General features: G+C 37.9%; 1 long non-coding RNA gene and 1 other non-coding gene across 3 annotated transcripts; both read right to left on the reverse strand.

The window, feature by feature from the left end:
- Positions 1 to 2,178: 2,178 nt before the first annotated feature.
- On the reverse strand, positions 2,179 to 40,773 carry LOC129050099 (uncharacterized). Of its 2 annotated transcripts, none has more exons than XR_008513567.1 (3): positions 40,707 to 40,749; positions 21,219 to 21,365; positions 2,179 to 3,442 (listed from the first exon to the last, which is right to left on the reverse strand). It is a non-coding gene; the product is annotated as an uncharacterized LOC129050099 (long non-coding RNA). The 2 variants fall into 2 exon arrangements; XR_008513568.1 differs by lacking the exon at positions 2,179 to 3,442 and adding an exon at positions 17,547 to 17,881 and having other exon boundaries at positions 40,707 to 40,773.
- Positions 40,774 to 53,840: 13,067 nt separating this feature from the next.
- Positions 53,841 to 53,928, reverse strand: LOC112129281 (small nucleolar RNA SNORD11). Its single transcript, XR_002911688.1, has one exon. It is a non-coding gene; the product is annotated as a small nucleolar RNA SNORD11 (small nucleolar RNA).
- Positions 53,929 to 72,089: the final 18,161 nt, after the last annotated feature.

Consider the following 72,089-nt stretch of genomic DNA (forward strand, 5'->3'; position numbering starts at 1 on the left):
CATCCCCATCCTGGGCCTATAAAAACATGAGACCCTAGCAAGCACACACACAGGAGGCCAGATGTCCAGTGGAACACATCCGTGGAAGAAGAAACAAGTGGCTGGTCGTCGAGAGGAGCTAGTGAGCAGAACACACTGACAGAGGCTGGCCCACTGACAGGCCATCAGCTGGCAGGATGAGGAAGAGTTTGGCCAGGGCAGTCCGAGGAGAGCCGGGGCTGCCAGGTGGCCCAAATCCAGGGGGAAACCATCTCCCTTCTGGCTTCCCCATTGGCTAAGAGCTACTTCCACTCGATAAAACTTTGCACTAATTCTCCAAGCCCACATGTGATCCGATTCTTCCAGTACACCAAGGCAAGAACCCGGGATACAGAAAACCCTCTGTCCTTGTGACAAGGTAGTGGGTCTAACTGAGCTGGTTAATACAAGCCGCCTATAGACGACAAACCAAAAGAGCACCCTGTAATACACGCCCACTGGGGCTTCACCTATAAACATTCACCCCAAGACACTGCCGTGGGATTGGAGCCCCACGGCCTGCCCATCTGTATGCTCCCCTAGAGGTTTGAGCAGTGGGGCACTGAAGAAGTGAGCCACATCCCCATCGCATGCCCTGCAAGGGGGACAAGGGAACCTTTCCTGTTTCAAAAATGCTGGCTCTCTTAAAACAGTACTTTCTATGTCCTGTGGGCACTACGCAATTTCTAACAAATGGAGCTGGAAGAAAACATCACCTAGGAGATAAGGAGTGAGCAACTCTAGATTTTGCCAATTCTGCATTTTTGGCTTGAAAGCCATTCAGTCTGCATGTCTTCTCTGTCTGTGGCCACATACAAGACCCGCATTTCCTAACTTGCAATGTTCCCACAGGAGAATGCATGCTCGATTTGCTGACACAACTTCCAAGTCAATGTCTCCATTTCCAGGAAATACTATAAAAGAGGCTGTTGCTCTACATCCTGGGAGAGTTTGTCTCTTTGGAAAAGTGATCTCAGCTTACAAAATAATCATCTCCTTAGTGCTAATCCATGTGCATTTACAAAAGCACTTTTGGGTTAGGAGAAATAAAGAGTTGATTAGATCTCCATCACTAAGGTGTAACACCAGGGAGCTCTTACCTGCTAGTTGTATTGGCAATAAGGACGCTCAAGACTCCTTAGGTTTGCTCACTAACCCAGCTCTCCTTCTCTTAAAAACACACAAAATATGTGAAGTTTGCAGAAAACCTTGTAGTCATGGGTCGATTTCCTCTAGAATGTTATTTTGTTATTTATATTGTTGCTTCTATTGGGCTTTTTGGCATTTCTTTCTTTGTTCTTAGAAGTTTTCGGGGGTATGGTATAACAGCCCCACAATCCTTCTTTACACCTTGCTTCTAAGACGCTTTATTTGTTAATCTAGGGCACTTATTTCCAAGTCTCTAAAGAGCCATGGGTATGGTTCCTAGGCTCTAAACAGAGGTGTCCAATCTTTTGACTTCCCTGAGCCACATTGGAAGAATTGTCTTAGGCCACACATAAAATACATTAACACTTAACGATAGCCTATGAGCTTTAAAAAAAAAAAAAACCAAAATCCCAAAAAGCAATCTCGTAATGTTCTTAAGAAAGTTTGTGAATTTTCGTTGGGCCTCATTCAAAGCCATTCTGGGCCACGTTGGACAAGCTTGCTCTAAGATATCAGAAGAGGAACTGAGAAAGCAGAAATGAAGACAAGAGAGGACAAGTTTATGTCAATGAAATCCCGTGACAACTTACTTGCATTTAGATATCATGCACATTTTTTTCCTTGATGAAAGATTTTTTTAAACTCTTCTGAAAATGCTAATGAGACAAGTTTCAAGAAATTGACAGTAATGGAAAACCCGAATGTTACAATGATAACTAAAAAGAAAGAAATTATTTCACTCATCTTAATCTTCCTGGAGAGAAGAAAAAATATGTGAACAGAGAAATAAGACAGCTGGCAATTAAAGCCTTGGGATTCCTAAACCTTCTCTTTTGTGCTCCCAAATGAACAAGGTTTAAGCTGCCTTCAAGAGAAAGTCAATCTAAAGTCCATGATGACTTTTCAAAATGAAGCCTTAGGGGGCTTTTAAAACTTCAAGCTTCAGCCCAGCAAGGTCACTTTCTAAAGTGAAAATTCTTTTTAGGGTAATGATTGTGGGGTAAGAAAAGGAATGAGGGAGGGGTGGCATGTCAAGGTTTGAGCTAAAAGCCGTTACTGCATCCTCAGAAGTAGCTATCCTCCCTGCACAGATCCTAGGGAGATGCATTATCCAGCTAAATAAATAAAGAAGCACTGTGGGCTTCTTTTGCATACTACCTGCTAAAAGCATATGGGCTTGTTCATTGGTAGGTAGTTAGCTAATCTCTATTGAAAGTCAAAACTCTGGCCACTGGGGAGGTTGCATTGCTCTGGACTTATCAGTAAGAGAAAAGCTCAGCTGTCACCAGGCTCTTAGAAAACAGCCTAGATTTATGTTTAATTCCTTTGAACTCTCTGCTGCTTTGTTCAATCTTCACACATTCTCAATGTTTACAAGCTGTCTTGGTATTGTGATCTGTTGTTTCGCGAATCTGCATTTTGAATTTCTGGTTATGCTGTGAACTTCCAGGGGAGGAGATGAATTTTCAGATCCCATGTTCTCTACCCTGCTTTGTAAGTGGGAGGAGAATATCGGGGGGTGGCCTAGTGCTGGACTGGAGCCACAAGTGGGCAGCATGAGAATAGATATCTGGAAACTAGGGAATGAGTGGAGGACAAACCCAGCTAGCAGTTCTGAGGGCTGGATTGGCCGGGAAGAAGACAAGGAGGAGCTTGGAGGTCCAAGCAAGTCCAAATTCCAAGGCCAGTTTAAAGTTACAGTAAGAATAAGGGCATGAAGTCCGGGTGCAGTGGCTCATGCCTGTAATTCCAGCATTTTGGGAGGCCGAGGCAGGTGGATTACCTGAGGTCAGGAGTTCAAGACCACCCTGGCCAACATAGTGAAACCCTGTCTCTACTAAAAAAAAAATACAAAAATTAGCCGAGCGTGGTGGCACATGCCTGTAATCCCAGCTACTCAGGAGGCTGGGGCAGGAGAATTGTTTGAGCTGGGGAAATGGAGGTTGCCACTGCACTCCAGCCTGGCCGACAGAGCGAGACTCTGTTTCAGAAAACATAAATAAATAAGGGCATGAAACAGAGGGCCATGCAGAATCTTGCCAGACGGCTCTGCCACAGCTGCCTGTATCTCAGCCCTCTCTGAGGTGGATGTCCACCTGCTATTAAATAAAGAAATGAAGCAGCAGAAAGATCAAGAGATCAAGAGGCTCCTTTGATTAGCATCCATTTTTGTGTTCCTGATGGTATCAGGGTCCCAGATGGTCCGTGCATTCTGGCTCCATTACTTCCTCACAGAGTAACCTTGAGCACATTCTTTAATCTCTGCTTTTTATTTCTGCAAAGAAAACAATGAAACTGGAATTAAAATAGGGATAAAACTCTCTATGTCATTCAACTTAACATTAAATTTAGGTCAGTATGCAATAAGGATTTCTTTCCTCCTCCAATTCACGTGCTCAGAGTAAGTAGTTTATAAATATTTGTTTAGAAACAGTATGTTGGCCAGGTGCGGTGGCTCACGCCTGTAATCCCAGCACTTTGGGAGGCTGAGGTGGGCGGATCCCAAGGTCAGGAGTTCAAGACCAGACTGACCAACAAGGTGAAACCCCGTCTCTACTGACAATATAAAAAAAGAAATTAGCCAGGCGTGGTGGCACACACCGGTAATCCCAGCTACTCAGGATGCTGAGGCAGGAGAATTGCTTGAACCTGGGAGGTGGAGGTTGTAGTGAGACGAGATCATGCCACTGCATTCCAGCCTGGGCGACAGAGCAAGACTCCATCTCAAAAAAGAACCAGTATGTTGGTTTTGAGAGTAGAGTGTAGTAGCTGTGGAGCCAGAATGCCTAGATTCAAACACTTAATAACCAGCTACGTGACCTTGGGCAAGATATTCAGACTCTCTGCGATTCAATTTTCTCATGATAAGAAAATAATAGTGTCCCCCCAGTAAGGTTATGTGGAGGATAAAATAACATAATGTGTGCAAATGTTAACACAACGATGATGATGTTAGCTTTCCTAATCCTCATTCTTGCTGGGTGTATCTGCCATCTCTTTCCCAACTTCCCCACAAACAATTAAATGCACTCTATTTTTCATGAGAAAAAGTGAGAACAAGAAAGAACATTTAAAACAAATGTCATTTAATTTTATAGGTGATATATTTTTAATGTTACCTAGGGAAATGTTGTCAAGATAAAAAGCCGACACTCTGGAGTGTGGTAATTCTTCCATAATGACTTCATAGGAGTGTTGTGCTGTATGCTGCTGAAATCTTCTCTTTTTTCATTCCACAAAATATATATAAGAATGAGCTACGTGCAATCCAAAGACTTCTGGAATGAAAGTTGTGACCTCTGAATCCCTGTTCTAGCTGGGACCTCCGGGCGTCAGAAGCCTCACACATCTTCCAGGGCACCTTGGCATGCAGTGGTGGTTTCACGTATCTGCCTTCTCAAGCATCTCTTTCCTGGAGTGAACATTTTGGGAAGGAGTTTGCCAACTGAAAATTGCTATCCAGGATGGCCGTTTTGAGCAACACTGTACATTTGCTCCATATGTACTTCTTTTGGTAGCAGGTTTCCCTGTGAGTTAGGGAAGCTGTTTAAATTTCCTAAGAGCTATGGGCTGCCAACTCTGGAGGAGGCTCTTTGATTTCTGAAGTAGGACGACGTTCATCCAAACAATATTCACTTTTAAGGACTGAGCAGCAGTGCATTGTGAACATTCATGCTGTTCTCAGCAAGGAGTTACCTGGCCAGGTTGATAGAAGAGAACCTCATGGACTGGCAGGAAAGAGTGGAGCACATTGATCTCTAGTGTTCACAGTTTCAAACACAGGCGTTCACATATAATCAGGATAAAAAGGAGGGAAGGTAGAAGTGAGGAATAGGAAATTCCATTTTAGGTCTCTGTGTGTGTTTCTCCTGAAATACAGCTGCAGTGTTAGGAAAAAAAAAATATGTGTAACTGAATCATACATTCTGACGAAAACTAACTGTGGACTATTATTTTCCTGCAAAGTGGGAGCTTTAAATTTGTGATCCACAGATCTTTAGGGAAACTATGAAATTTGAGCATCTGTTTATTGCGGGATGAGGGTGTCGTTTAAAACATAGATTTTAGTGCCAAACTGCCTGGGTTGGAATCTGTCCAGCTCCTCTATTTACTGGATGACTTCTCTGTGTCTTACCATCCCTGTCTGCTAAGTGGAAATAATAGTAGAACCTACCTCATGGAGTTATGAAAATTAATGATATAGCATGTGTGAAACTTTTATGATAGTGCCTGCCTATAGTTAGCACAAATAAGTAATAGCTGTCATCATCATAGTTCTTTTTTGTTATCTTCGTTTACATTTATAATCAAATAAAGTTCAGATTCATTGCTCTAGAACTTGATGAAGCAAAATGTTAATGATGAATTTCTGTAACATCACCAATTAGCAGTTTAATAAATTAGTCTGGTAGTGATGAGGAAAAACAGTCATACCCTAGGCTTATACAGTGATTTAGAGTTTATAAAATCCTTTTGTATATAGTGTCCTCAAATTGATCCTCACACTCACTACAAATTGAAAAGTATTACCTCCATTTTGTAGATGAGATAATTTTTCTCAGGGAGAATAAGTGAGTTGCCCAAGGTTCCACAGGGAGTTAACTGCAAAATCGAGGTCTGTTCCAATTTCGAAACCAATGTGCTTTCCTTCACATTATCCTGCCTTCCGCGTGCAAGAGATAAACATTCTTATAATTAGACTATTGGCTGCATATTATAAATACTGTAATTTATCAAGGAAAAGCCGAGGGATTTAAAAACAACATTGCAGGTCCCTGAAGCAGTATCAAGTGAGCTTGTACGTGACTACCATTCAATCACTGTTCACATTTGCTCTCCAATCACTCATTAGCTGTGGATTCCACAGAATGCTCTGCACTGAGCCAACCCAACATAGATTGCTATATGGAGAGCTTTGGAAATACATGCTTAGAGGTGGCATTCAAAAACTTCATGAAAAATGGGGGACAAGATGACAAACTGCAAATCGAAGGATTTATTTATGTGTTTATGATCTAAGCATGCAGTAATGTTAAGTCTTGAATAGACTGATTTAGTCCAGTCCTAAACTTGACCTCCAAGGTAGCTCTGGAACCCTGAAGGATTTACTCACTGCTTCCCAAACTCTACCATATTTCCTCATTGTTATTTTGTTGTATTTAGCAGTCCAGGATCTATTCTTCAGGCAACAGACTATTTGAATGCTACCTATCTTGCAGATCTACATCAAATTTTACCTCTCTACCTAGAGCCCACGTTTATAAAACCTGCTTTGAACTCCTAGAGAACTGATTTTCTAAATGACTTATTTTGGTAGTTAGTGCTAATTGCTGTACATTATCTTTTCATATACATGCACCCTGTTCTTCCTGCAGAACTATTTTTTTTCTTGAGAGCCAGGAATACATTCTTTACTTTTTTATATTCCTCACAGAACCTTGAATTGTGCCCTGCAATCTGAGAAGCACAGCATACTCAATTATCAACTGATTACATAAAATGATACATTTATACAAACATTTCAGCTATGTACCTGATTAAAATAGGAAAAACCAAGTAGCTGCATAAGTCAGCAATAAATACATTTTAAAAGCTCCGATTCTGGAATAGTACTTTTTCTCCCAAAGTTTCAGTGCTTCTGCTGGCATGGAACCCAAGATCTGAATCCTAGTGCTTTTTTTTGAGGACTTACAGGTGGCTAGGATAAAAAAGGGATATGTGAGATATCAGATGGTTGGTTGGTGCTGTTATCTAATAGAGTAATGTCAACAAAAATGATAAATTCACCTGTAACCCCTACTTCTCAGGGCTGTCATTCAAAAATAAAGCTAAAAGAAAGGGCCAAAAAGAAAATGTGATTGTCACTCTTCTAATTCTTCCAAATGTCTTTTCTGGAAAGTAATTTCTGATAGGTAGGTTTGGGTAACAAAGGAGAGCAGGGGAGTGGCTCATGATTTAAGTGGGGAGAGTCCTGCCAGAGGTTCACGTAGTTGGTAGGGGAAAGGAAGTATCCCATGGAGAACCCTTGGTCCTCATGAAGGGGAATTGATAGAAGATTTGCTTTCTTATGCTGGAAGTGTGGATGGGAGGTAAGGTGAATTCCCAATAAGAAGAAAACTGGACCTGGACAGTTTGTCCTTTGTGCTGGATAGAGGGTAGCTTTGCCTCCTTAGAATGCTTGGATCCTGACTTGAGGCCTCTGACATCATCACAAATCACAGACCCAGAACCGTGTTAGGAGTTTCAATCTATCTGAAACTGTATTATCCCTTTTTCATTAGACTGCACTCACTTTATGAATAGGGACCCTATTTCCTATGTTTCAGTTTCTGCCTCGCCTGGACCACATCTGTGTGTATGTGTACATACTCACACATACAATGTCATAATTTTATTTGGCACATGAGTATAATCCCTCAAAAGTTCATTGCTGGAAGCCATTTCTGTCAATGAGAATAGATGTGTATGTGGTTACCTAGTGGTAGTGGTGATAGTGAGATTGGTGTTTAAAATATAAAACCTTGGTCAGCTAGGAGAAGAAAATATTATTTCAGGGTTGTATGCTTATAGTGAATCTGTAAGGCCAAAAAAAAAAAAAATGGCAGCAGGACTAACAAGCCTCAGCAGTCTTCCTCCTGGCATCCCACATGAATGTTTTACACACTGTCGTTGCAACCCAATAGTGACTCATGAAGTCAATTTAGAGAGTTACATCCACATTTAAAAATAAATAAATACAATACCATATTCACTAAAAATATATATTTAAAATAAAATAGAATGGAAAATATCAGAATACATTGCATGCTATAAGAGCGTCATTTTATAAACTTTTGTTTATGTAAAAGCACATACTGATTCACGATAAAAATGTGTTTCTTAAAGCGAGTCATGATCAAATGTGTTTAAAACCCATTGCTCTAAGGTGTTGTGAGGCTTTCCTTGATTTAGGGAGGAAATGATTATGAAGTATATGATTTAATGGATACTTTTGCCTTATGGAAAAGGATTTTTAAAAGACACAGAAACTACTAAGCCAAAGTGAAAGATCTCTTCTTTCCTTAGAAGAAAGCGGGTGTGAGCAGTCAAAGACACCATCCTGGAGCTGCCAACAGGGGGAGACATACAGGTAACTAAGCAATTTCCCTGCTAGGTCCACCTATTACGGGACTTTTGACAACAGAAAATAGCTTACACGACTCATAAATAGAGACTTGGATAAACAAACTACAGCGTATATTAACAAACATATCCAACCATTACACAGGAAGGTGTGGATCTACATTTACTGTCTTCAAAAGATGAGTGTGACATACTGTTGAGTAAAAAATACAAGTAAATTACAAAAATAGTAGAAAATCATATTTGAATAAATTTATGTGATTGTGTATGTGAGCATGTGTTTGTGAAGAAATACATAATTGTCTGGCAGCATGTTTGCCAAATTATGAAAGATATTTATCTCTCTGAGGTAGAGTTTCAGTGCATTTTTTTGTTCGTTTTTGTTCTGTTTAAATTTAAGAAGTACTTGTTTTATAATATATATGATAATATATAATATATAAGCAATTATATGTAATATATATAACCATATATATTTCAAATACATATATATATTTCAAAAATATGAAAGAAAGACCATTGTTACAATGCAGTACATGTTAACATGCCGGCACGGGGAATAGAGGAGACTAACTACTGGAAATGCATCAGAGAAGAGAGAGCTCATGAACAGAGTCTTGAAGGAGAAAATGTGTTCATTAGGCCTAACAAGGGTAACCCAGGTGGAAGCAACCGCCTAGACAGATGAGTGAAGGTGTGACAGTGTGAGACATCGTCAGTGGGTATCGCTGTCTGGGAGTCAGGGGTAGAAGATAATCTTACAAGGTTAGACAGGAGACAGAATTTGTAAGCAAAGAGAAGGAGCTTAGCTAAATCTTAAGTTGGTGGAAAAACCTACGGAAGGATCTTAGGCAGGGGAGTGTCAAGCAGGTGCTGGTATCATCCCACCCATCTCCCACTGCCATCCCCATCTTCTATATGACTCTGGCTTCTTATGAAAGGACCTGCAACTCTCAGCTCAAGAGCTGTATTGGACTACAGGAGTGTGTGTGGCTCATGCACAGAACAGTTCAGAAGTGTCACGAATTAACCTCCTAGGAACAGCCCTTGGCCAAAGTTAAACAAGAGCCAGTGGATGAATAATCCAGCTAGTAACCCATAGGTGTGGGCAAACAACTGTTTGATAAGGAAATTATAGATTGTCCAAGTGCTAGTCATCAGGACACTGGAAGAATGGCCCCAAAGACATTTCAGAGATCTTTGAGGCCACCAGTCCCATCAAAGGACGAATGTGCAAGAGCCTTGTGGGCAGAACAGTTTCAAAGGAGGGGCCCATGGAACCTTGGACTCACTGTCCAGTGCTTTTTTAAAGTTCTGCTTCCTGATTTCCACCAGGCACTTCTTCACTATCTCAGCATCAGCTCCAGCAGGCCTAGGTGCAGTGGTGGTTGCCCCTCAGGACGGTGCAGGCAGAAAACCTTGGTAACACCCATGTGGTGCCATTTCACACAGTGCATGAGCTGGCAAGACATGGCTACCTCCATCTAGGTTTCAAAGGATGGAGCTCTCAGAGCCTCAAGCACTAAACTAAGGCAGAGGGCTGCTGAGAGGGCAGGGCCTCTGCGGAGAGTCTTCAACTAGGACAATGCCTAGTACTACAGCCATGAGGGAAGTGCTACCCCAGAGACCCCAGACTGGAAGAGCCACTTGCTTGGGATTCCAGCCTGGGAGAGATACAGGCACCCAACTGCAAGCCACCCAACTGGAAGCCATAAAAGGAGTAGTGTGGGCTGTGCCTAGCTAAGCCAAAGGAGACCAACTTCTGTCCAAGTGTGTCCAGAAGGAAACACATGAAAGCAAGGAAGATTATTCTCAAGTCTTAAGATTTAATGTTGTTTTCCCAATTGGGTTTGGGACTTGTTTGGGACCTATCACAATTTCCTTCTTTCCTGTTTTTCCTTGTTGGAATCGGAATGTCTGTCTTGTGTCTGTCATTTTATTTTGGAAACACATAATTTGTTTGATTTCACAGTATTACAACTGGAGAGCAATTTGCCTCAGGATGAATCATACCTTGAGTCTCACCCATTTCTGATTTAGATGATATTTATATGACACTCTGGATTTAAGTTGTTTGAATTGATGCTGGAACAAGTTAAGACTTCAGGGGCTATTAAGATGGAATGAACATATTTTTAATATGAGAGGGACATGAGGTTTTTGGGGGGATTCAGGAGTGGAATACTATGTTCTGAATGTTTGTACCCCCCAAGTTCGTATGTTGAAATCCTAACCCCCAAGATGATGGTATTAGAAGGTATTAGGAGATGCAGAGGTGATCAAGTCATGATGGCTCTGCCCTCATGAATGAGCTTAGTGTCTTTGTAAAAGAGAACCCAGAGAGCTAGCTAGCTCCTTCCACATGTGAGGACATCGCAAGAAGACACCACTTATGAATCAGGAAACGGGTCCTCACCATACACTTAATCTGTTGGTGCCATTACCTTGGACTTCCATCTCCAGAAATGTGAGAAATAAGCTGCTGTTGGTTATAGGCTTTCCAGTCTATGGAATTGTGCTATAGCAGCCTGAAAGGATTAAAATACCTGGTTTGGGCCAGGTGTGGTGGCTCACGCCTGTAATCCCAGCACTTTGGGAGGCAGAGGCAGGCGGATCAATTGAGGGCAGGAGTTCAAGACTAGTCTGGCCAACATGGTGAAACCCTGCCTCTAATAAAAATACAAAAACTAACTGGGTGTGGTGGTGGGTGTCTGTAATCCCAGCTACTTGGGAGGCTGAGGCATGAGAATCGGTTGAACCCGGGAGGTAGAGGTATCAGTGAGCTGAGATCGTGCCATTGCACTCCAGCCTGGGAAATAGTATGAGACTCAGTCTCATAAATAAATGAATGAATGAATGCCTAGTTTGACTCACAGATGGGACTCAGTCACAGTTACTGTTAGGAATAAAGACAATCTCTGGGCCTCCAGAAAGTGAGAAAGACAAGGATCTGACTCAAGGCTCTCTCTTTACTCTGAAGTGGGAAATTGCCTTTAACATTTAAGATGTATCGAATCCTGGAGGTGTGTGTTTAGCCCAACGTAGTTTCAGAACTATAAAATCAGAGAAACACTTCTGAATTAATAAAACTTGAATGAGAAAAAGATTATTTTAGTCAGAACAGTTAAAACAAATACATCTTTTAAAAATGGTAAGAAATGGAGGCTTCTAAATTTGAAGTTGCTCTAATGATTTAACTTAGCTGGAGGGAAGATGAAGTCTTCCTGTCAAGCATAGGTTGTTCAGCCAGGAAATGTAAAAAAGCCACACACAGAAAGAACAAAGTCTGATGTTCATGAGAGGTGATGGTCTTTTCTAAAATGAAGTTCTAGCCAAAATGTAAGACGTCAGCTAGAGGCAATGATTCCAAAAGTTTCTGAAGAAGGTGTCAGAGAAGACTGATAGAGATGATGCAAATTTCAAGCTGCTGGTTCGGCTCCAATTTGGCAGGGATCTAGAATGAAGAACTGTTTCCCCAAGACCACAGTGCCTGCCCATCTGGACTAAAAAATGAATACAGTAGGCAGGAAAATAGAGTCCAATTTGGCAGTACTTTGAACTATGGCCAGAGGAAGGTCACTCAACTGCATATTCCCTATTGAAGTCCAGAGACATTATTCTCTCGAGCCCTTTATTCCCATGTTCCCATGTTCCCATTCTTCTTCAGGTAAGTTAAGTCAGCCAACAGGATCACCCTCCATGCTGGATAGTGGACCTAGATGTTTTCTAAGGAATTCCATTTAGTAGCGGACAGTCTGTGAAGTAGATAAAAATGCACCACTCTCTCTCTTCCTTTATACATGTGAGATAAGCACACTGTCCCTCATCTGTTTAAGGAACACTACAGAAAAACAGGGATTAAGAAAAATAACTTCTGGTAAAGTTAATGGCTCAAGAAGGCTTCAAGTCCTTCTTCTCTGTCCCTGTTCTGAAGTGAGACATGGAGGGAGCTGGCTAGCTGGCCTTCGGCCATCCAATATGTGCTAATTTTTGATTTAAGAATTAGTTCAATTAAACCGTACCTGCCAGACAGATGGTCCTCATGCAGGGTCATGCACTGTTGCAACTACTGATTATTGACTCTCATGTTCACCAGTGAAGTGGCAATACCTGCTGTTGTTAGTTGTTTGGCACCTTCTGTGTTGCCGGGCTGGCAAGGCAAGAAGGACCCAGGCATGTGCTAGGGGTAGTGCTGAAGGTGAAAGTGCTGTCCAGAACATGCAGCAGGTCTGATAGATAAGGCTAAAAGCTAATCTGTTCAGCCATAGAAGGAGACACACACTTGTGTGGTTTTTGTTGTTGTTGTTGTTGTGTGTGTGTGTGTGTGTGTACAGTAAGTAAAGGGACATAAAAGAAAGGAAACTGCAATTTTCTATCTTTCTTCCCTTCGACTCATCTCCTAGTCCCTGGTCTTCCTGGGAGCCACCTGCCACAGTCCTGGACTCTGTCATTCTACATTCTAGGAACCCTGAACTATGCTTCCGGACAACTGCTAGTTCCCTTGGATCCTTAAAAATATCATACCACACTGGCCAGTTTTATTCATACATTAAATGACTTGCTAGGATTGCAACTTTTGATCTTCCTTACTGAGAGAAAAACTGTGCAGATTCACAAGTGATTAAGCCAATGGCTAGCCTTTCATTGAGCACTTACTGTCTGCTCAGCATTCTGCTAAGTGTTTTACCTGTAATATTTCCAGTGAGGCAGGTTTTGTTTATTATCTCCAGTTTACAAAGGTCAGAAATGTTAAGTGCCTGACGTTAGCTGATAATTGGCCAAATAAGATTCAGATCTAGGAAGGCTGAGGCCACAGCTGTGCTCTTCAATGCCCCATCCAAGTCCTTCTCTGACTCCCACTGCTGCTCATCCCCCTTCCACGCCACCAGTCACTCCCTGTGTCCCTGACGTCCTGGCTAGATATTCACCATGCGGCTATTTTTCTTAGCTTCGGCTTCTGTTGTCTTAAGTCAAAATCTCAGTCAAATACAACACACTACACCATTTTTAAAATGTAATCCCATAGCCAGTCTTTCCATTTGTAAAATGAGATTGGGGTAGTCTCTATCTCTCGTGGATGTTATGAAGATTAAGAGATGGAATGCACCAAATTCTCAGCATGGTGCCTGGCACAATAATAAGCACTATCTGAGTGCTAACTATTTTGGGATTTTGCTTACTCAAATGGCCCAGAGGTAATGTTATATTCATTTTGTGGATGTGGGACATGGAGCATAAGTGGCCAAAACAACTTGGCAGAAGGAAATCCTACTAGTAACTGGCAGAGCTGGAGGAGGCTGTGACTTAATACTCATTTCCTCTCTCAGCTCCCTGCAAACCCCTAACAACTAACCACATTGTTGGGCATCCCATTGCCTTTCTGTTTAGGATTTGCGAAGTCATTTCATATTCTCAGCTTATTTGAAGAGCAGAGATAATCTGAATTCCATTTCAGATGATCACATTTTCAGGTTTGTTTGGAGATCATTCAGTGGCTGTCAGACATGGGAGTGAGACAGCAGTGAGAAGAGAGAGACGGAGACTCACTTCTGATGTTCCTGGGTTGGTGTGTCAGTGTCAAAGGACAACAGGAGAGGGCAGCAAGGAGCCTAAATGCAGGGAACTTTGAGGCGTTTCCTTGGTTGTGTGGTTCTCTTGGATGACACAGGAAGCCAGACACCTGGGAGAGGGGGACTCCACTGCACAGGAAGTAAACCTGCAACAGAGAAACCTGGCAGGCTATAGCAGATCCCTGCCATAATCACAGAGCTGGGGTTTGCCTGGAGTTGGACAGCTTAGTGAGGATCAGATTTATCTATGTACGAAGCACACACACCATCCCAGGGTCAGAAATCAGCTGTAATGGACAAGAATTATAGGATAGGGACATGGTGGAGCAGAGCCGAATGAAGTGTACTGCTTTCATTTCCTCTGGAAGATGTACCTTGGGCATAATGTCTAACTGAATTTAAATAATATTTGTTTCCAGAAGGGGCTTTGGAATAGGTAGGTTTTGCCCTAAGAGAGCCTTTATTTTTACCTTAAAAATAGCAGGCAACGTTTCTATGAAAGGAAGATAAAGTGATATTGCTTTATGTAAAATTAACGCTTAGAGATTTTAGAAGATGAAGGTAAGGCAAATTGCTTTCTTATTTATGTTTATGCTCTCACCCATATACCCCGCAGTAGCTTAAATGCAAGAGGAACTAAGAATAATAGAGTAAAAATATGATGCAATGCCTGATTAAAAATGCAAATTCAAAGTTGTCAGTGATCTTCTAGCTAAGCAGAGTAAACACTGGAAAGGAGAAAAAGCACACTGAGGTTCGCTAAAGGATAGAAATGATCATCCAAAAGAGGTAAGAAATGGGTGCCAAAGGAGGTAAGAAACGTGGAGTCTAGCTCTGAGGAATGAGAGAATATTGGGTAAGCACTGGTGAATTGGAAGGGAAAAAGCCAAGTGACCAAGAAAGACAGATTTACCAGGATTGGGGTTTTATTTCTAAGGATTGAGCCAGTGATGCTTGGAAGAAATCCAATCAGCAAATACTAACTGAACACCCACTGTGTGCAAGGCATCGTGGTCTGCCTTTCCAGGGAAATAAAGAAGTGTAAAGATGAGATAGTCTTGCAGTGTAACAACTAAAAATACAACATGTTAAGTAAGATAGAGAGCCTGTACATCTTGAAGGAAAGAAAATTAAAGCATGTTAAATGCAAAATAATGGCACACAAGACAAGTACAAGGGGACTCTGACTAGGGAGAGGTGGAGCAGTCAGGAAAGTCTTTTGGGAAAGGGTGGTACTTATAATAAGTAGGATAGGATGGGAAAGATTCCAGCCAAGGCGAGAGACAATAACTTTTATAGAATCAGAACATATTATTAGATAGAAGCAACATTAGGAGTATCAGAGAAAGCAGTATTAGAGAGCCTCATTGTATCATTTGTTAGTGTAGCTCCACTTGTCTCCCCCACCACAGGCCTTTACCATCTGGGTCTGCCCACAGAGCAGGGGGCAGCACAGTCTGAGAGGGAGGGGTGTGTTGCTTGGAGGGCATGAAGTGGTAAGGGGCTTCCCTGAGTGGGCTAAGACTGTAGTACTAGGGTGAAGGGGCAGTGCCTAGTCAGGAGGAGCCATGGATCCTCTGTGTGGGTCAGCATTAAAGATATAGTGCAAAACACTTAATGAGGCAGGAGGCTGGACAAGCACAGAAGGATGGCGGTAGGCCAGAGAACAAAGTCTGGTCAGGAGGATCTGTACTCTGAAAGTGTAAACCAAAGCACGCTTTTATGTGAGGTCTGCTGCTCCTTACAAATATTCAAAAATTGTCTATAAAATGTAAATGTGCCATTTAATATTTTCCATAATATGACAGATTTTAATTCATATCTCTTATAGTCTAAACAAGGAGCTCTTAACAGTCATTAGAATCACTAGGAAGGTTATCAAAAATATAAGTAATCAGGAATGAACTGGAGTAGGACCCAGAGGACAATATGTCTTGAAATCTTTCCAGCTAGACCTGGGAACCACTAGTTTAGCCAAACTGGGGTCCTCTTTCTTCTTTAAATTTACTCTAAAGTTTCTCTCCTCTATTCTTATTCTTGTGATTTTCATTCTGTTAGAAATGAAACTCTGTTAAGGATGTGATCCTTCTATATTTCTGTTGAAATTCTTACTTAGAAAATGCTGATAAAAGTAGTAGATGCCCAGTTCAGCTTGCTAGTTAGATCACCTTTCTAGGTCTTTGTAGATCAAGGGTCTGTGATCCTCCAAAGGCTGATGTGAGTACAGTGCTAAAGAATGCCAGGAGAGGGCAGCAGAGAGCTGGGAAGCCCTTTGATAGAGGCTGGAGGAAGCGAACTAAATGGGAGAACCTGTAGCAGGTGGAGAAGGAGAAAATATTTGATCCTTTATGGGGTGCAGGGTATGCCAGTTGTGTGTGCTTCATAAATTAACCAAAGACTATAGTCATTACTCAGATCAGAAACTGAAACCAACAGGGGATGCCATAGGGAGTGGTAGTTTTAAAACAGGAAGGGATGGAAATAGGCTCTAAGATATTGCTGGGAGCCACCAAAGGTAAGCCAGCTATGGCAGGATGCTGGGCCCCTGATAGCTCCTGAGACACTGGTCCTGTCTAGGCATAGATTCATTAGACACAGACCCAAACCAGGAGAAAAAACCTTTATTTAAGGACTGAGCAAGTCTTTGCAACCTAGGGGTGCAGGTGAACAGGATAAAGGAAACATTTTAGAGTGAGATTTCAGGGGATTGAAGAAACACTGACATTCAGGAAAAGCAGAAGAGATTCTTACAAGTTCAGTGCCCACATCATAAGGAAAAAATTCTCAGAAGGCCAGGATGGGATTCAAGGGTGTTATGTTGATTGAGGCATGCAAAGGAAGTACTTAATGTGCAGGCCAGGACCAGAGACGGTGCACTAGGTAGAGTGCCACATCTAGCAAAGGTATTTCAAGGTAAGTTCTGCAAGGGTTTGGGAATACCACAAGGCTTTGTTGGTAGTGCCAATTTAAATCCACCTTAGGCTAAAACTTCCAGAATATGATCTAGCACCTTGCTACTTAAAAGTGTGGTCTGTAGACCAGCAGTCCTGGCATTGCTTGGGAGCTTATTACAATTTAGAATCTCAGGTCCTGCCTCAGACCTACAGAATCAGAATTTGCATTTTAACAAGATCCCCAGGTGATTTCACTGCATATAATGCATATTAAGGTTTGAGAAATAGCAGACTAGCATCCAGTCCAGACAGGGCTGGGTGGCATTGATGCCTATAGAAGATTAGTAAGGGCATTCTGTAATAAGAAAGTGAGGGAGAATAGCTGCATTTGAATGACAGTAGGTGCAGCCATTAATAGTGTGTAAACTTGATACTTTATTTTGGCTTATTTTTTTCAAACCCTACTAGATTCCTTATAGTTACATGCAAAATCAGCCAACTGATGTATTTTTCAGAGGCTGCAGTAGGGGAAACTGCATCCTACTGCAGTTTGAAAGAAAGTGTGAATCCAAATTAAAGTTGTTGCCTGGGAGGGCTGTGGGTTTCTTAGAAGGTTTCTGCTGTGTATGGTCTGGGGTCTGCGTGTCCAGAAACTAGATTTTCAAAACATTTTTAGGCTAACTCAAAGCAATTAGACCCTTAGACAAAGGAAGGACTATTGGTACTAATATCACAAAGGAGTTTATGTTTGTATTAGTTTATTGTTGTTGTTGTAATAAACTAACACAAATTTAGAGGCTTAAAACAACACAAATTTATTCTCTTACAATCCTGGAGTTCAGAAGCCCAAAATCAGTGTCACAGGGCTACAGTCAAGGTGCCAGCAGGGCTTGTTCTTTCTGGAGGATCCAGAGAAGAATTTATTCCTTGACTCTTCCAACTTCCAGAGGCTGCTGCTAAAATTAATTTCCTTCTCTGACTCCTGGACTTTTCCTCTATTTTCTTTTCTTTTTTTTGAGATAGAGTCTTGCCTGTCACCCAGGCTGGAGTGCCGTGGTGTGATCTCAGCTCACTGCGGTCTCTGCTTCTCAGGTTCCAGTGATTCTCCTGCCTCAGCCTCTCAGGTATCTGGGATTATAGGCATGCGCAACCACACCCGGTTAATTTTTGTAGTTTTAGTGGAGATAGGGTTTCACTATGTGGGCCAGGCTGGTCTCGAACTCCTGACCTCAGGTGATCTTCCCGCCTCAGTCTCCCAAAGTGCTAGCATTACAGGTATGAGCCACTGCACCCAGACTTTCCTCCATTTTTGAAGCCACCGGTGTAGCATCTTACTTGTGTTGTAAGATGCTTTCATTGCCTTCATCTTCTGTGTCAAATATCCCTCTCCCTAGCTCCCAAGCTGATAAGGAAGGATAATCTCCCTGTCTGTCTCAATATCCTTAGTCACATCCACAAAGCCACTTTTTCTATAAAAGGTAATATTCACAGGTTTTAAGGATTAAGGCCTGAATATCTTTGGGGGCCATTTAGCCTACCGCCAAGTTTAAACCATAATTTTAATTGATGAAATAAAATACGTTGTTCCATTGATTACACAGCCTAATCTCTTTCTTGGTATTGGAAAGTCAAATTAGTATCAGCAAGTGATTTGGAAACTAGAGAATGAATGCACAAGGAGGTGGCTATTTTGTGTGAGCCAGACAGAGCCCTGTTGAAGCACCCCTGACCACAGCAATCCCTCGGGATGGGATGGCTCCTGTGAGTGATGGCTTCTCTGCTCTGCTCTGCTCTGGTCTTGCTTATGCTGTCCTGATTTGCTCTCAGACTTCCGTGTCCTGCCCTGCTCTCCTCCCTCAGTTGGAAAATTCTCTCTCTGAATGTACAGTATTATAGATGAAGCCCCAGGTTTGGGGGCCACACACTATAAGTGCCCACCTGTACTGGTTCAGGGAAGACAGCGAACTCAGGCAGAAAACCAGGCAGTACAGGTAAACTGCTAGTGGCAGAACCTTAGAAGATTTTGAAGCTTCAAGGCAACTTAGAAATTATCTAGTCCAACCCCTTATTTACTGATGGGAAATAAGTCCCAGAGAGACAGTAGCATGTCCAGGGCCACACTTAGATTTATTATTTAGTCAATGAAAATTAATAAAGCAGCTGCCCTGTGCATGGGTTATGCAGAGGAATAAAATGTGGATGAAGGAAATAAGGAATGGTGACCATGGATATAACTGGCAGGAGGATTCAAGATGCCCACCAGAAATCTGGCAGGATTATCCAAGATGCCCACCAGAAATCAGGCTTTGGGAATTTCTGAATTCAGACTCTAATGCTCTGTAGGCTATGGACAAGTCTTACATATTTGGTGGTATTACACCATCATTGATAAAGTAGAAATAGTAGCATTTGTTTTCCAGTATAGATTAGAAAAATAAAGCCTGACCCTCTCTTTCAAGGTAGAAAATAAGTTTGTTTACTTCCCCAGGAGCAAGCTCCCATCTGGCTAGGCAGCAACCACTGCCAGGCCGCCCCTTGGGGAAGCAGCAGAGAGGCAATAAGCCAGCACCCTCCACTCCCATGGGCGCCCTACAGGGAAATGCACGGGAGCTGGTGGATGTGATTACTGTGATTACTGCAGCAACGTGGGTCAGGGTGAAGGGAACTCTTCTCAAGCATGGAGCACCAATTTGCCTGAGCTGTAAGGAGAACTGAACTGCCTGTTTCCCAAGGGGTTTGGGGCTGAGCAAATGATGCTGTTAACTCTCTCCATGTGCAACCACACATACATTTTACCATATGTCTGTCAACATGATGTTTGTTACTGTATGTCAAACACATTCAAAATCTTTTTTTTTTTTTGCAGATCTCAGAATAATATGCTTAGGCACAAGGTGATGATGATGGCAAAACTGCTGTGAAGTTCTGAGTGATTCATCTGTCTCATTTTGATTAAAGTCATAATCCAGTGATCTTAGGTTTAAATGAAAAAAATGTATATCTCAAAATACTTCAGATATAAAGGGACACCTCAGGATTTGCTTTTTCTGAGGAACTCAAAGGAAATTAAAGTCCTTTTACAGTAACAAAAAAGACATCCAGTTAGCATCATAAAAATCACAACCCGATATTAAAATGTCAGTTATTCCCCCTTGTCTGGGAATTGAAAATGCAGGCTTTGTATGTTGCTTTTTGGGGACACTGTTGGCTAGCAAAACTGATTTCTACTATAATTGGAAGACCTTCTCTCAAGAGTAAGAAGGCTGGCCAAGAGGTCTCCTCAGCACACATGACAAGGTCATGGCTTGCAGGCACAGGAAGCCAGCACACATGGGCTCAGCTTCTATGAGGTGCTAGAACAAGAGGAGAAGGAGGGGGAAGAGTGGCTCAGTAGTCCCTTGATCCTGACATGACTGTCCTGCACATGGTCCCTTTAGTCTGGTCATCTGCATGTCCCAACTCCCCAGTGACCCTCAATCCATCTCCCAAGAGAAGGACAACTCACATCTCCTATTCTCTTTCCGATCCATTATTTTGTCTTAAATCCTATGCCTAGCTCCCCTTGGAGTCTTCTGCTTTCATCTTAACTGCCTATTCAGTAGATCAAGCTGACTAGTTTGCTAGTTTACTGTGTCTTTGCCTTCCTGCTCTAAGGACTCCAATTCTCCTGGAGGCCTATGGATTTCTCTAAGTAGGGAAAGACTCAAAATAAGACATCACAGGAAAGAAAAGCTCATTATATTGTTAACCTATAAAAAGGCAAAGAAAAATACCTGAAAGGCCGTATATCAAAATAGTAACAGGAGTTATTTCTGGGTGGTGGTGTTTCTTTTCTATGGGATTCTCTGTATTTTCCAAATTTACTTTTTATCAGAAACAAGGCATCAGAAAGAAAATGATGTGAGTTGTTAGTGAGAGTAACTGTGCTTTAGTTCACTTTGTAACTATAAGGTAGAGTGTGGAGAGAAAAACCAAGGGATGTCTTTGGTCACTGCAATGGGTCAGGATCACATTAGGTAAGTAAAGGAGAGAAATTGCTCCAACATCATTTTGAACAAAGCATAAAATCAAACTGAATTTGGTTTGGTAAATAAGATGCCCCAAGGCCAACCCTACTTAAGGTTACTTTATATTACTTCACATAGGCTCGGCTAAATGGATCGTCCATCACCCTCCAGACTAATTACATTTGATTAAGGGCTTCCTTAAAAGCTCTTCTTTTACAGTGAATTGAAAATGACCACTAACCTCCATTGACTGGTGCTGTGAGGTCACTCTATGAATTGATTAGGGAGTGCTGCATTGTGCTTTTGCGATTCTAGTTCTGTGGGGCCCCTGGAACCTTGGCCCATACATCAATGGGAAGGAATGGTGATAAATATTCTGTTGCTACCTTTGTGCACATAGCCCCTCTATGTGACGTCACCATCTTATCCCATTCCAAATTGGTGTATTCTCTGCTTACCTGGTTTTTCTTTACACTTCTCAAAGGTATCTTGCTTATAGCTGATTGCTTAACCTGGATCCGTTATTTCCCTCATGTTTTGTTCCAGAGGGTTTTGTTTTATGGTTTTATGTCTACAGAATGGATGTCAGGAGAGGGTGGGGATTGCTGAAAAGCAAAAGGATTTAATTATTACAAATGTCAATTAAATTGAGACACAGAAAATGTGAGGTGAAGTCTGGAGCTGACTAGTCGGAATTCATTTTTAAACAATATTGAAAACATACGTTATGAACAGAATGATGTTGATTGCAGAATAATCTTGTTCAATAATATGTAAGCATTATACATATATTTAATCCAAATACATTTCTAAAGTTAACAAAAGCTCTAAGCTAACAGGCTTTGAAATAAAGATGATCTGTTTTTGGTATACAGATCTTAATTGAGATTTAGTCTTTTTTCTCTCCCTTTGGCTTCTAGCTCTAGCTATGACTCACACATAGCCCAGAAAGGGAGAATGAGAGAGAAGAAAGAAACCAAGGGTCACACCATTAAAGCTCATAGAAACGTAAGTTTCAACTAAAGAATCCTAAAGGAAATTAAGCTATAGAAAAGTATGGCTATCCATGCAATAGATGTGGGCTTCTGGGAAGAGGAGAAAATTTAATTTTACTTCATTGGAATAATAGAATTCTCTCAGAAGTTTTAATTAAGCAGTCACTGCAGCCTCATGCCTGTATTTGATTCCTGGCTCCTCCTGCAAACTGGTTGTTTGGCCTTGGGCAAGTTACTTAACCACCCTGTGCTTTTCATCAGTAAATAGGTTATAGTAACACCTACATTATGATATTATTATTAGGATCAGTAAGCTGAATGTAAAATGCTTAAACGGTATCTGGATCAAAGTAAGTGTGCCATAAGTGCTAGTTCTTATTGTTTGTGTATCTTATCTTTTGCAGACATTTTGTCAAAATTTTCTTAAGAAAAATCAGGTGTTGGTGTTAGAAGCTTTGTGTGTGGTTTGAGGTTTTTTTTTTTTTTTTTCCTCATTAGTTTTAGCTGCTCTGCATTTTGAGATTTCTTTGAGGAAATCCAGATATTTTGGCTATCATCTTTTCCAAACATCAAGTAAGCCCTTGCTATCAGAATCATAACAATAATCTCAAATGTTTACGAGCACGTTTTATGTGCCAGGCTTTATGCACATTACCACTTAGCATGGACTAATGCATCTGTTCCTCGTAAAAACCCTATAGCATTATCCCCATGTGACAGATGAAGAACTTGAGTATATGAAGGTTGAAGGATCTTGCCACGGATTATCCAGCCAGGAAATGGCAGAGTCACAGGCCAGGTCTGCTGGCTGGCTCCAGAGGCACACCTCACTCTCTGCTGTAACTACAACCAGCCACCAAGTTGATTGCTTTTAGTTTTTCTTTGACCAAATAAGAGTTCCAGCCTTATTGTATGATTGGTAACCAACCAGAATTTTTGAGTCGTGGCTCATCAATGACTATGTGGAATTTACTAGTGAAATTCATAAAACGTAAGTATTGTTTTCTCCAACAATCAAATTGACTAGAGACACAAATGTTTTTCTAGTAGTGGTTTTTGCTGATTTGTCACCATGTGATTTATCTGTAAGCTGCTCTTTCAGTATTAATGGCTTCACACATAAGAAGGGAACATATCTCACATTTTTAAATCCCCCTTGGTACCTGCAATAGCCATGGATGAATATTTGTAATGTTGGGCCTTTCACCAATGCTATCGTTCCTTTGTTTCCCATGTTAAATTAGCTGGTGAATATTCTCAATCCATCTGTCTTATCTCTGTGTTATGTGTAAGAGAGACTTTGCTAACTTGCAGAACCTGGGTAGAAAAAATTGGCTGGAATTGTGCTTATTAAAACAGTTTGCCAAATATGTAAAGGAGCCCAGGTGTTGGAAATGAAAGGCTTCTCTCTAAAGGACAATCTCTCAGGAGCCTCTGTCTCTTGGCGGTGGACCCTTTAGAGCCAAGCTCAGGCTCAGAAGGAGGATATGTGTCAGAGTGACTGCTAGAAATTGATAGGTCAGTCTGTCCCAAGGGTTAAGTCTGAACTCGGTAGTAATTTTCCTGTCCTTTAAAAAAGGATATTCTTTTAGCTAAATTTGTCAACCTTTAATAGCCTATCTTCTTCTTATACTCTTTTAGTCAATATTTGCTTATTTACTTTAATCTTCTTTAATCTTTTTTGTTTTATTCTTGCCTTTTTTACTATATTTTATCTATTCTGAATTTTTAGGTTGTTATTTTATCTTTTTTATTTTATACTACATTATTGCCTTTTATCTAAATTGTGTTTACTTTACATGTGTGGTTTCAATTTTATTCACTCTTTATTTTATCTTTAATGGCAAAAGAAAGTACAAGCACGAGGTGATCAGCTGGAGGGAAACCCATAGCCTAACTGAGCATATTGGACTCTATGTCCTTCCAAATGTCTCACTCAATAATAGCCCTCTAAGTTTTCCACTGAACATCTCTTTTTCTTTCCAATGATGAAACTTCAGCTTAAAATACATCAAGCTAATTGTATAGATTCACCTGTCAAATTCATTTTCGCTTACATTTACCCCATATTTCCAGGAAGATAATATGTATTTTTAATATAAGTCACTTTGAGCTAGAATGGTGCTATCTCCTTACAGTATTTGTCCAAACTTTCTAAGTGCTTCTTGATCAAAATTTAGTTTTTACTTTTTGCAACTGCTAAATAATGTCTAGGACTTGCACACAAATTATGGGCAATTGAGGAAAACACAGTGGGGAGGGTTGTTCAGAATAACCTTCTACTCCATGTTTAACCTTTCTGTAACATTGCAGGTGTTCCTTCCCTTCTTTTCCGTGATCTCCATGCCATTATTATTCTCTAACCACTCTGATAACTGGATACATGGTCTCCCCAGCTTGAGTCTCTTTTCCTGTATTTCTTCCTTATGAAACACTTCCACATAGCTTTTCTTGAAATGTACCCATCTTCTCTAATGCCTCCAGGGGTTCCCAGTGGCCCGTGGAATAAAGTTCAAACTCCTCAGCCTGTCATTTTAAGGCTTCTGGGTTGTTCCAAGCATTCTTTCCCAAAAATGTCTCTAATTTTCTTCTTCACGTTAGAAAAAATAACCAAATGGAAGGGTTGCTATTCTTCATTTATGACTCAAACATTTCCACATTAGTTTTTGTGCTTATATGCTTTTTTTTAAGATGTATTTTTTTCCCCATTTGTGAATGGAGAATATTCTATTCTCTTTAAAGTTCATTTCCCACTTTTTGGCTTCCCTAAATGAAAATAACCAACATTTGTATGATCTTTCCTGGATAAATACTATTTTATGGAGTTAATGTGAGCTCCAATTCTAAATGAATCTCAGTTAAAATCTTTGCTACATAATAATTTCACCTAAGCAAGTGGTTTAACTTTTTGAGCCTTGTTTTCACATCTCTAAAATGAGGATAATATAACCTATGTCACACGGTTATCGTAAAGAATAAATGACATGAAGTGTGAAGTACTGAGGTCTTCTTGGATTGAGAAAGCTTGAGGCTCTCATTGAGTATTTGAGAAGAAGGAGGAGCTGGGAAGGGAACGTCTGTTATGTTAAGGGTTGTAGAGAGAGGTGCGTGCACACACACACACACACACACACACACACACACACACACACACACGAGGAGCTTCAACTCCTAAAGCTGAAATTCTCATTTGATATAGTCAGTTTTTCTAGCTTGTCTGATCATATCTGGATTTAGGGGGCTTTTTACATATGGAGATATACTTCTTTTTGTCTGGGAAATACCAAAGTGATCCTAGACAGACCATCTTGGAAACAAGTCAATTTGCATAACCACCTTTTAATAATTGAGGTCTATTTGTATGTGGAGTAAGTTCAAACTATGCAAATATACTGATAATCAGTATATTAAGTATCTAAAATACATTTAAAACAATAAAATATTAAACTAAAAAAGCCTTAAAAATGATGTTAGTTAAGCAATTCCAGCATATACAGGGAAATTGAGGGGACAAAAGGCTTCTTAAGGAAAATGTAAAGAGGCTAGCAGTTAACAATAGGTTTGTGAAATCAAAGCATTCATCAGCACAAGGAAAATGAGGATGACTTTTACCTGGTTATTCCAATTTTATGATGGAGGCTATGTCATGAAAGGAATTCAGCCAATGTGACACAATTTACATGAACACAGTCATCCCCAGGGCAGCACCATGTGCCTAAAGCTATAAAGGCAGACGGAAGTTTGAAACAGCAAGCAAGAAAGAGAGTAGTATTTCAAGTGAAGACTAGTCTGGGGTGAAAGCTGGTTTTTACATTAAATCATACCACTCTCTCATCCTTCTATGTTAATGTCACTTCAGGTTGAATAAATCAGATTGGAAAAGACAATACCACGTTTAAAAATTATTTATCCTTCATAGGATGTATTAAAGAATGTGGAGATTTTCCTATTTTCCTTCTCTTTCTTCATAAGAATTGAGGTACCATATAGGCTTTAAGCTTCCTTATCCTAGGGAACCTAGAGAGACTGCTTATCAGCTGAGAGGAGAAGGGAGAAAGATGCAAAGTGACAAAACATCAGAGAGTGTGGCTGTTCGGGGCAAGTCCATTATTACATTTGAAGCATTTTAAAAGTATTAAGCATTTATATGCTACATATGTCAGAGACATAAAAATGTTACCTACATGCATACTTATATATATGGTGTGCTACAGTAATTTTAGTTTCTTAAAACTAAATGTATTATTTAGTGTCTGATGTGTGTTAGTTTATCAATATTATCTTGAATACTGAAAACAACTCTAAAAAATAGATATTATTTCAACTTCAGAGATGTAGAAACTAGAGCTCAGGGAGCTTAAGTCCCTTAATGAAGCCAGCTCTAAGTGGCAGAGTCCTAAGGTAGAGTCACAGTTCTGAGCTCGGTCTGATTAAAAGCAAAACAAAACAAAACAAAAACCACTTGGCACAATACTGAATCATCCAGAATTTAAACAGTGCAAACTTTATAAACATCCTGTGTATCAGGAAACTTCATGATTCTTTTTAGTCAATATTTTAGGTTTAATTATTATCATGTGGACTAGAATATTGGTTTGTAAATTCTCTAACCTTTGTATGTTGACTGAAACTATTCTCTTTAATTCCTGTTTTCTTAATGAGTCTAGTTTATGCAAATGCCAAAGTCACCAGGCTGCTCTATTACTGCTACTGAAGCACCTGGCTCTTGCCTAGCACCTGGTGACAGCAACATTCAAAGGATCAGGCATTGTTTCACAGTTAGGCTGCTGAAACTTTAGATAACAATAAGCACAAAAATGGTCAAAACGATAATAAACAATACAGTAGTTGGCTCCTGTTGTAAGCAGTGCTGAATCCTGACACCTGAGGCTGAAGGCCAGGGAGTTTTCCTTTAGTTGGGCTATGCCTTGTGCTAATTCAGCAGTCTCTGGCTGGAGCTGGGGAAAAATATCCATAAATCTGGAGCCAGACGGGTAGTGAAAAAGGCCAAAAAGGGGAGGGCCAGCATCAGTGAAAGAAAGCTGAGCCATCAAGCTAGAATAGAGCAAAGAGCCTCGAGAGAAAAACAAAGTCATCTGGTAGGGCACAATAGGATAACACTGTTGTGTGTGCAAGCTGTCATGGACATACCACATCTCCTTCAGGTCCTCACATTGGCAGGGCAGACATGCACCTCTGAATGAACTGTATGCGCTCCTGGCTTGATTTTCCCCATTTCACTCAAACTGTTTTGTGAGTAGAGTCACACCCTTTACATATATACTGATGAGATGAATATATGATATATACTCTAAAATAATTCATCCTTTTTAGGACTGGTGTCATTAATTTTAATGTTTGTTTTTGATAGAACAAACATCCTTCATCTTCGTTATACTGAAGGGCAGTTCTCCCAACCTCTCTCAGAAACATGTATCCATTTATGTTTTCAATTTATTTTGCGCTATTTTTCAAAAAGTCAGGTCACGACCTAATTTCTGAAGCAATCTTAACAGTGCTTTTTTGTTCACCAGTGGCTTATATGATTAAGGAATCCATCAGGATTTTTTGTTGTTATGTTTTCTATAGCATCTCCTTTGCCAATATCTCATTCTCTGTGGTGTGCAGTTCAGCATCTTGAATAAAATTTCATGGCAAGAAATGGGTGTTATGCTTTGGAAAACGGCAGCTTCATCTCAACAGCTATATAATTTCTTAGAATTTGTGCTTTCTTATTGTGAACTTCTATCATCTCAATATTAAAAAGTATTCAAACACTTGCAATACAACATCTACCTGAGATGTGACAAGGTACCATGGTTTCCTTTCAGCTATAACAATGGTACCCAAACATTCATTCCTTTAAAAGACAGATAATTCATCAAAACACAAATGAGGCTGGAAAGTTGACAATTAAGTTATTATATATTACTGAATAAACCACTTTGGTAGGAATATTATGGAAGCTGCTAAGATATGAGAAAAGAAGACTGAAAATATGACACGACCATAAGTCCCTCTGCTTTTAGAATGCCAGTAAAGAGCAATTCAGTTCAAGGCATATAAAATACAAATCTTTTTAAATTCTCAGTTTGCTAGCTACCTACATGCCTTGCAGCAGGCTTAGGAAGGAAGATAGGCACTTAAAGGGGTAGTAAATGGACAGAGGAAATGAACTTCTCATTAAGTTAAATAGCACTCATTTAGTATGAATGCTAATGGTGCTAGGACATGTCGAATCAGGAATGACTGTGATATCACTCCTTTTAGAGCTCACGTATTAAAGTAACACTGATGTGGAAAACACAATAATTTTACAGTGGAACAGACAACTGCCATCATGTGTGGATTGAAATGAACTGTCTATAAGACTATAGTCTACATCTTAATATTTTCCTCAATTTCAGATATTGTCTTAACCATATCATACAATAAAAAACCCAAACACTGAATAACATCTAAAAATTAAAATATATTAAATGTTCTGTAAATAAAAAAAGGGCTACCATGCCATAAGTTGTCAGTGCCTAGGATTGACCTCCCTGAAAGTAATCTATTGGTTTGAAATAATTCTATTATATGCCTACAAGAAAGAAACTGTGGACATAGGGGAAAAGACTGAGTGTCAAACTTACCTACCATTAAATGTAATTTTTAATGTGTCTTTTAGAATGCATTACTCTAAGTGAAATAGATTAGCTAAAATGGTCTCAAATGACTAAGGTGCTTTACTAATAAAAAATGAATTAAGCAGATATACACTTAGTATTAACAATATGAATTTAATTACTTATATTGGTATATTTATTTCAAAAATGTCTATTAAATTTGCTTTTAATCCATTCATGAATTAATTTTATTTTTAATATTTTAGGTAGCTTATAAAACTATATGTCATAAGTTCAAAACTTTATTGCCAAAAGGCCAAGAAAACATAGAACAGAAAGAAAAATAGTTTATATAATTAAATTTTTAAAGTGACATAGAGCTTCCAAGTGGCCAGAGTAAAAGAGAATGAGATATAATTGATTATATAAGTTTAATTCGTAATACGAGAAAAAGTTCTATCAGTTTTTTAGGAGAAACATTTTTCCTTTGGACTTTGGTTTGAATTATAGTTCTTAAGTGGATCTTCTCAAATGGTTATTGAGTAATGTATTGGTAAATACCATTAAGTATACAAACTTAGCAAATGCAATCCCAATTTATATAGCATCTAGTGATTTGATTTCTATGTGTTTCACCATAGTCCTAGCCCTGTGATCACTCTTCCTAGTGACACTTACATTTGTCCTGCGTCTCCCATCTTTAGAACAGGTATCAAGTACTCTTCCACACACCCTCTCTCCTTTTCTAGCCTTTCCTGAAAAATGAGGCCTTTATCCAATGGTTGTATTGCAACACATGAAATACATGCTAACTTTTCAAATGATAAATGACATCAGAGAGTTGTGAAATCTCTTCCTAGCTACTAATCGTTGCTTTTACTATACAGTATTATTAAATTAATATAGCTTTTACATTATTAATAGCAGATTTCTAGAAAATCATAAATATATTCATGGTAGAGAGAGGCATTAGGTAAACTGGGTAAGTAGCTAGGAAGGAAAGCTTGTTGTGAAGTGGGGAGCAAAAACCAGCAGGAACGCAGAAAGACAATCTAGAGTCCACATCTGTCTCTTATCACCTTCAGCCTCAATAATGCTGGTGACCTGTGGAATTAGCTAATGTCTTTTTACACAGTTTTCCATGTGTTTCTGGATCAGAACTTGGAGAAGCTGAGGGAAAAGATTTTGGAGGTAGCTACAGTAATTGTGGATTTGGGTTCTGTCCACGTCAATGAAGTGAGCCAGTAGATCAATAAAAGTCTACATGAGCAGTCACAGTGCCTAGTGTCCTGCACTAGCCTTCAGAGCAAAAAATTCATTGTTTCTTCACTTCTGCTTTCCAAATCCCGTAGACAAGGTAAATGGCCAATTCTAAACCATTGTTATACAGGTAAGAAAAGTCTGGGACACTTAGTTCCAGTTTAGCTAAATCAACACAGGGAAAGCCATCATGTTCCGTTCTTTGTTAACATGGCATCCAAAAACAGCTATGTTGTTTATTATGAATCTCTTCACTAACCGTCTTCCAAAATAAGATACAAAGTCCTTTTATCAATCTTTGGGAGATGTTCATTAATCTTCTACATGAGCATATTTGCATTTAATTACTGAGATATAAGGCTAACTACTGTTAACGTATCTTATGGGAAATGGAAAAGGGAAAAGCAAATGATTAATATATTCACAATTTGTTTATATCAAAATATAGAAGACATTAATAAGTTTTACACTTCTCATTTCTATTACCGGTCACATGGTCATAGCTGGTATTTAAAACTATCTTCTTTCACTATCCATTTCATGTTCCCTTTGTTCTCAGCAAGGGCCTCAGATGTTAATGGTTTATTGCCTGGTGTGGTAACCCAAGACTTCATTCCAGAAAGATGTGGACTTTTGACAGTCTAACATTTATTGCATTGTGTAGTTCTACATTAACTTTTACCATAAGACATGGAATTATTAAGATGTTCCTCAGTTTATCACCTGTAGGGGCAATTTAATTTCACTTTTGAAAGTCAAGATCCATCAATCTAGCTGGCAAGGTAACCCCCTTCTTTGCTTATTGATTCATTGGCATGAGAATCCCAAAGTGGCCTGGTGGCAGTATCAGCTTTCAGTTTTAATGAAACCATGGTTATGGGATTTTTCCCTTGGGAAATAAGGTCTTTGGACTAGCAAACCCAAACTTGTGAGTTTGGGGGGAAAATACGTTGCTAGCTCCTCACTGGGAATGAGAGGAGACACTCCATTTTGTCCTTAATTTCTGGAAATATTAACAGTACATATTCCTAAATATTTATTTCTGAGAGGTATTTTTATTTATTTAACTTTAAGGATGTATTACTTATAAGCAATAAAACACATAGATTTTAAGTATATATTTTGATGTTTTTACAAATTTATACACCGTGTGACAACTCCTACCATCAAAATATAGAACACTTTTCATCACTTTTTCTTTCCTGAAAAGTTCTCTTATGCCACCTTCCTGCCAATTCCCCCAAACCCTGACCCCAGGCAACCATGGATCTATTTTATGTCAATATAGATTATCTTTGTATTTTCTGTAATTCATTAAAATGGATCATCGACCATTGACTCATTGGTATCTGACCTTTTTCACTCAGAAAGATTTTTTAAAAAAGATTTATCCATGTTTTTATATATATGTTAGAAGTTCATTCTTCTTTTGAGTATTATTCTACTGTATAAATATAATTTGTTTATTCCTCAGTTTATTGAAATTTATGTAGTTTCCAGTTTTCGGCTATTATAAAAAAGTTGCCATGAACATTCTTGTACATGTCTTGTGTAGACATATTGTTCATTTCTGCTCATATGTTTCAATAAATTACCTAGGAGTAGAACTTCTAGGTCATTTATTAAGCATACATTTAACTTTATAAGAAGCTGCCAAACATCTTCAAAAGCAGCTATTATTTTACATTCCTATCAAAATTTTATGAGTTCCAGTTTGTCCATATCTTCACTAACACTTGCTATTATCAGTCTTTTTAGTTTCATCTATTTTAACAATTTGACAGTGATCATTCATTGTGATTTTAATTTTCATTTCCCTTATCCCTAATGATGTTGAACATATTTTCCTGTGTTTATTGAACATTTGAGTGTCTTCTTTTGTGACGTGTATGGTCGAATATTTTACTCATTTTTAATTTGTTACTTTCTTCTTATTGAGTTGAAAGAATAATTTATATATTTTGGATGCCAGCTTATTTTTATATATAGAGATTGTTATTTCTTTCTTCATCATTTTGCTTGACATTTCAATTACTTAACCAGGGAATTCAAAAAGCAGAAGTTTTCAATTTTGATGAAGTTCACTTTATCAAATTTATGATTCATGATTTTTTTTAGCTTTTATCTGAACAATTTGCCTATTGTAATCTCATAAAGAGTTTCTCCTATATTTTCTTCTAGAAGTATTAGAGGTTTAGTTTCACACTTAGCTCTATTTTTAGAAAATTTTTGTTTATGGTGTAAGGTAACTATTAAAGTTCAGTTTTTTCCATAAAGATATTTAGTTTTTTCTAGCACAATTTATTGAACACATTTTTCTTTCCTTTCCTTTTTTTTTTTTTTTTTTTTGAGACGGAGTCTCGCTCTGTCACCCAGACTGGAGTGCAGTGGCGTGATCTTGGCTCACTGCAAGCTCCACCTCCCAGGTTCACACCATTCTCCTGCCTCAGCCTCCCAGGTAGCTGGGACTACAGGCACCCGCCACCATGCCCGGCTGATTTTTTTTTTTTTTTTTTTTTTTTGTATTTTTAGTAGAGACGGGGTTTCACTGAGTTAGCCAGGATGGTCTCGATCTTGTGACCTTGTGATCCACCTGCCTCGGCCTCCCAAAGTGCTGGGATTACAGGCGTGAGCCACTGCGTCCGGCTCATTTTTCTTTTCTTAATATAACCAATCCAATATTCTTATTTTGACTGTACACACTTATTTTCTTCCTTTTATTTTCAACTTATTGTATCCTTCTACTTAAAGTATATTTCTTCCAGACAGAATATAGCTGCTCTTGCTTTTTGAGCTAGTCTAACAATATCTGCCTTTTGATTACAATATTTAGTCTAATAATTAAAATTTAAAAATAACATTTTAAAACATACAAATATATAAAACAAAAAAATATAAAATAGTGGGAATAAATTTAATAAGCAGCTTTAAGAAAAACTTTTTACTGACAAAACTGTAGTAGGCCTGCCAGTTCCTAAGGCTAAACTCTAATTCTACAGGATAAAATGAAAGAAATGGTCAAATGGATGATATCACATTTTCTATAGAAACAAAGATTATTTACTTTTCATTTATTTATTCTACAAATACTATTTGACAGCCTAGTAAAAACTATCTTTGCATAATATTGAGAGTAAAGGAATGCTTCAGACATGGTCCCTGACCTGAAGGAATGTACTGTTTATGGAAAGATACATAAGACATTTATAAAGTAAGTACTATATCAGGTTATGCTAAGTTATGCAGTGATAACACAGTAACCCCAAAATCTAAGTGGCTTTACATAACAAATTTTTATCTTTTTGCTTACGCATTGCCTGCTTTCAGTCTGAGTGTCTCTAGAAGGCAGGTATTCTCCATATGTTAGTTTCTTGTTCCAGCTGCTTCAATTTTGTAACAATCCTGCATCAACAGGTAATTTCAGAATCCTTATGGCTAGGGAAGAGCTGAAGAGTAGGGCATCAGTATTAAATATTCTAACAGGAAGTGACATTTGGCACTTCTATCCATATTTCATTGCCCGAGCAAGTTGTATAGCCATGCTCAATTTTGCCTCAGGACTATACAACCACCCTATGTGACTATAAATAGAGGAGAATTTCACGTTAGTGAAAAGTGCTAGTTTCTACTGTATGATGTATAGTAGAGGTATACTTTTAAATAAGTATTACTCACTAGTCAGTGACAGTGGTCACTGCTTGTTATTTTCTTATAGTTATGGATTGGAAAAATAGGTTAAGTTCTGACATATATAGTAAAGAGGAAGATAAAAAATTAAAATGAGAATCTTGCCATGCACTTTAAGCTCCAATCCACACAATAAAAATATGAATTGTGCACCTATTTGGGCAAAGTCCTGTGTGAAGTGCAATATAAACAGGCATAATTCTGACCTTAAAGATCTTACAATATAATGGAAAAGGTGAGGCAAACCTAAAGAAATGCAGTAAAAGCTGATTAATCTGATAACTTACAGGCTGGAAATCTTTATTAGTTATACATATATAGACCATGATAATGATAACCTTGGAACTCTGCAAAACCCTAAAGTGTTTTCAGAATCATTAAAGGAAGGTTAAATTATTTTCAGTCTAGTTTAGGTTTGAGACTATTATTGAATTTTAATACTAGACAATTGTCCATTCATGCATGGGATAGACTTCTTCTTTCTAGTAACTTGAACCAATGATGAACTAGAGTACACCATTCTCTGATTATTTGTAAACAAAATTAGAGAAACAGATAAACATTTGCTTCCAGCAACTGCAGAGAATTTGTTATGTGTATCGCGCAATCATAGTGATTTATAATGAGAGTAAGATGGAAGTAGATTAAGTAGGGATTTATGTAAAAAGGCTATCTGAAGAGTATGTTTTGCAGGAGAGGCAAGAGGTGTTTTGGTGCACAGGAAGATGAAAGTGGGGGAAAGCATCCCAAGAAAAGAAATGAGATAGTTTAGAGAGAGATGTGTGACCTTGATCACATTCATTGTTTTTGCGTGTCCGGAAAAGGCCATATAATGGAAAGTAGGAAAGGGAAGAAAGTTCCATTAATAGTCAACTTAAAGTTTATCATAAGGGTTATTTTATGTGGTTTAGAGTCCAAATTCAAGTCCATTCAGGTTCTCAAAAGCAGGCTTGGAGATAGTTCCTGGATTTGTTTGTAAGGTACTTGTACAAGGAAAAGCTGCCCAGATGGATGGTGCTGGAGAGCAGACATCAATGACCAGGAGCTGCCAGAATGGAAGGTAAACCTAAAGACTACAGGGAACGATCAGTAGATTGGATGTTCCTTAGTTTCTGTCTGACATACACTTTTTTCACTATTCCAGTGATCACATTCATTGCAACAATGTCAACTATTCTCTATATGCTTATATAATAACTCTTATGTGAAACAGAGAAAATGCACAATATAGTGTGCACTTTGGAGACTGCCTAACTTAGAATGCCAACTAGACCACTAGCTATCTGTGACATTCAGCAAATTGTTAAACTTTTCTGAGTTTCAGATTAGTTTCATAATTTGAAAACAAAGATAATTATGTCTTCTAAACTAACAGTGATATTGTACAGATTAAATGAGTTAATAGACATAAAATATTTATAACAGTACCTGGTATATGCTAAGTAATCAATACATGTTTGTTATTATATGTCTACCAAAATTTATTTTTCCTATGAGAAAAATTTGTATGGCTATCTGCATTTCGGATCTCTCCATTTGGATACCCAAGAGAAACCCCAAGTGCCACAAGATAGGCACATCCTCTCTCTACCCAGGCCCACTCTTGTGTTGTATTCCCCTTCTATTCAACCTATTGAAAGTATCTCCAATATGTTCATCATTGTTTCTCTACATTGTTTGCCTACATATAGTATATGACAAAATATATTAAATTCTGAATATTTCATATGAATAAAGACTCTGAGGGCAATAAAGGAGTTGAATTGTGAGCATGACTCCAAGTCCTAAACTTAGACAGAAATGCAGTTGGAAATTGGAGGGAAAAGAATGTGGGCATGAAAAACAGATCTCAATAGTTGATATTACTTAACAGCTGCTTTCATTAGCAAATGCTTTAAATTGACAAAGCATAAAGCTTAGAAAATGCAGGTTTTTCTACAAGCAATTATTTATTGCTTTTGAACATTTCCACACCTCAACAATTTTTTCTTCCACTCCCTTTGAAAAACAAAACAATGTTTGACAAATAAAGAAGATAAAACTCTCTTCCATGAAGGAACCACAGCATCTGCTTGGCTTATATTACCTTAAAGATAAGAGGTTACATCCTCTGGAAAGATTCCCAAAGGACACAAGTTGACATAATTTTATAGGAGAATAAAAGGGCATGCTTTCATGGATGGATGATAAAAGCATGGGGGAAGAAGAGCATATTTCAGGTGAAGAAAATATGATAAAAAAAGATTAGTGAAAGGTCAAAACAATATATGAAGGTATCAACATTTCTTGCACAATCATTCAATAAAAATGTCAACAAGCAAAATGCTGGCTGGCAATAATACAACGAAAATGGGTAATTTAAGTGAAGGAAGTAGTCTAACTGAGCTCAACATGACTATTAACACTTATTTACTGGTCTCAGTGGAATAAAATACTGAAAGACAAGAGCTTGAAGTGAATAAAATTGTATCCAATTTACAATCAAATGAAAAGATGATGGGCTCAGAGCCAAAAAATATTCCTCAATTAAGCTTCTTTTCAATGGATTGAGTTTAACCAGCTGGATTTTTATTTAAAATTTAAGAAACCTATATTATTCAACCTTTTGAAAAGCAGGATTTTCCTTTTAATGGGTAATTTGTTTCTTTTTATAAAATGAAAGTCAGCAAAAACTGGTGTTCTGCGCACATGGAACCACGATAAAACTGGCACAGAGAAATGGAAGGTGCCGCCCCTGCTCTCAGAGACATGACATTCTATGAAGAAATACGTGGCAAATGGGATATAAAGACATTATCCCATGATATGGGATATGATATGCCCATGATATATAGGTCATGGGCAGGCAGCTCAGTAGATTTACCTTTCAGTTCAAAGGTTTGCCAGTCAACTTGGGTGATAAGTGATAATTGTGGTTCTATGCTTAATATGGTACAATGATTTTGAGGATAACTCCTCCATAAAAGGGTAGCTTAAGGTCAAATTGTTCCAATTAAATAGTTCTCTTGCTATATATCAATACATGCAGTGCAATTTCATAAAATTCTCATTTGTAAATGTATAAAAATAATTTAAAATTCTGGAACTCAAAGAGGTAAGCTTTTATGGAAGCTTACCCGGAAGATTCTCTGGAAGATTCTCTTTCAGCACGATGCTGAATAAATTGAATGTTGCTATAGTAGGAAACATGTTTTATCTTCCACCCTAAAATTTCATAAATATAAATGTATGAAAATTTATATTTTCATAAATATAAATTTAATTTTCATAAATATAAATTTAATATATTTATATATAATATAAATATACATGATGTTCCTGTTTAGTAAATTCAGTATGAAGGGACAATTCAATAGGTTAAAGTACTGATTTTTTAAAATGTCAAATAATTAAACATAATGTTCCATCTGTACACATGTAAATGAAGATGAAAAACTGTAAATCTGCAGATAGTCCAGTCTAATCAACAAACATTTATATGCCTGCCTTAGCAAGTCTGAATGCTCCAAATGCCGTAAAGGGCAATCTCCATCCTCACTGACTCACTCATTGGACAACCACTGAGATATTTCTAGAAAAAGAGAAAATGTTATAAAATTACAAATAATTAATATGAAACAGAGTAAACTGTGAAGCAAAGTAGAAGCGAAACACATTTAATTGAAGAAAATGAGCAATGGCGCCATAGAGTTGATGGCATTTAAGAAGGGCTTTGAAAGATAAGTAGAAGTGACCATAAGATAGGGTGTTTCAGGGACTGTAACAGCATAAGAAAAACAAACAGGTGGGTAAATAATGAGATGGATGGGAAATACTGAGGCATACAGTTCTAAACAAAGAATACTAAATAGGGAAATTGGTAGATAAGCTTGAGTGGATTGGCTTAACAGGGTAAGACATTGAATGACAGACTAAGGCTTTTGTATGCCTTGTATGTAAAACATACTTGTTTTATCATGCAATTTGCCCTAAACCAGAGACTCTCAAAGTCACTTTTGAGTACAAATGGTTCAGGTGTCAGAGCTTTTACCAAAAAGCTAGGATATGTGTATGATCAGGTTTCCATGCGTTATTACTATCCTTAAATGCATTCAGGTGAATTATTTCTTTCCTTGCTGATTTATGTCCTATTCAACAGTTGGTTCATTGGTCTGTGTCTATTTTTGTACCACTACCATGCTGTTTTGGTTACTGTAGTCTTGTAATAGAGTTTGAAGTTGGCAAATGTGACGTCTTTGGCTTTGTTCTTTTTGCTTAGGATTGCTTTGGCTGTTTGTGCTCCATTTTTGTTCCATATGAATTTTATAATAGTTTTTTCTAATTCTATGAAAAGTGACATTGGTAATTTGATATAAATTATGTTGAATCTGTAGATTGCTTTGGGCAGTTTGGACATTTTATCAATATTGATTCTTTTAATCCATGATCATGGAATGTGTTTCCATTTTTTCTGTGTCATCTGTGATTTCTTTCAGCAGTGTTTTGTAGTTTCCCTTATAGAGATCTTTTACCTCTTTGGTTAGGTGTATTCCTAGGTCTTTTATTTATTTTGCAGCTACTGTAAATGAAATTACATTCTTGATTTGGTTCTCAGGTTGAATTTTATTTGCGTATTGAAATGCTACTGCTTTCTGTATGCTGATTTTGGAACAAAACAGAGAACCCCAAAATAAAGCTTCACATCTACAACCAACTGATATTTGATGAAGTCTACAAAAGTAAACAATGAGGAAAGAACACTCTATTCAATAAATGGTGCTAGGAAATCTGGCTAGCCATATGCAGAAGAATGAAATTCAACCCCTACCTCTCACCACGTAAAAAAATTAACTCAAGATGGATTAAAGACTTAAATGTAAGATCTCAAACTAAAAATCCTGGAAGGAAACCTAGGCAATGCTCTCCTGGACATCGGCCTAGGCAAAGAATTTATGATTAAGTCCTCAAAAACAAATGCAAAAAAAAACAAAAATTGACAATTAGAACCCAATTAAACTACAGAGCTTCTGCACAGCAGAAGAAACTATCAACAGAATAAACAGACAACTTACAGAATGGGGGAAAATATTTACAAACTATCCGACAATGGTCTAATATCCAGAATCGATAACGAACTTAAATAGTACCCTTAACTTTGGGAGGCCAAGGCAGGAGGATCACTTGAGCTGAGCAGTTCAAGATCAGCCTGGCCAACATAGCGAGACTCTGTCTCTATTAAAAAAAAAAAAAAAAAAAAAAAAAAAAAGTCAAGCACTTCTCAAAAGAAGACATACACAAAGCCAAGAGACATTTTAAAAATGCTCAATATCACTAATCATCAGAGAAATGCAAATTAAAACCACAATGAGATACCATCTTATACCAGTCAGAATGGTTATTATTAAAATTTTTTTAAAGCCAGTTTGTTTTTTTTGGTGATATTGCAGAGAAAAGGGAACACTTATATACTGTTGGTGAGATTGTACATTAATTCAGCCCCTGTGGAAAGCAGTTTGGAGATTCCTCAAAGAACCAAAAATAGAATTACCATTTGAGCCAGCGATTGCATTACTGGGTGTATACCCAAGGAAAAATAAATCATTCTACCAAAAAGACATCTGCACTTGCATGTTTATTACAGCACTATTCACAATAGCAAGGTCATGGAATCAACCTAGGTGTCCATCAACAGTGGATCGGGCAAAGAAAATTTGCTACATATACATCATGGAATACTATGCAACCATAAAAACGAATGAAATCATGTCCGTTGCAGCAACATGGATGCAGCTGGAGGCCATTATTCTAAGTGAATTAACACAGAAGTAGAAAACAAAATACCACATGTTCTCACTTATGGGTGCTAAAAATTGGGTACACATAGACATAAAGATGGCAACAATAGGCAGTGGGGACTCTAAAAGGAAGGAGAGAGTGAGAGGAGAAGGGTTGAAAAACTCCCTATTGAGTACCATCCTCACTATTTGGGTGATGGGTTCAATAGAAGCCCAAACCTCAGCATCATGCAATATATCCCTGCAACAAACCTTCACATGTTGTTTCAGTGACACACTTTACAAATACTTATGAATGCAGTTTTTTATAACAGATTTATTGAAATATTATATAATTCACATACCACAAAAATTCACCTTTTTAAGTTGTATAATTCGGTTGTTTTTTGTACGTTTACAGAGTTGTGGTACCCTCACCATTATCTACTTTTAGAACATTTTTTTATCACACCCAAAAGAAATTTCGTATCTATTGGCTATCACATATCCATTCTTAGTACCCCCAATCCCTGGAAACCACTAATCTGTATTGCCTCTATGGCTTTGCCTATTCTGGACATTTCATATAATAGAATACATGATGGAATTCTATTAAATATAGAATATTTTTATATGATAAGAATTATGTAGAATTATATATGGCCATTTGTGTCTGGCCTCTTTCTTAGCATAATGTTTTTAAAGTTCATCCATGTTATAGCGTGTAACTGTATTGCATTCCTTTTTATGGTTAAATAATATTTCATGGAATCAATATGCCATTCATTGGTTGATAGACATTTGGGTTTCACTTTTCGACTATTATAAATGGTGTTGCCGAGAACATTTATTTAATTTATTTCTCCTTTGTCACTTTTGCTTTTGGTGTCATATCTAAGAACCCGTTGCCTAACCTAAGGCTATAAAGATTTACGTTTTCTTATGAGAGTTTTGTAAGTTTTAGATCTTAAATTTAGGTCTATGATCCATTTCCACTTAAGTTTTCTTGTGAGATCAGGTCCAGATTTACTCATTTACATATTTTTATCTAGCTGTTCCAGCACCATGGATGAATTGTTGTGGCTCTACAGATGTGATTATATATTTAATGGTCACCATACCTGTTTGAGCAGATACTTACCCTTTACCAAATTCTTTCATAAGTTTTAGATTAAGTATGCTATTTTCCAAGTGAAAGTTTATGAGAAACATGGATGCATTAATTTCTTGTATGTAACTTATGTGGCCTTAGAAATTGACATACGAAATTTGGCCTTGTCTCCAACTAGGAAAGAAGACCCCTATTAAAATCCCAAAGGCTAATAATCTCTCTTTTAGCATTTGGTTCTCAGAGAATCAACCTAAGACATCTCCAGTGAGGGGATAGGACCTCTCAGTGGACAGGCTTAGACATGGTGAAGCACAATTAGGAGCCCATCATCTCTGTGGCAGGCCCACTCAGAAGATGAAGAGGAGAGGAAGGCTCCAGCTATGCCTGTCCTGTTTCTCCTTCCAGAATCACCAAGAGTAGAGTGGAAGATTGGAGGGAGACCAGGATTGTAATGCTAACACATAGTCTCTTGTATAAAAGGAAACATAAGAGGTAGAGAATAAGCACGTTCCCTAAATCATGTACCAAATACCTCAGGCAAGATGGCAGGCTCTGGTGCCGGTCTTAATTTTTTCCTGCCCACCTCTTCACTCCACCCCACTCCACCCCACCCAACCCCACCCAACCCCACCCAACCCATTATTCAGTAAGAAGAATCTGACACCCATCTTGTTCACCTATGATGTTAAGATGAGGGATTCCCACAAACACACTGATAGAGTTAGGCTTTGTGTCCCCACCCAAATCTCACCTTGAATTATAATCCCCATAATCTCCATGTGTCAAGGGAGAGACCAGGTGGAGGTAATGGAATCATGGGGGTGGTTTTCCCCATGCTCGTCTCGTGAAAGTGAGTGAGTTCTTATGAGATCTGACGGTTTTATAAGTGTTTGGTAGTTCCTCCTGCGTTCATTCTTCTTCCTGCCACCTCGTGAAGAAGGTGCCTTGCTTCTCCTTTGCCTTCCACCATAACTGTAAGTTTCCTGAGGCCTCCACAGCCAGGTTGAACGGTGGTCAGTTAAAACTTTTTCCTTTATAAATTACCTAGTGTCGGGCAGTTTTTGTTGAGACGGAGTCTCTCTCTGTCACCCAGGCTAGAGTGCAGTGGCACAATCTCTGCTCACTGCAACCTCTGCCTCCTGGGTTCAAGCAATTCTCGTGCCTCAGCCTCCTGAATAGCTGTGATTATAGGTGTACACCATCACGCCAAGCTAAATTTTGTATTTTTTTTTTTTTTTTTTTGAGACAGAGTCTCACTCTGTTGCCCAGGCTGGAGTGCAGTGGCGCTATCTCGGCTCACTGCAAGCTCCGCCTCCTGGGTTCACACCATTCTCCTGCCTCAGCCTCCCGAGTAGCTGGGACTACAGGTGCCCGCCACCATGCCCGGCTAATTTTTTTGTATTTTTAGTAGAGATGGGGTTTCACCGTGTTGGTCAAGATGGTCTCGATCTCCTGACCTCGTGATCCACCCGCCTCGGCCTCCCAAAGTGCTGGGATTACAGGTGTGAGCCACTGCGCCCAGCCTAAATTTTGTATTTTTAATAGAGATGGGGTTTCACCATGTTGGCCAGGCTAGTTTCAAACTCCTGATTTCAAATGAGCCACCCACCTTGGCCTCACAAAGTGCCAGATTACAGGTGTGAGTCACCGCATCCGGCCTCAGGCAGTTCTTTATAGTAGTTTTAAAACGGATGAATACACATGCTATAATTATTTCTTCATTGTAATGTGTTTTGTGCAAACAGTCACCTCAGGTGATGTGTCTCTTCTTTCCTTTCACCCAATGAGCAATTGACTTGTGATGTGCTCAAAGCAAAGGAGAACTTTGTTAGGAAACTTATTTTTTTCTTAAACCACTGTAGGCAAAGAGGACATTATTGCTGACTTTTTGAACTAAATATACTCTAAATTTTGGATGAAAATTCATGGCAATTCTATTTTTAGCTGAGAATTCACTTCTGGGACCTACAAAATGACATTTTTGGCTCTACTTTCTATGGAGCAAAAATAAATACTTCATTAACATTTGCAAGCAGTTTCTTTGCATCCACGGTCTGATGGAAATGACTTGGGAGCCAGAAAATGTGAAATGAATTTCTACCTCTGTTATTGACTTTGTGTGTAATCTTAGAGAGAACTCTTAAGTTCCCTGAAGTTACTTCCTCTACCTGTAAAATGGGGACAATGATCTTGTAAATATTTGCTTCATTGCACAGTTTACTATATATGATTTTTTAAAAAAAAGTCTTTCAGTAGTGAGGATGCACTTAGGTTGCTCAATTAAGTTAATTTCATATAAATGTAAGTTTTTATGAGAAACATATTTCTGAAAATTTGTTATATAAATATTTGTTATAAATATTTGTTTAAATTTTTGTTATATTTGTTACAAAATATGAATCACTCTTTTTCATTTTCAAAATGTTAATGTGTCCACATTAAAAATTATTGATTTTAGCACATAATAGCAATTGTTAAATTACATTTTTAGCAACTTGGCTTTCTCATAAATCAGATGTATTCTTATTTCCAAAATTTCAGTGCAACCATTTTTAAATAACTTCTAGGTTGCAGCAGACTTTTGTTATATTTGATTTTGTGTTTGAGAATACCGCAATACCCAAGCCCACATAATAACGTGATAGCCATTATGCAGTTCTACAATGTAAAAACCCATTTGCAGGTGGTTTTAGGATCTCTAAATATTTTTTAATTCAAAAAATAAGCTATTTTATGTCTTCTTTAGATAGCAAGCCCGTCATTTCAACTAATGAAAAGATTCCAAGTTTGCACAAATTTTAAGAAACACATCTGTCATAAGACCAGGGCGCACTCTACTCTCAAGTCACGAAATGTAAACATTTCAGATTGCTTGCTGGATCCTTGGGAGCAGGAGAGTCTCTTTAGATGCAGCATATAGCTCTAGTTCTTTCAAGTCAACTTTCATTATAAAGATACCAAGTGTATAAAAGACAAGCTCTTGGTTATTTCCTCAACCATATTGTAGCATTTATGCATTGAAACTAAAGAGGTTTATTTTGGCTCTGCTTTCATTTTATGATATTCAGAGATTGAGCATATCACGGAGTTCTTCATTCTGGATATTCTTTTAGTTATGTTACTAGGTGGGTGTTTAGGCTAACCTTGTTTTTGCAGAAATAATGGTAGCAGGGCTACTCCAAGGGACTTCATTCCCCTCACAAAGCAGCTCACAGAGTAGATGACAGTCAAGTGGAGGCTATGTTGCTTGTTCAGCAGTCATTCTCAAATACAGAAACAGATGTATTGGGGCCCTCCCATAGTATTTAACTGGTTGGGGAGGTGATGTGGGAGTTTGAATTTAAAGAAAAAAAACCCCAACTCCCTTCCATTAATTAGCCTTCTCTTACCAGCAGCAGGAAAGTCAGCTCAATTCAGCCTCCATCCCTGACTTCCATCAGCCATAGAAGGCCCAACCCCAGTCTCAGATCTGCTCCACTCCAGTACTATAGTTGTAGCAGGAGTTTTCCTGCTCATCCGCTTCTACCCTTTAATATAAAATAAACTATCAATCCAAACCTTTGCATTATGTCTAGGGGCTATTACTAACCCTAGACATAGGGGTAGTAATTGAGATTATTTATAGTAATCTGTATAACTATATACTGTATAGAATCTGTATAATCTATAACACAAAATGTTGTCAACAAAATCTTTTCAGGTGGTTCTGATATCAAGCCACATGTGAGAATTACTGCCTTAGTTTCTTGAAGGCCTCCTAGATCCAGGGCCAATGTCACTCTGTAGTTTCTATGTTACCCTGCAGTTCCAACATCAATGTTCTGAATGCCCAGTCTGGGCTTTATGTGGGCTTCTTTCCTACCTGGACATGGTACTTTTACACAGTACCATGGTACTTGTTACTTGTACACAGTACCATGGTACTCAGTATTTGTACACAGCTGTCGCTTGGTCTCTTCACTTCCTTTTCATTTGTGTTATAAATACCATATTTATTTATTTTTCCCAATTATGGCGTAGCATGGAATAATTTGAGATTTAGGCCAGCATCCAAGTACTTATTCCACTTATTAATTTGTTCTTTCAAAGTCTGTCAAGTACATAATATGTATTCCAGCAGGTACATTTATTACACACATGAGAATGCAGAGGAGGAGACACCCAACATCAGCAAATCTCTTCTACATCACACGGAGATGTTAAAGTGGGAAAAGTAGAAAGGGGATAAAAATCAACTAAAAACCAAACACCAGAACAATAAATGCAGGATGACAGAAAGGTATCTTATTCATTCTTGATCCCCTCAACCTCTTACACATTCTTTATCCCCTTAACCTCTTACCAGTATAGGTTGTACATATTCACCAGTTAATGTTGTATTTCTTATTTTTTTAAAAAAACTGTCACCTTCATTATTGAAGGTTATTTCAAATTCCTAATTCAAAATGCCTGGGAAATATTAATATCAAGCAGGCATTTGGAGGTCATTCCTTAAAAACTACTAGACTGAGTAGCTCTGACTTCACTATGTTCTGCATCCTGCATATAATTATATTCTTCAGGACATTAACTGAAAATTATTTTCGATTTAAGTCATCCTTTTATGTCTTCAAAGTAGAATGCTCATATAGGAATCTTATTGTATAATTTTGTTTCTTCCGTAATATGCCACTCTTCCTATTTTTTTTTTTTTCTTTGAGACCGGGTCTTTCTCCGTCACCCAGGCTGGACTGCAGTGTTGCAATCATGGCTCACTGCAGCCTTGAATTCAGACCTGGGCTCAAGAAATTTTCCTAACTCAGCCTACTGAAGAGCTGGGACTACAGCTGCAATTTTTTTAAAACTTTTTTGTAGACATAGGGGTCTTGCTATGTTGCCCACGCTGGTCTTGAACTCCTGGCCTGAAGAGATTCTCCCACTTTGGCTTTCCAAAGTGCTAGGATTATAGGCATGAACCACCATATCAGACCCACTCTTCCTATTAACTGTGTTGCTGACTGTAATATTAACAATAGAGCTTGAGATTAAAGTGAAGTGTGAATATGATGACTACTGAATTGAAATTAAATTCCGGTTCAGTTAAATTAGCTAATATATTGACAAAGCTCCCCACAATCTAGACTTCTTGAGAGCTTGTTCAGCATCAGTCCCTCAGGGCCGAAAGTTGTCTGGTCAGCAGGTTGGCTGTGGGGAAAGTCTTATTTTCTTTCCTTCTTGTAGATACGCCCTTGCTGAATTGAATGGCACTCCCTTTATTCCATGGATAATGAGATGTGTTTATCACAACAACTTATTGGAAATAAAAAAGCCGCACATTTGAAACTAAAATTATAATTAAAGGAAAAAAGAAAAGACAGCTTCTGCACACAGTGCCGAAAATTCAAGGGACCAATCCTTGGAGGACAGAGAGATCAGGATTCATATTTGTTGAGTAATTTTCCTAGGCTACGTGGCACCAAAAACATCATCTGACACACATCTTCCTTTGATTTCCACTTAGGTTTAATGGTTGAATAATCATGGCTCATAAGTTTATCTTTAATAACATTCACAGCAGACAGTTTATTAGCAGATTCTGTAGGCTGCAGGGTTGTCATTTGCTGTTATAGTGATTGTCTGTTTTAAATATCACAGCTGTTGGTGTTTTTATTTATTTATTCATGATTTGATTCCTGCCTCTCCCACATTTCTGACGCTCAAAGGCAGGCTATTCTCTTTTGCTCTTTGAATTGTGAAAGACTGCTGTGACAGCCCCTAGCCCGGGCCGTGGAGTGTCACACAAGGTCCTATGGTACTGAACAAAAAGCCACGTCTTCCTGAATCAGGCAGAGCTCTTTATGAGAGCGGAGCCTTCTGGTGGGGGGCTTTCTCTGTCAGTGAGTGGCGGGCATGAATGGAATCCTATCAGGGACTCTGGGCCAGTGAAGACCCTTCTTCATGTGTTTCTTGGCCGGGAGAGTGGAACCAAGAGGAAAAATGCAAATGCCTAGGCCTTACTTTCCTATGCAAAATTAGATGGCACTGTGAATAAACATAGGAAGCACTGTAATCTGGAGTTTCTAAATTCAGCTGAAAAGAGAACTTGGTCATTATACATAGCACCTTTCATTGAGTTGTTGGGGGACAGGCTTGCATTGAAGAGATGACATTATTTCATTTGTCTTCAAAAAGGCCCTGTGAGGCAGGGTGTCTATAGAGCGATACTATTTTATAAAGAGAAAATTAGGGGTCCAGCAAGAATTACTAGTCTCTTGATTTCTGATTTAGCTCTGTCGTGGGACTGGTGTCCTCATATTCACAGCATGACCTGGAATGAGGCAGGGAAGGCTGCTGCTGCTAGGCAGCTGATCTGGGGAGCTTGGACATGCCTCAACTAGCAAAATCCTCCTCCTCTCCTCTGAGGAAACATGCTATGCTCCCCAGATCTCCTGAGTAAATAAAACAGCACCCTTACCTGATGGCTAAGAGGGATACAAAGTCTGCTATTCCACAAATTAAGCTCGTAATGTGCACTCCCCAGACAGAGGGCAAGTGGTGACTTAAATTCACTTTGAATTGTTAATCACTAACCTCATTTAATTTCCTATGAGCAGGCTTGGATCCCTGGGAGGCCACTGGAAGCAGGGGGAAGAAATATGTAAAAGGAGAAGAATGAGGAAGGAATACAGGAGTCACCTCTCACCCATTTGTTAACCTTTCTAGGGACATATTTTGCTTACGCACCCTGGAAGATAAGCAAAAAGGAGATTCAGGAGATCTCTGTAACTCCTGTTGCTTTGGGAAAAGGGATGCCAGAGTCTGGAAAGAGGCAATAGTGCACCCCTTTACTACTATTAACAGAGTTTGTCCTCCCTACCTTTGAGTAAGTGCTTTTGTACAGTAACAGTAAGAGCTAACATGCAATCATATTTCAGAAGTTGATGATGAGTGCTGAGGATTATGAAGCCCTTTAATTTTACTGTTGCTTTGCTAATATCTTTATAAAAATAACGAGTGCCAGAAAATGGTATCAATTACTAAGCAGAGCCAACTCCAGGGCTTAGCACGGCAAGCCTTTCCACCTGGCTGGCTCTGACGTACCCTCCAGTGTAAGGCTGAAATCAGATAATGATATTTCTTTGAACAGGTGAGATACCCACTCACAGCACCTGTCATAAATTAGTTTCAGTATCCGTATCAACATTCGCACATGTAGGTAGCTTAGTGGTTATCAAACTCTCTCCCCTCAAAACCCTGGGTCAGTAAGCTGGGTGTCAATGTTCTGAGGCTGAAACAAAATAATTAGTCATTGTCTACATAATGTAAGTTTAATATATATCATGCTAATTTAACAAATATGGTTTTTGTTTTAAGCGTTTTTTTTTTGCCCATAAATTGTTATTAAGCCTTTGGTACTTGATGATGATTGCCTGCTAATGAATACTGCCCGATATTTATCCATTTAAAGTATTTGTTGAATCCATCATAATATTTTTGGGCTGTACTTTGATATATTTATCATCCAACTAATTTTCATCACAGCCACACCTACTACCTTGGTCTGAGCCACCAGATTATGGCAACCACCCCGAACAGGTCTCTTTACTGCTTCTGTGTTTGCCACCACGTAGTGGCCACATGACAGCCAGAGTGAGCCTGTAGAAATGTAGCTCAGATGATGTGGCTGTCACTCAAAACTCTACAGTGGCTCCGCATTTCACTGTGGAGGGAAGCACAAGTCTTTATCATGGCTTACAAGGCCCTACCTGGCCTGATCATCCTGGCCTTGTCTACTCCTCTTCCTTGCACTCACACTGCCCCAGGCACCTTGGCTTCCTGGCTGCTTTTTGACATGACAGGCAAGCTTGCACCTAGGGATAGTGCCCTATTTTTCTGCCTGGAATGTTTAGCACCCAGATATGTGGTTTGTCAAAATCATTAGTTTTTTCAAGTTTTTGCTCAAACCTCACATTCACAGTGCAACCACTCTGCTTAATTCTACAACTTGTTTCTAACTCCCATTCTGCTTCTCTCCATTGCATCTATCACCTTCTAGCCTGTTAGCCTGCTAGAATTAGCATGTAAGTACTTTAAGAACGGGAATCTTAATCTTTTGTTTACTAGATCTCATGATTTCCAGTAAGTGCTCCAGGAATATTTGTTGAATAAATGTCTATTATGTGCCCAAATCTATTTTTCTCAAGATACAAGAATTAACAAGACATGGGTACTTGGTAACAGTTTAGTGGGGAAGACACACAATTAAGAGGATACAAGAAAACAGGATCGCAAAATAGCAGATGCATAATAATGGCAAAAATTACTAGGAGACAATTGAACTAAGTTTAATTTGTGTGTGTGTGTGTGTGTGTGTGTGGTGTGTGTGTGCATTATACTAATGGTTATATCATTCTGCATCACATGGTTATATTTTTTACCATTAAAATGGTTCCTCTAATGCAATTCAGTACATCAGTATTCATTTTGGTCTCCAAGGACCACTATGACTTTCAGGTGCTCCACCTCTGGGGAAATTTAGGAATTGCTATTTGATCGTGTGGTGGTTTTCAAAGGGCATTCACGTATATTTTTCTCACCTAATCCTCAGAACAACCTTCAAATGTAAGTATATGTGTTATCTTCTTTAAGATGTTTTTCTTCTTTTGACTTTGAAGCACTGAGTGATGGAGTTTAAGGTAATTTTGTAAGTTAGGAGACAGATTCCTATATGTCGCATTTATTAGTGGCATGGCTGCTACCCTATGTTCATTCTTTCTTCTTTTTTTCCCTCAATTTCAATCCACCATTACGGGTTTTTCTCTCAAGGTAAGAATAAATTCTGCAATAATTGCTAGGAGTGGGAAAAGTGCATCTTAATAGAAATTTTTGTTTTCTTACTGTGCAGTCAGCTTGACCCTGGACATTAGATCATCTTCTCTTTCAATTCCATGGACATTTATTCTGTAAGTATTAATAGGCATGGACTAAATATTTGTAGGAGATACAAAGATGAATAAAACAATATTCTTCAAGGGTTTGTTGTCAAGGAGAGGTGTTGATGTCAATCTGTAGCAGTGGTGAAATGCACTGTGTGTGTGTGTGTGTGCACGTGCATGCACAGGTTTAATATTTCAATAAACTTTTCATTTTAGGATATATTTAGATTTATAGAATAGTTGTGAAGATAGTACTGAGACTTTCAATATACCCTACACCCAATTTCCCCTATTATTAACATATTGCATTATCATGGTACATATTAAAGCTGATGAAACCAATATTGATACACTATTGTTAAAGTCTATACTATGTTCAAATTTTCTTTTTTTTTTCCTAATTTTTTCTCTGTTCCGACTCATCCAAAATATCACATTACATTTAGTGATCATATCTTTTTAGGCCCCTCTTGGCTATGACAGTTTCTTAAACTTTTCTTGTTTTTCATGACCTTGACAGTTTTGAGGATTAATGGTCAGATATTTTGAAGAATGCCTCCTAAGTGTGATTTGCATAATGTTTTTCTCATGAGTAGACTGAGGTTATGGGTTTCGGGGAAGAAGACCAAACAGGTAAAGTGACATTTTCATCACATCAGGTGTACATGCTATCAACATGACCTGTCACTATTGATGTCAACCTTGATCATCTGACTGAGGTCGTACTTTCAGATTTTTCCACTGTAGTCCCTATGATATGCAATATTCAATCCACTGAATATTTGCATATGGAAGATTTCCTTCCGTTAAGTTAAAAAAAAGTGGCTGACTCCAGTTGGAAATTTTAGTTAGGGGATTTATAATTTTTTCTTTTGTAATTATGTGATGAATATATTTAATGCACAATTTGAGTAATCTTTGACTATATTTTTAATTATTTTCTTATTACAGTATCTGTGTCAAGCTTATAGTATCTGTGTCAAGGTGGGCTGAATTATATGCTGTAAAATCACAGAGTTTACTCTCTTTCCTGTTTGAAAACTAAGGCAACTAGACTGAAGTCTCTGAAAGAATACAATATGACGTACTGTTCTTCCACCTATAGATTCCATGAGTCTGATTTTTGGCTACTCTTAGTTTTTTAAAAATGAATTATTATATTTTATACAACTAGGTATATGTATAAGTAAGACATATATATTCCTTAATATGCATAATACCAACTTATACTAGGACCCTACACAAATTAATTAAAATTTAAATATCCTTAGAAACTGAATACATTATTAAGCTTGATATTGCAATTGACATGTAAAATATAATTCATTAAGGAAGAATTTGAAAAAACATTTTGGGGTAGGCAAATGGAACTTGAATGCAAGCTTATGTGATTCTTTCAGTCAAGTTATGTATAAACATGGTTGTATAAGGCCTAAAATATGAGGTAACAGTCAATAACACATGCCCGCCGTTCAATCCAAGCTCTAAAAGGCCGGCTTTGGAAATATGAAGTGATTCCTCCAGCATAGTTCATGTTGCTTTTGACTGCTATTGTAGTGAGACTCATTTTAACCCTATTATTGATCTAAGAAATAGAGAATTTGGATGGGATCCAGAGGAAATGAGATAAAACAACAACAACAACAAAAGCAATTAGAGGGTTGACTGGGAAACAGAACTTATTGAGGTTGTTGAGTTTGGAGCAGTCTGAGGAGATAATAATGGCGGCTTCTAACTGTGTAGGTGAGACTTTGGTATAATTAACTGTGCGTAACTTACTTCAGCATCCACCTAGGAAGAGGCACACTTACATGAGTATGGATTTGCTTTGGTCATTGAAAAGATATTATGGGTTGTGAAAGAGCTGCAATTTGTTATCAACTCTAGGATGCATCATAGCCAGGAGAAGAAAGGCTCACAGCTTGCTAGGAGAGGTTCCTGAAATGGATGGAATTGCAGAATAGAATAGTGGCTGGACAGGAAATGATCTCTGCCTCTCGGCCACACAAGTTTTAGTTGGCACCCCAAATAATGATGAAACCATCTGTTCATGAAAAACAAACCTCCCAATACTGAGCCTCACCCCACCCTACTTAGCCCTTTATAATTTGTTTTGGGGCTATTGAATATGGACCATTGTGCTCTATTTTTCTGTGCTGGTGATTGAGTGATTTGCTTCTCATTACTGTGCATTAGCAGGAATCGATTGGAGACACTTCACTTTGTTTATAAAGACAGCTTCTGTGAATTGCCAGCGTGGTACTTTCAGCTCATATAATATAAATACAAAATATGTATTTCTGTAAATCACACTGATTTAGAAAGTTCTTCTATGGTTCTCCAGTATAACAAATTACTTCTTGGGTAAATGTTAAACTCTTTTAGGAACTTCTTTTGGTCACTGGATCAATAATTTACTCTTTGGAAAAATAATTCCTTGATGTATATTATGTCAAGTTGGTGAGTTATACAGATAGGAAAATTGGGAGAGGAGTATTGTTCATTCCTCCTTAAGAAGCTAGAATGTAGTATAATGTGGATAAAATAATGGTGCTATAAATGCAGATTTTCTTAAAAGTCAGGAAACCTCTTTATATTTAGATCAGAGTAGGCACAGCCCTTTTCATGATCTCTGGGTTTTCTCATTGTTCTCTGACTCTAATCATGACTCCTCCATTCAGACCATTCTCAGACTCTGCTCCTGTTTGTTTCCTCCAACAAATTTTTGCCCAAGTTTCCTACTGGATTCTTCTTTTGAAACAACATAGTGAGGTGCTTGACTTTGCGCTAAAGTGTTACTGCACAAGCTCAAGCATGCAAAACACAGGAGTGAGTATCAGTATTAGAAATATGCATAGCTTGCTATAAGAATTTGGCCTTGGAATTACTAGATTGCTATCTCAAAACTCACCATATGTGCTTATTGATATTAAGTTATGGGGATTTTTAAAATGAGGATGTCAATATTTTGGATTCAGTATACTTCATCAGAGTTAAGTACTGAATTTGGGGGTGAATTGGGCTTAGAGGTCTGGGACAATATGCTGTACATAAGACTGCTTCTTCACACTTATCCCATGCACATTAGAACTTCTTGGTAGAAAAGCCACATAGTATATGGTAATTTAGGACAGTGATTTTATTGGGTTAAATCATAACTAAATTATTCAGTTATTTGAGGCTGCATAATCATCGAGCTATATCCTTTGGTAATGTTCCTTTAGACTCTCTGGGAGTAACCAAATTTAGAATAATATGCTATCATACCACTTTTAAGAAACATGTTGTATGCCATCCTTGATGATTGGTTAGAAATGCCTTAGAGAATACTGTTTGTGTACATTTCATTAATTATTTACTTCAAACATGATGAAAGTGTCTTTAAATTTCAGATGATATATAAAACAAAACCAGATACAATATGGAATTCAGAGCTGTGAAGGAGTTATGAAGGGTATCTGAAGTTTATAATTTAAATTATCAAGTATTTGTAAAGCTACTGCATTTAAAATATGTTAAATGTTTTTGTAGAACCCTTCAGGCATTTGGTATCAGAGAAAGCTAGGTTTAAAATAGCCAAATGTGGAAAATGGAAGTACTAGTTATTCCAAAGCCACCACTCAAAGTCTCACTGCATAATTATGTGAGAGTTGTATGTTCCCTAGAGGATCCAAGTCAGCCATGTAATCTCACCTCTAAATTTATTTCTCACAGTCCTGTTGGCCATGGGGGCTTTAGGTAATCACCTATTTGTTTATAGTATCATGCTAGACATACAGCCATAGCATTTCTCTAAGGACTATTGGTATTTCTTCTGAGTTTTGGGTTTGCCAAGCAAATAAATACGGATACTTTTCCTCTTCCCACAAGCTGGGTCTGCAATTCAGATAAATTATCAACAGGTGCATAGTGATAGCTTTATAACACTTCATGGTCCAAATGAATGGATATGGTTATAACCACAGTTAACTGAGACTAGTGTTAGAACCCACACTTCCTCATACTTTCAAATTTTATAAATACAACAAAAAATTACATGTTAAAGTGACAAATTATATCCATGAACCAATTTATAATGAACAGTGATACTGTTCTGGGGGAAAGACTAGAACAAAATAAAGACACCCAAATAATCTTATTAATTGTATATGTTGATAATCACTGCTTAAAATAATTTTGGTTTTACCTGATATTGGGTGAAATTAAGCCTCAAAATTTTCTTAGAGTATAATGCCGTTTTGCGAAGATGTAGCTCTGATACTTCAGGACTTCTGCATGGTTTTCTTACTCTTCTAATCATCTCACTATGTAAATTGTTTCATTCTTTATATGCTTTTGCTTCTCCAGGGAAACTATGATGCAGATTTCCCAACTTGCATCCTCTAATAATGGTAAATTGAGAGGAAATGCTAAAACATTCTGTTTTCCAAACAGGTTATATTCATCTGGATGCCATTAATCCTGTCTCAGGTCACCCCTCAAAGCCCTGGACTCAAGCAAGCCTCCTACTTCAACTTTCCAAGTAGCTGGGACTACAGGTGTGTGCTACCTCACCTGGGGTTCCAGCCCAGTTTTTATTTTTTATTTTTGCAGAGATGAGGTCTTGTTGTATTGCCCAGGCTGGTCTTGAACTCCTGACCTCAAGTGATCCTCCTGTCTCAGCCTTCCAAAGTACTGGGATTACAGGAATGAGCTACCATGCCGGGCCTTCAGATTTCCATTATTCTTTTGTTAAAATGTTTTTTCCACAAATGTCTCAGAAGATATGGTGACTAAAGATGCCTTCATTATCCAAAAGGAAATCAGTCAAACAAACAAATAAAAATCATAGTTGAATCAGGACCCTATTCTTAAGAGCCAACCTTATTGTGAGTGAGATAAAGTGTACAAGTTCGGATATTTATTATTAGTTCTATTATTAATTTCTAGCCAAAGAAAGTGAATTTATTTCTCTTCTTCATAGTACATTCATTTGTTATTTATTTTCTTTTTTCTTTTTCAACTTTTATTTTGGATTCAGGGGGTACATATGCAGGTTTGGTACATGGGTATATTGCATGATACTGAGGTTGGGGTATGAATGATCCTGTCACCCAGGTACTGAGCATAGTACCCAACAGTGAGTTTTTTAACCCTTGCTCGCCTCCCTCCTTCCCCCTTCTACGAGTCCGCATATCTATCGTTGCCATATTTATGTCCATGAATACTTATGTCTAGATCCCATTGTAAGTGAGAATGTGTGGTATTTGGATTTTTGTTCCTGCATTAATTTGCTTAGGATAATGGCCTCCAGCTGCATTCATGTTGCTCCAAAGGACAAAAATTCATTCTTTTTCTAGGCCTGCATAGTATTCTATGGTGTATATATACTATATTTTCTTTATCCAGTTCACTGTTGATGGGCACCTCGGTTGATTCCATGACTTTGCTATTGTGAACAGTGCTGCAATGAACATTTGCATGCATGTATCTTTATGGTAGAATGATTTCTATTCCTCTGAGTATATGCCGAGTAATGGGATTGCTGGGGTACGATGGTAGTTCTGTTTTAAGTAGTTGGAGAAATCTTAACACTGCTTTCTATAGTAGTTGAACTAATTTACATTCCCACCAAGAATGTATGTGTTCCCTTTTCTCTACAGCCTCACCAACATCTGTTGGTTTTTGACTTTTTTAAAATGGTCATTCTGACTATTGTGAGACGGTATCTTGTGGTTTTTGTTTGCATTTCTCTGACGATTAGTGATGATGAGCATATTTTTCATATGTTTGTTGGCCACTGGTATGTCTCCTTTTGAGAAGTTTCTGTTCATGTCTTCTGCCCATTTTTTTAATGGGGTTGTTTTTTGCTTGTTGTTTTAAGTTCCTAATAGATTCTGGATATTAGATCTTTGTTGGATGCACTATTGACAAATATTTTCTCCCATTCTGTAGGTTGTCTGTTTTCTCTGTTGATAATTTCTTTTGCTGTGCAGAAGCTCTTTAATTAAGTCCCACTTGTCCATTTTTGTTTTTGCTGCAATTCCTTTTGAAAAGTTAATCATAAATTCTTTCCCAAGACTGCTGTCCAGAGTGGTATTTCCTAGGTTTTCTTCTTGGATTCTTATAGTTTGAGGTCTTACATTTAAATATTTAATGGCTAGCCAGCTGTCCCAGCACCATTTATTGAATAGGAAGTCCTTTCCTCATTGCTTATTTGTGCTAACTTTGTCAAAGATTAGATGGCTGTAGGTGTGGCTTTATTTCTGGTTCTCTGTCCTGTTTTATTGGTTTATATGTCTGTTTTGTATGTCCATTTTTGTTTCTGTTATGTAGCCTATTAGTATAGTTTGAAGTCAGGTACTATAATGTCTCTGTCTTTGTTCTTTTTACTTAGAATTGCTATGGCTATTCAGGCTTTTTGGTTTCATCTGAATTTTAGAATAGTTTTTTTTACAATTCTGTGAAAAAAATGACTTTGGTAGTTTGGTAGGAATAGCATTGAATTTTTAGATTGCTTTGGGCAGCATGGCCATTTTAATGATATTGATTCTTCCAATCCATGAGCATGGAATGTTTTTCCATTTGTTTGTATCATCTTTTTCACAGTACATTTATGATCAGTAAATGAAATTTGTTTTTCCATCATATTTCTTACTTCAGGGCCTATTTCAAATCCTACCTATGTCCTGAATACTTCTCTGATAAGTCTAGCATAGCAAATTCCCTATTCTGAAGTTGTACAATTATTTTCCACTATGGATTTGAGATCCTGACTACTAGCAATATTCTGCTTTCTCTGTGAATCCTTGAATATGCATATGGAAGTTGAGAGCTGAAAGATGATTTTTATGTTGAAAAGATACCTGGGTGGGGCCTCCCAGGCTGAGATCCCAGCCATCCTCCCCCTGGGCTCTTGTAGGGTAGCAGCTCTGCACTTCCCTTGGATGACGCTTTCAGAGTGAGTGGGCAGGCCACTATTTTACTGCAGCCCTCACTCCTGTTGCCCTTAAGTTTCAAAGAGAGTTTGGTGATTAGGAACTAATGTGGACCTCTAGAACATCATAGCTACCTTATGGAAAAGCAGCCAGACTATTTTCCACATGGAGCTCCAATCCTGCTACTCCTCCGTGGACAGTGCCTCTCAACTTGGGTTTCTAGCACAGCTACCCTGCCTCCTCCTGAACACTTCCGTTGGTGGTGGCTCTGCCTTTATCCCAGAGACAACCCACAGCCCCTCTGCCATTGCAGCTGCAGTGGTACCATCCTTGCTGCCCTTGGGCTGGGGGAGGAATAAAGGCCCTGGCTGCTATGGTGGCACCTCCAGCACACCACAGCCACCATACGGAGAGGAGCCCAGGCTGTCTTCCCAATGAGCCCCTATTCCCCACTCTACACCAGACAGGACCCTGGCTCAGAACCACAGAACAGCTGCCCTACCTTCAGATGAGGATTCCCACTGGTAGTGCCTCTCTCTGTCTTTCTCTGGGGTGGTACTCCCAGAGGCAACCAACAGCCCCTCTGCTGCCGCCCTTGGACTAGGGAAAGAGAATGAGGACTTTACTCGTGCTTCCAGTATGCCATAGTCACCATAAGGAAAGGAGCCCAGTCTCTTCTCCCATAAGCTCTCGACTACCTGCTCTTCACCAAGTGGGGTCCCTAGCTCTGGCCAGCAACACAGCTGCCCCACCCCCTTGCTGAATATTATCAGTAGCAGTGGCTGTATGTTTCTCTGAGGTGGAGCTCCCAGAGGCAACTGAAAGTCGCTCTGTACTGGTATTGCCCTTGCTGCCCTCAGACTGGGGAAGGAACAAAGACCCTGAGTGCTTTATCCATACCTCTAGCAAGCTGCAGCTGGCCTAAGAAGAAGAGGCCAGTCTGTCCCCTCCATGAGTCCCCCATTACCCCTGCTTATTAGTAGGCAGGTCCTCCCTGCCGACCATCTTGGGTCCACAACACAGCTGCCCTACCTGTGTGTTGATAGCACTGATTGGTAGCAGCTGTTAATTTCTCTGGGCTGGAACCCCAAGAGACAAGTGAAAGACCCTCTGCCACAGCCACTACCAAACTATCTTCCCCTGCTGCCTCCAAGTTGGAGAGAAAACATAAAGCGTAAGCATACCCCAGGACAGTGGCATGCAGCACAAAAGCGCCAAGCCAAGATCTGCAGGGAGCACTTGATTGAGAAAGGAGTCCCCACTTTCAGAACATTGAGATGGAGCATTGCTGCAGCCCTGAGGAAATACAGAGGAGCCATATGGCTAAGCAAAAACCTACCTACTGGTAAATACACTTAAGTGCCATCTGCTATTCACAGCCTAAATATCGGCACTAAAAATACTTTGTTAATATAGTCCCCTTTGAAACAAAGGACAAGACCCTGCACAAAGCCTTGCGCTTCTGAAAACCTACAGAACAGAAGTCAACTGACAATACTCAAATTTCACCACAGTTAAAGGAACGTTACGCACACAAATGAGAAAGGACTAGCTCAAGAACTCTGGCAACTCAAACAGCCAGAATGTCAGAATGTCTCTTTTCCTCGTAATGACTATTAGTTTCCCAGCAAGGGTTCTTAACCAGGCTGAAATGGCTGAAATGACAGAAATAGAATCCAGAATATGGCTAGGAACAAAGATCCTCAAGATTCAGAAGAAAGTCAAAACCTAATCCAATGAATCTAAGAATTACAATAAAATGATGCAGAATCTGAGAGATGAAATGACCATTATAAGGAATAACCAAACTGAACTGATAATTTTATAATATAACTGGAAGTATTAATAGCAGGATAGATGAAGTTGAGGAAAGATTCTCAGAGCTCAAAGACTGGATCTCTGATCTAAGTCAGACAAAAATAAAGAAAAAAGGAATTTAAAATAATAATGAACAAAAATTCTGAAAAATATGAGATTATATAAAGAGACGAAATCTACAACTCAGTAATATCACTGAAAGAGAGAAGATGAAACAAAGTTGGAAAACATATTTGAGGATATTATTTGTGAAAATTTCCCCAACCTCACTAGAGAGGCCAATATTCAAATTCATGAAATACAGAGAACCTCTATGAGATACTGTGTTAAGATCATCCCCAAGACATGTAGTCATCAGATTTCTCCAAGGTTGAAAGAATAAATGTTAAATACAGCTACACAGGAGGAGCAGGTCACCTACAAAGGGAACCCCATCAGGCTACAGAAGATCTTTCAGCAGAAACCCTACAAGCCAGAAGAGATTGGGCCTATATTCAGCATTGTTAAAAAAAAAAAAAAAAAAAAAAGAAATTCCAACCAAGAATTTCATATTCAGCTAAACTAAGTTTCTTAAGTGAAGGAGAAATAAGATTCTCTTCAGGCAAGCAAATGCTAAGGGAATTTGTTACCACCAGACCTGACTTACAAGAGATCTTGAATGGAGTGCTAAATATGGAAAGGAAAGACTGATACTAGTCATTACCAAAACACACCTAAGTACATAGACCATTGACACTAAGACATTGACCATTAACAACATGATGACAGGCTCAAATCCACACATACGAATATTAACCTTGTAGGTAAATTAGCTAAATACACAATTAAAAGACACAGTGGCAAGTTGGATAAATAAGTGAGGCCCAATGGTGTGCTGTGTTCAAGACAACCATCTTGCATGCACTGACACGAATAGGGAATAGGTTCAAAGAAAAGAGATAGCAAATAGTCTACCAAGCAAATGAAAAACAAAACAAAAAAAAAATAGAAAGGTTGCTATTCTAATTTCAGACAAAACAGACTTTAAACCAACACAGACTAAAAAGACAAAGAAAGGGCATTTCACAGTGGTAAAGGGTTCAATTCAACAAGAAGACCTAACCGTTCTAAATTTATATACATCCAAAACAGGAGCACCCAAATTCATGAAGCAAGTTCTTAGAGGTCTATAAAGAGACTTAGATAACCACACAATAATAGTAGGAGACTTCAACACCCCACTAAAAGTACTAGATAGATCATCAAAGGAGAAAACTAACAAAGATATTCAGGACCTTAATTTGACCAACTGAACCTAAAAGACATCTACAGAACTCTTCACCCCAAACAACAGGATATACATTCTTCTCATCTGCACATGGCACATACTCTAAAATCGACCACATGAGTGGTCATAACACAGTCTTCATCAAATTCAAAGAAAATCGAAATCATACCAGCCACCACTCTGAGACCACAGTGCAATAAAAATAGAAATCAATACTGAGAAAATTGTTCAAAACCATAGAATTACGTGGAAATTAAACAACTTGCTCCTGCGTAACTTTTGGGTAAACAATGAAATTAAGGCATAAATCACGAAATTTTTGGTAACAAATGAGAACAAAGATGCAACATACCAGAATCTCTGGCACACAGCTAAAATGGTGTTAAAAGGGAAGTTTATAGTACTAAATGCCCCCATCAAAAAGTTAGAAAGATCTCAAATTAACAACCTAACATCACACCTAGAGGAACTAGAGAAACAAGACAAAACCAATCCCAAAGCTAGCAATAGAAAAGAAATAACCAAAATCAGAGTTGAACTGATAGAAATTGAGATGCAAAAAAAAAAAAAAAACAAAAGATCAGTGACTCCAGGAGCTGTTTTTTTAAAGAATAAGATAGACCAGTAGCTAGATTAATAAAGAATAAAAGACGATCTGAATAAACACAATCAGAAATGACAAAGAGAACATTACCACTGATGTTACAGAAATACAAAACATCCTGAGAGACTACTACAAACACCTCTCTGCACACAAGCTAGAAAACCTAGAAGAAAGGGATACATTCCTGGAAACCTAAAATGTCCCAAGAGTGAACCAGGAAGAAACTGAATCCCTGAACAGACCAATAATGAGTCCTGAAGTTGAAACAGTAATAAAAAGCCTATCAGCCAGAAAAAGCCCAGGACCAGATGAAATCACAGCCAAATTCTACCAGATAGATAAAGAGGATTTGGCACCATTTCTACTAAAACTATTCCAAATAATTGAAGAGGAATTCCTTCCTAATTCATTCTATGAGGCCAGTATAATTCTGACACCAAAACCTGGCAGAGATACAACAAAGGAAAGAAAACTTCAGGCCAATATTGTTGATAAGCGTTGATGCAAAATACTAGCAAACTCAAGCCAGGAGCACTTCAACAAGCTAATCCACTATGATCACATAGGCATTACCCTGGGATGCAAGGTTGGTTCAATAAACACAAATCAATAAATGTAATTCATCACAAAACAGAACTAAAAAATCACTTGATAATCTGAATAGATGCAGAAAGGCTTTCCATAAAATTCAACATCCTTTCATATTAAAAACCCTTATCAAATTGGCATTGAAGGAACATACTTCAAAATAAGAAGAGCCATCTATGAAAAACCCACAGCCAATATCATATCGAATAGGCAAAAGCTGAAAACATTCCCCTCCAAAACTGGAACAACACAAGGATGCCCTCTCTCACCATTATTATTCAACACAGTCCTGGAAGTCCTAACTGGAGCTATCAAGTAGGAGAAAGATAAAAGGCATCCAAATAGGAAGAGAGGAAGTTAAACTATGCCTGTTTGCAGACTATATGATTCTATACCTAGAAAACCTGATAGTCTCTGCCCAAAGCTCCTAGATCTGATAAACAACTACAGCAACAGTTCAGGATACAAAATCCATCTATAAAGATTAGTAGCATTCCTGTGCACCAACAACATCCACACTGTGAGTGAAATCAAGAACACAATCTCATTCACAATAGACACAAAAAGAATAAAATACTTAGGAATATAGCTGTCCAGAAAGGTGAAAGATCTCTGCAATGAGAATTACAAACACTGTTCAAGGAATCAGAGAGGAAACAAACAAATGGAAAAACAAGCAATGGGGAAAGGACACCCTATCAATAAATGGTGGTAGGATAACCGGTTAGTCATATGTAGAAATAGAAATTGGATCCCTTAAACCACGTTCAAAACTCGAGATGGATTAAAGCTTAAATATAAAACCTAAAACTATGAAAACCCTGGAAGATAGCCTAGGAAACACTATTCTGGACTTAAATTAACAAGTGAAAACAACCCCATTAAAAAAGTGGGTAAAGGACATAAACAGAAACTTTACAAAATAAAAAAGACAGGTAGCCAACAAGCATTTGAAAAAATGTCAACATCACTAATCATTAGAAATATAAACTAAAACCACAATGAGATACTGTCTTGCACCAGTCAGAATGCCTATTACAAAAAAGTCAAAAAATAATAGATGCTGGTGAGGTTCAGAGAAAGGAAATACTTATAAACTGCTGGTAGGAATGTAACTTAGTTCAACCATTGTCACAAGCAGTGTCATGATTTCTCAAGTTAAAACAGAGTTACCATTCGAACCAGCAATCCCTTATAGGGTATATATCCAAAGAAATATAAACCATTCTACCATAAAGATACATGTGTGAGTATGTTCATCACAGCACTGTTCACAATAGCAAAGACATGGAATCAATCTACACATTCATCAATGGTAGACTGGATAAAAAATGTGGTATATATATACCATGGAATACCATGTGGGCATAAGAAAGTACAATATCATTTTCTTTGCTGCAACATGGATGCAGCTAGAGGCTAGTACCCCAAGTGAATTAACACAGGATCAGAAAACCGAATACCACGTTCTAATTTATTAGTGGGAGCTAAACATTGAGAACACATTGACACGAAGACAGAAATAGACACTGGGACCTACTTGAGGGTGGAGAGTGGGAGGAGGGAAAGGATTGAAAAACTATCTAGCAGGTACTATGCTTATTACCTGGGTGATAAAATAATCTGTACACCAAACCCCTGTGACATGCAATTTACCTATTTAACAAACCTGCACATGTACCCCTGAACCTAAAAGTTAAAGAATATGATGAAGTTTTGTTATTAGAATGCCAACTACATTATGAAATTACACCTTATGTTAACCAAATTACAACTTATATTAACTTCCATGTGAAATAACACAGTTTCTTTTCTTTTACATTCTTTGTTATAGGCTAATGGGTAAAATGAAGGCACATCATCCATCAATGTTAGATCAAAGTTTGTGAAACAGTGATCTTGGGAATCTATGAGACACCAAAGAACCAACTCGACTGATATATATATATATATGTATGTATGTGTGTATATACCAACATGTACATGTATATATATATACAGGTATGTGTCTACATACACATATACACACATATATGTATATATACACACACATCTCATATGTATATATGTATATAGACACATACCTGTATATACATGTACATGTTTCTACATGTGTATATATGTATATACATGTCTATATGTACAGGTATGTGTCTATATAATGTGTATATATGCATATATATGCATGTGCTTATATATGTATATATGTACATATATACTTGTATATGTATATATGCTTGTATATATGTACATGTATTACTTGTATATATGTACATGAATATATGTATATGTATACATGCATATATACCTATATGTGTTGGTAAGTTGAAATCAACATATATATATGGTATATATATATATATCATATCTGGGTTTTGAGTGGAGATCAAGAAAATAGTATCTATCACACAAATTTGATTTGAATTTTATCGCTCATTGTTTATTATGTGTGTGTGTGTTGGTAAGTTAAATTGGCACGCTCAGGATATATATATGTCTGTGTGTATATATATATATATATATATGTATGTTATTCTTTTAGATTACACAGTTTATATCAAAATCAAGCATCAGTTAAATTATAGCCCCCAATTACCATATAAGAAAGCCCACCAAATCTACTCAGACACTATACTTATATGTGGCCTTCAAGGAGTAGGGCCAGTGCTGATCCTCAGGGGTGCTAGCAAATTCTTCATAGTAGTCTAAAGTCTAGTAGTGTGGAAGGAAATGAAAGACACAAAGATATATTTCATGCTGTTCTTTTAAATAAAATACCATTTGATCTCAGAGCAGAAATATATTTTTTCTTAAGTTTTCATATTTCCCAATTAACAGGTTACAAGGGGAAGTAGAAGAAATATTAAAAAAATAATTTTTCCAAAGTGGCATTGATTATTAAAGTAAATGACACAAATGACTACATAAATAAAATATGTAGGAATATCTCATCCTTCTTCCATTTCCAATTCTACCATAAGGATTAAAGTCCAGGCCTGCATTGCCAAGTTACAAATATCACATAAAATTAACCACAGTATTATTAAATTTATAACAATATGTATTAGTAGTTTTATAACATATACATGTATAGGGGATATAATTTATTATGTATCATATTATATAATGCATTATTACTGTGTGAACCACTAGGCTTAGCATCCAAGACCACTTGATATATTGTATGTGCTCAATTCCTATTTGTTAATTATAAAGTATTCAAATACCAACTCTTTGATGTATAAGTGTAATTAAACACTCATATTTTGGAGCTATTCTGCCTGCATTACAGTTTTAGCTCTATTACTACTAATTGCATGCCTTTGCATCTCAATTGCCTTATCTATAAAATGATGAAAATAATAACTATCTCATTAGTTTGTTGTGAAGATTCAACAAGATAACACACAACCAATGACTTGCACCTATCAGGCACTCAAGAGTATGTGTGAAATGTAATAAGAATCATCATTATTTTGTTGTAATTATTTTTAATTTGGGCTTCATTTCCCAGTCCAGTGAGATGTGCTCTGCTACTTTCATACTTTCTTAACCCTATTAATGTAGCCACGAATTGTAGCTCTTTGGATATATAATTTATTGCTGAACATTCAAGTTTAAAGTTTTAAAAATTTTCGTTGACCAGGGATTGTGCAGCATTGATCATAATCATCATGATCATTAATTGCAGTAGTTAATACATAGAAAACACTACTCTTTTTTTTGTTGAGTGAATGAATGCATGTATGAATCAGAAGAAACAAAATAGTAGTTTCTGTATCTGCTAAGAAAGCAAAATAATATAACATACTATACATTATACTCAGCATCTGAGTTTATGTTTTAGTTTATTTTGATCAGTAATACTACATTAATTACCTAGGAGTAATAAGAAAAAAAGGTTGCTTAATATTTAAATGTCATGTTAATGCAAATGAAAGCCAAATGCCCTCATGCCATATAATAAAAGGGTCAGTTTTGCATTAGTTCAAATAAAAAAGAGTGATTGAGAATTGAGTCACTACAAGGAACACAGTGGGTTAGACATGATAAACTCAGCAGAATCTATGTCATAGTAGCCAATATCATATCTGGGTTTTGAGTGGAGATCAACAAAATAGTATCATCTATCACACAAATTTGTTGATTTGAATTTTACTGGTTCATTGTTTATTTTATAAATTTCTTCATCGTTTTAATTGTACAAGAGCTGATAAGTATAAGAATTTATATTTAATTAAGTTCATAGTTTTTACCTGTGTAAGTATTTAACATATTAAAATAATTTTGGAGTGAGAGAGTTCATGAGACTTGTTTTCCTTTAAAAAGAAACCACATCTTACTCAAACTTGCATAAGCACCACACAACCCAAGTACTTAGTAGAACTCCATTTGAGAACAGCTTGTTAGTGTGTAGATTTGGATATATGTGCCCTCAGAAACATCACAGCAACATACCAAAGCCCAATATATCAGAGTTAATCTGTGATGCAGGCATCAGTCCAGCTGGTACGTTCTGCTGTGAGTGCTTCACTCTATTTTTAGTGGTAATTTATTTGGCACGCAGATTGAGATCTTTCGTGGGAATAACAAAATGACTCACGCCTTCAGCTGCCTGGTTCTCCTAAGAACCACGATGTGAGGCTGCACGATTGTGGACCTGAGACAGTTGGTAATTGCCTCTTTTCCTCCCCCTCTTCTACACTTGTATGAACTCTCTCGAATAAATAATGAATAACTTCTTTTTTCCCCTACCCCAACAACTAAGTCTCATAATTAGAATTTGCTACTTCTATTAATACATTCAATTATGTGCTGATTCAGGCATCTTCAGGTCAAATGCGTTAGAAAACAGCTAATTATGCCCTTTCCCATGGGTAAGAAAATCTTTAAATTTAATTAAATGACCTTAACTCAACTCCTTCACATTAGGGCCTACATCCCGATGGATTTCCTACTGGGTGACTTAAAGAGCCAAGCTCAATATTAAAATCAGCAGCAGTTATTACTTTTTATTCTTTCTTTAAAACAAAATTATTTTTGGTTGAAGAATTCTGACCATTAATTTCACTCTCAATCATGCTTCTGCATTCACTCCTAAAAACACAGATTAGTTAAGAAAGCTTGCTTTTCACTTTTAAAGTTGTTTACTTTCTATTTCTTGCACCAATAACATGCCTTAAATACAGACTACCATTCGTCAGTCTTGATATTCTTTTTGACATACTAATCAACACACATAAGCAAAGGTAGTAGAAACGAATCTTAAAAAAGAAAAGAGAAAACATGTTAAGCACCACATCTGAGCCATGCAGGGTTCAAATATACAGAATGTTCTGTCTTTTATGAGAAAGCCACAAAATATTTTTCTATTTCCTGTTTCTAAATTGGAAAATTGGAATAGAGCTATCTTAGTTTAATATTTTCCAGGAAAGCATTAAAGTCAAACCAAGTGATTTGCTTTTTCTTTAGTTTTACAAATTTTACTTTTTTTTTGTTTTTGCTTAGAACGAACTTGTTTTTTCTTAAAAATTGGACTTACACAAAAAGAGAAATCCAGATGTTTAAAGGAAGTAAGCAATCTGGAAAAAGGCAATTATATAATAGCCTTAGATGAGTTTCTTTCTTTCATCCGTTCTCTCTCCATCCTTCCCTTCCTCTTCTTCTCCTCAATCTATTCATTATTTTTCTTCTCTTTCCTCCTCCTCTTCTCATACTTCTTTCTTATTTTTCTTCTTGTTTGGCAAGTACCTCTAGAAGATGATTAATTATATGTACAACATATTGATACCTCAACATTCCTGTGATGGGCCAAACCCACTTCCAGTATCATTTTTCTTGCTTGTTTGAATCAGTCATTAAACAATAATTAATGATACTAACTCTTACTAATTCAACAATTAAGCAATGGGAGCCATTGGAGATTTTTGAAAAGGGAAATGATATTAAGAATCATCTATCAATGATGGGCAGGAAGAACTGCAAGATGGTAGACTCATTAGCAGAGTTTGTAGTACTCAGGCAGAAGGTATGGAGGGTTTTGAATAGGTTAGCAGAGCGACTGTGGAAAGGACTTCACATTGAGAGGCATTTAGGAAAAGAATTAACCAGTGACATACTGGATATGAAAAATAAAGTATAGAAGTATGTCAAGGATTGTTTTTAGCTTTCAAACATGAACTACTAAGGAAAAATAGAAGTGTTAGAAATGAGAATTGATCAGGAGAGCAAGTTGAGTAAGGTAAATTCAGTTCAAGGTAAATTCAGTTTTAGGCATATTGCTTTTCATGTTATGAAACTACTTATAGGTAGAAATGACCTAATCAATTTGGAAAATTTTCAGAGAGTTGGAGAAATCGAGTAAATTCAAACAGACTAAAAGCACCTCAGGGGCTTGTTGACATATAGTCCCTGAACTTCTTGATAGCTTACCCATTAATATCCCTGCATGATTATTTATCTGTCTTTGTGTGATCAGAAAACAATAATGTTAATTCAAAAAAGTACCATTTACAAGTCCTTGTCTGTTTTCTGAGGCAGGTGGATCCTGGTAACTGAAGGATCTTTTACAAACTTAAATATTTTATTAAACAAGGGTTTGAAGATGCCTGTTTGAAGGAAAGAAACACATGAGTAATAAATAGCGAATGCTACAGAGAAACCAGGAAGTAAGAAAGGTGCATAGGACTGTGGTCAGGGCAGCTGTAGAAGCTAGTGTTAGTAGACAGAGTTAAGTGCTGGTAGTGGAAAGTGAGGAATCTTGGGCATAAACATTGAATGACTAGTGATTAATTTTTGAGTGAAATGCTACATATGTGTTATGTAACAATTATTTCATATATGTCCCTATTATCCCTAAGGATTTTGAATAATATGTATTTCTTATTAAGTATGGTAGAGGTTTCTTTTGTATGCATAAAAAAATGTTGTGAATCCTACATTAAGGGTAGCAGAGAATAGAAAAAATTCTACCCGAGGGATCAGTCACGTGTGATTAATACTTGTGCATGGGTGTGTGTTGTGCAATAGGAAGTTAGAAATCCCAGATGGAGAACCTACAAGGTGAAGTTGGCCTCCATAGCAGTTATGGGTACAATCCTTGTAGTGTCGAATGGGCTGGCTGAAGAAGAGTTGAAGAAATCGAGGGTGTGGATCTCCATGATCCCAGGTAAAATTTCTGATCAGAAAGAAGCAGAAGAAACTACTTTACCATATTGCTGGACATTAACAGAGAACACTTGAAAATAAGTTAGTGACTTGGGGATATTCTCATAGTTCAGCAAGACCCAGAAATCCCATAGTATTTCAAGGCGAGAGTGAGGTTTGAGGAGTTTAGGCCTGGATTAGCCACTGCTTTAATCTATGGGAAGGGATGTGGAGATAGGAGTAGATGAAGGAGTCATGATACTCGTTGTTTGAGCATGCCATATATTTTATGCCTCTACATGGTTTATCCCTTAATCTGGAATTCCATTTTTAACTGCATATGGAATAACCTAATGCTGGTATATTTTGAATGGGATATTCTGAGGGACTCCCCCCTGATAAAATGGAGTATACTTGTCAGAGAAAGCCTCAATCATATTGTGATTTATAGTACCTAATATTTGAGGCAAACTGTTGTTCTTCGCAACAAACATATGAGGTCAGTGCCTTTATCTTTATTTCACCAATGAAAAATAACTTGTCCAAAGTCACACAGTTGTAACTGGCAATGTCTCTATTTCACTCTAAATCTCTCAGATTAAAACTCCTTGTTCTTAATCATTATGCTTTCAGGAAACCACTTCTCAAATATGTTAGTAAATATATGAAATAACAAATGCTTAATCAGAATTGTATTGACCAGTTTGCACAACCACTCCTCTGGCTAATACTCTTACCAATACACTACACCATCGCTGTTTAGATCTAGTTGTGTGTTAGGGGAGGCTGAAGACAGGAAGCAGACTGTAATGGCTTTATCGCTTTCCCCAAATATTCAGCACATTCTCTCATTCACTTAATCCTAAGTGTTTCATCATATTTTAAGGCTATAATTCAAATTAGTTTACTGTCCAAGAGCTTTTGTAATTTGGCCTCACATTATTAATCCAAGTTTATACAGTTCATTTCAAAACCCACAGATACCTAGGGAGCTCTAGGAGTGTACCAGGCACTACAATAGGGAGGAGAAACAAAATAAAAATAAGTACATTTTTTTTTCTAGATTCCTAGGGACTTGTTAAAGACAATGTAAGTGTTATATTAAACAACATGCCAAGTGCTAATGAAACACAAAAACTAGCGTGGGCAACAAAGTGAGGCCTCACCTCTACAAAAAATACAAAAATTAGTGGAGCATGGTGGTGTGTGCCTATGGTCCCAGGTACTTGGGATACTGAGGTGGGAAGATTGCTTGATCCCAGGAGCTCTAGGCTGCACTGAGCCAAGATCACACCACTGCACTCCAGCCTAGGCAACACAGTGAGACCCTATTTCAAAAAAAGAAACAAAACAAAACCCCATGAAGATAGAAATAAAAATCTACTTGAAAAGGTAGGATAAGGTAGAAGATATGACATTTGAGCTGGGTATTGAAAAATGAACAGAAGTGTGTCAGGCAGAGAAGGGATAGAAGGACATTTTGAGGAGCAGCATGAGGGTGTGAAGTAGCATAGTATGTTCGAATACTGACAAGGAGCTCAGTGAAGGATGAACCAATTATATGTACAGAGAAGAGTAGTTAAACAGAAAGGTTAAAAATGTGGCATGGGGCTAAACTTATGAAGGTACTTGCTTGCTTTGCTAAAGATTAAACAGTAGTTTTTTTAAAATAACATTTATTTTCTTTTTAGCATTCACTTCCAGTTATGTGCAAGACAAAAAAAAAATGTAGCAAACTTTAATTTGAGCATGCCCCTTGGCTGTAGAGTTCTCTCTTCTCTAGGCTGCAGTGAGGCCTAAAGAGAAATTGTCTCATCTAGGTCTCCTAATATGATTAATTTTGGACATCTTTATAACTTGAGATGAGTACTTAGAATTTTGACTGCCAGGTTTTCTGGAAGAAAGTAAAACAGATTAAATCATGAGTTTTATGTTTCCGGACACTGGCCTAAGCAAATAATTTATGACCAAGTCCTCAAAAGCAAATGTAACAAAAATAAAAGTAGACAAATGGGACTTAATTAAACTAAAAGCTTCTGCACAGGAAAAGAAACAATCAACAAAGTAAACAGACAATCTACAGAATGAAAAAAATATTTTAAAACTATGCTCTGAAAAAGGACTAATATCCAGAATCTAAAAGGCATCAAACAATTCAACAAGGAAAAGACAACCCCATCAAAAAGTGGGCAAAGACATGAACCATCATTCCTCAAAAGATGACATACAAGCAGCCAACAAACATAAAAAAAAGCTCAACATCACTAATCAGAGAAATGCAAATTAAACTACAGTATAAAGGTTTTTCAAAGAACTAAAAATAGAATTACTATTTAATCCAGCAATCCCCAGTACTATATACCAAAAGGGAAAGAAATTATTCTATCAAAAAGATACCTGTACTCATATGTTTGTTGCAGCACTATTTACAATAGCAAAGTTATGTAATCAACTTAAATGTCCATCAGTGGAGAACTGGACAAAAAGAAAATGTGGTACATATACAACATGGAATACTATGCAGCCATAAAAAAGAATGGAACATCTATGTATCAACATGGATGGAAATGGAGGCCATTGTCTTAAGTGAAATAACTCAGAAAGTCACACACCACATGTTCTCACTTATAAGTGGAAACTAAACAATGGGTACACATGGATATAAATACGGAAATGGAGACTCCAGAAAGGGAGAGAGTGGGAGAAGGCTGAAAAATTACCCATGGGGTAAAATATTCACTATTTGCGTGATGGCTACACTAAAGGCCAAACTTCACAACCATCCAATTTTAATCCAGCCGTAATGTTCTTGTCACTGTATTCCAGTATACCACACCAGTTTGGACTGAAGCCTTTTTGTTCCTTTTCTCATGTTGTTCATTCTACCTTCTCAGGAATAGAGCTCTTCTCCCTTCTCCCTTCCAAATCCAATCCTATTTCTTATTCAGGCTCCAGAGCAAGTCCCAACTCTCCAATAAGATGCATTATGTCAGATTCTCCAGAAGCAAGCCTTAAGACAAGGATCCCTGAGCACATGATTTGTTAAGAAGTGTTCTCAGGAAAACTGGTAAGAAAGTGGGGAAGCAGTAGAGGGAAGAGGAAGAGGGCAAACAAGAGTTCCAGACCCCACTTGATCCTGTGAGGAGCTCTGGAGCGTAAATTATACCTCACATTTGTCCTGTCTTCATGGAAGGAGGCTGAGCTTTTATACTCCCACATGAGTCAATCATTGACTGTTGGCTTCTCCCAGGAAGAAGATATTGGCAGTGCAAATTACTGTATATTTTTGATTCTTTGCACTGTAGGCAAAGCTGTTTTAGCTGTCTAAGGCCAGGCCATTGAAGACAGTTGCAGGTGAAAAGCATTAAAATTAAAGCACTCCCAACCTTGGCGCTGGATACACAGAATGGGTAAAAGGGATTCTAGAGCATCTGGATGGAGCAGTGATCCAAAGGGTCAAAAAGGCTCTCCTCCTCTGCTTCAGCCAGACTAGTGTGTCCTCTAAAGTTCTCTGAGTTATTTTGTCTGCCACTCAGAGAAACCTGTGCTAATGAACCTGTGCTTCTTTGGGGTGTCCCTTGGTGCCTAGCTTACTGCATATAGAATAAAAGCATTTGGTCCCAAGGAGTTTTGGATATCTAGGAAGAATTTCAAACCAGTTTGCGTCCTTCAGATATTTCCAAATCTGAGGAACCAACCAAAGTTCTGGGAAGACCCTTACAGTATGAATATCAGCTTAAGTGGGCCCTTGTACCCATTTCATTCTTCATATGAACCCTGTGCTATTCCTCAGAGTCTATAATGACTCCTAGAGTTCACGAGTGTGAGATAATATGTCCGTCAATTCACGTACAAAACCATAGAAATTGAGACCAATTTAATCAGCTGATGGTAAAGTGTTGAGGGATCCTTGGTGGCTCCAGAACTCAGTTTGCCAGCATGAAACCTGATCAAATGTAATAGCTCTCCCAGAAATGGATTGGAAACTATCTCAAAATGCACACTTTAAATGAAAAGTATAGTAGAAAATTGACTGTCAGCCATGTGTGGAGACAGTAGGTCTTTTCTTTCTTTCATTTCTCTATTTTTCATGGATGGATAGCAATCTAAGACATTTACCTAAAGAATGAAGCCTGGGAAATTTCTTAACTAAAGCACCTTACAACCTACACTGGTGGGAACAAAGTGATGTCCACTGATTTTTTTAATCCAATTCCAAAATGAATATATTGTATTCATGCATATATGGTCTCCCTTACTTTACCTTTTTGAGGGGAAAAAAAAGCTTAGAGGAAAGTGTATTGCTTATATACAATCTTCCCTTTTATCTGCTGTCAAGATTAAAACGACAATAATAGCATCTTCCTTTTTGTGATGTGTGAAACAAAGAGCTAATTCGGGAGCATATAGGCATCTGCTATCTGCTAGAGTGCAAAAGAGCAGCTTAAGAGCAGCTCAGCATGTACCCTTGTAGCCCAACTTCTTTCATATTCCTCCCTAACCTGTCTTCTTACCTTGAACCATTTCTGTTTTAGAGATTTGAGATACTGACTTCTTAATGCTTGTCCAAACTCCTCCGGCTGGAATACTGAAGGAAGACTGCAGGAGCTATCTGATCCCGATTAGATACAATCTGCCTTTCAATCATCAAAATTAAAAT

The sequence above is a fragment of the Pongo abelii genome, chromosome 16 (assembly GCF_028885655.2).
Source record: "Pongo abelii isolate AG06213 chromosome 16, NHGRI_mPonAbe1-v2.0_pri, whole genome shotgun sequence".
NCBI lineage: Eukaryota > Metazoa > Chordata > Mammalia > Primates > Hominidae > Pongo > Pongo abelii.